General features: G+C 40.8%; 1 protein-coding gene across 1 annotated transcript; it reads left to right on the top strand.

Annotated features, from left to right (window-relative positions):
• Positions 1-36,653: 36,653 nt before the first annotated feature.
• Positions 36,654-64,140, top strand: BPNT2 (3'(2'), 5'-bisphosphate nucleotidase 2). Its single transcript, XM_065895402.1, has 5 exons — positions 36,654-37,286; positions 50,036-50,198; positions 51,283-51,378; positions 61,104-61,265; positions 62,783-64,140. The coding sequence occupies exons 1-5, from the start codon at positions 36,900-36,902 to the stop codon at positions 63,052-63,054; spliced, it is 1,080 nt and encodes a 359-aa protein (XP_065751474.1). The 5' UTR covers positions 36,654-36,899; the 3' UTR covers positions 63,055-64,140.
• The last annotated feature ends 7,949 nt before the right edge of the window (positions 64,141-72,089 follow it).

Raw genomic sequence — 72,089 nt, 5'->3', positions numbered from 1 at the left:
ATCTCAGGGGTATCCAAAGGCTTCATCCCTATTTACTGGGCAAACCCCAAATGCCTGTGGATCGAGGGGTGAGGCCCATAAATCACCCCTTAGCTTGAACTTCTTGTCTTAGTGGGGTTCAAGAGTTGGACTTAGTATGAGGTGCTTTTTTTTTTTTTTTTTTTGCAGTACGCGGGCCTCTCACCGCTGTGGCCTCTCCCGTTGCGGAGCACAGGCTCCGGACGCGCAGGCTCAGCGGCCATGGCTCGCGGGCCCAGCCGCTCCGCGGCATGTGGGATCTTCCCGGACCGGGGCACGAACCCGTGTCCCCTGCATCGGCAGGCGGACTCTCAACCACTGCGCCACCAGGGAAGCCCTTAGTATGAGTTTTTAAAACAAAGTAACATGATCTTTTTCACCCTCAGCTTTGTATATTTTAAATGTAATTTCAGTATGTATTTATCAAGAAAGAACATTGAAGAAAGTATTCGAGAAATACTTGATCAACCACATCATAGGGATGCCTTCCTCAAAATCATCGTGATACAGTCCTTCAGCGGCAAAGCAAGCTGAATAAAATATATATGATCCCTGGTCCCCTAGAAGCTTATGATCAGAATCTCTGTCTACTTGGCAGTCATATGGATATGCCAAATATAGCAATCCCGCTGACATCACCACAGCTCTGGCCTTATTATATCACCAAATGTAATTATTATTTAAAATTTAAAAACTCATGTAATGCAGGGCTTTTATACCCTTAGACATATCCTTTTCTCCCCTATAATGTTAAAAAGGGATTCCAGCATCTACATTCATTCCTTCATTCAGCAAAGATGTAGTACTAAATATTATATGTAAGCACTGTTTTACTTTTTATTTATTTTTCTTCCAGTTTTATTGAGATACAATTGAGATAGAACACTGTATACATTTAAGGTGTACAGCATAATGATTTGACTTACATTCATCATGAAATGATTACTACAGCAAGTCTAGCAAACATCCATCATTTCATATGGATACAAAATAAATACATACAGAATGAAAGAAAAAAATGTTTTTCTTTGTGATGAGAACTCATAGGATTTACTCTCTTAATAACTTTCATATATAACTTGCAACAGTGTTAATTATGTTTGTCATGTTGTACATTACATCCCTAGGACTTACCTAATAACTGGAAGTTTGTACCTTTGGACCACCTTCATCCAATTTCCTCCCTCACCCCCGACCCCCTGCCTCTGGTCACCACAAATCTGATCTCTTTCGCTATGAGTTTGTTTGTTTGTTTTGAAGTATAACTAACCTACAACGCTGTATTAGTTCCTGGTGCACAACGTAGTGATTTGACATTTCTATACATTTTACAATGATCACCATGATAAGTCTAATTACCATCTGTCACCATACAAAGATATTACATAGCTATTGACTCTATTCCCCACACTGTACATTTCATACCCGTGACTCATGTATTTTGTAACTGGAAGTTTGTACCTCTTCATCTCTCTCACCTATTTCTCTCATTCCCCACACCGCTCCCCATGTACACACTTTTATTGATGGAAATACAGCAGGAAAAAGTATTTAAGAAATACTTATATAGAGTCCTTACACAGCTTACATTCTAGTCAACAAATAAACATATACAACAAATAAGCACCAAATATAATGTCAAGTAGAGATAAGTGACATGAAAAAGTACTGCAGAGTAAGGATGTAGAAACTGGTGTGGGAGTGGCTGTGAGAGGTGCCAGTTTAACAGCAGGACCATTGCAGGCTTCTTGACGTAGCATCTGAATACAGACATGAATTGAATGAGGAACAAGTGATGGGAGGGTCTCCAGAAAAGTGAACAGAAAATATTTTAATATTTTATCCCTGGCAAAGTGAACAGAAAATATTCTGGACAAACAGATTACACAAGCGTGACTCACGTGACGAACAGTCAGGAAACATGTTATCTGGACCAAATTAGCTAAAAGAAAACAAAAGGAGGTAGGTTTGAAGAATCAGGCAGGGGCCAGATCAAGCAGGTCTTCCAGGTCAGGGCACAATTTTGGATTTTATTATGAGTTAAATTGGAAAGTCATGTGGACGCTCTATTGTAAATAAGCAAGAGCAGAAATGCGGAGACCAGCTTGGAGACCAATGCATGATCGAAGCTGAAGACGACAGTGGTGGGGCCAAAGAATTTCAGTATAAAATGGAAGCGAAGGATATAAAATGGAAAATCTCATGAATGTGCTCTCAGGAAAACGAAACTTAAAGACTGAGAGGTTTCCTGTAAACGTCTGATTTATAGACAATTGATCATATTGGAATTTTCGTAAATGCAAGGGATTTGTCAGGGGTTTTGCCTCATATCAACCTTGGGAAAGTTTGCTTCTGGTTCCCAGAGGCATGAACAAGAAGTGACCCACGTAGGGTTGGTCTTGCAAAATAAGCTGAATTGAGTTTTGTTTGTATGACTGGACTGGGTTTGTCTGCTTGGGAAATTTTCAAAGCTGGTCTCTGTTTGGTTTTGATTTTAAAAGACTCTGACTGAACTCTCCCTTCTTTCTGTTCCTGACCGTAAGTACAACCTACCTCAAACCTTCAACAGACTCGCCTGTGTCTTGCTACAGTTTGCATGTCCTGAAATGCAATTTCTTTGCTATTCTCAAATAAACTCAGCTTTGACAGTTTCGGGCCTGCCTCATTTTACCCTTTTATTTAGGTCTACAGTAGCTAACCAAAGCATTCCAACTGATATAAAATCTGGCTTTGGGTAGATAAAATTAGGAAATGAGGCCACAACCAATGATACTCAGAATATGAAATTAATATCGCAATTACATTCTTTTTTTTTTAAATCATGAGACAGAATAAATCGAATGGTTTAAATACTTTGAATTTTTCTGCATTATATAAATACAAGGTCTAATTTACTATATTGAATGGTTAGGGTTTAGTCTTTAAATTACATAGTATATCACACAAGTCTAATGTAAACACAGCCTAAATTCACCCAGCTTATAAATGCATACAACTCATATGAAAGTCATGCCTTGAATAGAGGAGAGATATATGTCTAATAAAAACAAATCTAAAATACTTTAAATTATAACACTTTAATGAAGAAATTATTATTACTAGTATTATTGTTACTAAAATTATTATTACCAGAGATTCCTAAATGTAAGAAAATCTAAACTTGTAGGAGTATAGCTGGTGATATTGAGCTGCCGTTAAAGAAAAATTGGATTTTTCCGTAATCCTTTCCTATTTCTCTGATGTGAGTAGATTACTACTATCAAAATACAAAGGTCTTCGTGTTTTTTACAGAAGGTATTTCTTTATGCCAATAAGCTTTTCATTTTATATTCTTAAAAATGGTGTGGGACCTCCCTGGTGGCACAGTGGTTAAGAATCCACCTAACAATGCAGGGGACACGGGTTCGAGCCCTGGTCCAGGAAGATCCCACATGCCGTGGAGCAACTAAGCCTGTGCACCACAACTACTGAACCCGCGTGCCACAACTACTGAAGCCCGTGCGCCTAGAGCCCGTGCTCTGCCACAAGAGAAGCCACCGCAATGAGAAGCCCGTGAAGCAAGGAAGAGTAGCCCCCGTTCACCACAACTAGAGGAAGTCTGCACGCAGCAACGAAGACCTAACGCAGCCAAAAAATAATTAATTAATTAATCATTTTTTTAAAAAACTGTTAAAAAAAGGTGTGGATTGTGGGGATGAGGACAAAGAAACGTGTTACAAAGAAAACAGAAACTGATATCAGACGGGTTTCCCAGCGCACTTGACTTGCCTCACCTCGCTTTACTGAGTGGCTGCTGGTGAATGGAGCATTATACCTCTGAACTGTGTCTGATCTTCAGGAAGCCTTTTGTAATCTGAAGAATGCCTTATTTACTACATTTAAAGATAAACACCTTTTAAAAGGAATCACTTCCTTTCTTTAAAGTGTTGTAGAGCCCTTTTCAATCTCAAAAGGTGGGAAAGAAAAAAGTCCCCTTTGTGGTAACCTGATTTCCTCCAGTGAGTTAGATTGCTTCAACAATTGAATGCTTTATGGCTCTCTGTGCTGGAAAATGGCAGAAAGAATTCATGTAAATTCTATTTGTGTAAACTGCTGTTTCTACTGCCATCAGCTTATTAGCTGGTATTTTGTATACTCATCTTTATGTAGTGTCACATTAATGTCAACAAGAATCGCATAGACAAAATAAGAAGGGAGCATCTCCACATGTTTTCTAAGAAACAGATTTAGCCTAAAAATACCCACCAAGTACAAAGAACAACGAATTCCGGACACTCAGTATTAACATTTAAAGTCATAGCTAGTCTAATCTCTCATTTTTCTGTATTTGTATCCCCCAGATTAAACTGTGAGGAGTTTGATTCGTTGAAACAATTGAGGAACTCATGTCAAAACTATTTTTTTCATAATACTCCCTGGGATATACATTTGTTTATGAGGGCTAAGTAGCAGAAATGTGAAAGTTTAAAGGATTAAATTATAAAAATTCAAAACTAGAACCACCTGTAGTTCTGTACCTCATTTCCTGAGGCACCAACATTTTATAGAGATTAAAGTCAAAGCCAGGGAAAGTCTCAGTAAACACAAATACTTTCCTTCTGCAGCTACACAAGACCACAGGCAACCTGACCATATAAATATGTAGGAAGAAAACCAAAGCTACGGATGTATCAATACATATCAAATTATTTAGCATCTATATCTTTTTTTCAAATGCTAATGTTCATTAATTCTAGGTCATAGATACCTGTATGTTTCTTAAATTACTGACTGATTTTTTTCTATATCTTTTTTTTTCTTCTAGTTTTATTATAATATAATTGCACTGTGTAAGTTGAAGGTGTACAGCATAATAATTTGGCTGACCTACGTCATGGAACGGCTACCACAATAAGTTCAGTGAACATCCATCATTTCACATAGATACAAAATTAAAGAAATAGAAAATAATTTCGTAGGTCATGAATAAGATTTTTCTTCCTTTGATGCTTCAGATTTAGCTCATTCATATACAGTGTGACATCAGTGAGAAAATGTAAATCACACTGAAATATTTAGCAAGCATTTCTCTTGTGGTTACTGAGCACTTGAAATATGGTTAGTGCAACTGAGAAATGAATTTTTAGTCTTATTCAATTTTAGGTAATTTAAGTTTATATTTTAAAATAGAAGCTATGGAAAATCGTTTTCAATGAAACACAACTTTATTGTATTGGTAAAACTATGTTTTACAACCACTGCAACATGTAAGACATCATCATTACAGTGTAGAGTTCATATTGGGCATATTTATAATTTCTAGTCATCGTCAAAGGATTATTTAAGTTTGAATTATTTTTTCTATACACTGATGTAACATTGTAATATGTTTAATTGAATATTTTATATATGGGGCGTAAGTTACTATATAACCTATATAGATAAAAATTTGTAATTAAATTGAAATATTTATTATTTTAATGATCCCATAATTAAACAATTTTCTAGTTTATCTCTCAACCCACTTAACTATGAGCTCTTTAAGCTTCAAAGGACTGTATCTTTTTCTGCTCTGTACTTCCAGTGCCTAGTAATGTACACAGCACAGAATAGATGCTCAATTAGCACTTGTTGATTGGATAATTTCAGGGCCGACCATGCAGATTTTCCCTGCTCTGCCCTCCTCCGGCCTGGACTGCCAGTACTGCCTCACCGCTCTAGATGTCAGCTGTGTTCTTTATGCAATAGATAGTATATCCAGAAAAAAAAAGGCTTTAATAAGACAAAACTTGAAAGGAATTCTTCGTATTTTTTTCCCCAGTATCGCTTTCAAAACACCGAGGGTTCAAATATTCAGAATGCTATCTGTAAAGATCAGAAAAGGGTTTTTTAATTCCAGACTTTATACATTTGGTTGAGAATATCTGTGCTTATTCCACAGAGTCAAGACAGTATACGCTTTACTTGTCTTGATTAAAGGCAGGTTAAGAGGTCCGAGAGACTGTGGGTTCAAACCCTGTCTCCTTTACCTGATGGTGTTGTAATCTTAGGTAAACTGCTTAATCTCTCCAAGTCTCAATTTGTTATAATGGAAACGATGCCTGCTGTCATATCCTGAGGCCATTGTGGAGATCAAGGAGCTTACAAAACTCTTAGCACAATGCTGGTATGGCAAGACCTCAATACATCTTAGCAATTTTTATTATTGAATGTTACGAGTAGTAAGCATTGTATCAGGTAGGGTGTTCTATTGTAAGCATAGAAATAGATGCTGATTAACTTAAGCAAAAAAAGAGGGGATAGGGAGGAGACAGAAAATTTATAAAATAGCAGAGAACAGAAAGAAAGACTAAATCAAGAAAAATAGGAAGGAGGGCAGCTGTGAGAACCTACATTTCATGAATTAAAAACGATCTCTTCAAGGTGCCATGATTGGATGATTCAACTCCAATTATTTTTCCACGCTGGGCTCGTAGGTAGATATTCAAATTCTAAATTCCTGGAAGAAAGTCTGATTGCCCTAGCACGGGTTTTGTGCCAATCCCTTGGCTTGGGGGATCAGGGTTGCAGGACTGCAGCATCTTGATTGACAGTTACTCCAAGAATGGAAGTAAAAGGGGGGTGTGGATTATCCTTCAAAGTAAAACTGGAGTGTTGCTATCAAAAGAAGGGGTAAAGGGCTTCCCTGGTGGTGCAGTGGTTAAGAGTCCCCCTGCCAACGCAGGGGACACGGGTTCGAGCCCTGGTCCGGGAAGATCCCACATGCCGCGGAGCAGCTAAGCCCGTGCGCCACAACTACTGAGCGTGCGCTCTAGAGCCCGGGAGCCACAACTACTGAAGCCCGCGCGCCTAGAGCCCGTGCTCCGCAACAGGAGAAGCCACCTCAATGAGAAGCCCACGCACCACAACGAAGAGTAGCCCCTGCTCGCCACAACTAGAGAAAGCCCCCGTACAGCAACAAAGACCCAACGCAGCCAAAAATAAATAAAAATATAATAAATAAATATTTTTTAAAAAGAAGGGGTAAGGAATGCTTTGCAAGTTAAAACAGCAGACGTCCTCTGCACATAAGTTTTATTATAAGCTCTAAATTACACAGACTCTGCTGTTATTTGGGTAAGATACATGATACACACAAGTTTCCATTATCATCTAGTTCCTTCTTTTGAAACAGAGGTAAAACAGGTGGAAACGCTGCCTTCTGAAGGTGTGGATCTGAGATAAGGATTCCTAGAACGATTGAGCCCAGAGGAATGGATTACCCAAAGCAAACTATAACATTTGAGCCTGTAGGAAAACCTGAATTATGGTGGAGGGGAGGTCCTAGATGGGAAGACCTGACCATTGAATTCTGGAAAGCAATGTGAAACAAGAAAATGAGCAAAAATTAGTGACTGTAAAAGTAGAGAACAAGATGGATTGGATTTGAAAGAGTTAGAGCACCCAGTTCAGAATTATAAATAGGAATATGGCAACACATTTCTTGTTTTTCTGGTTCGCAGAGCATTTCCAATGGCTAGAGATAGACGCTTCAAGGGGTCATGTAAAGAGATCCTAGAGGGCTAGAGAGATATTAACTTCTATGACTCCAAACAGGGCAAACACTTAACCAGACGAAGCTGCTGAATTGTTTCTGTCCTTGTCTTGTCCAGATTCTTTATCTCTTTCATTGTGAATTGCTCTATTGTCTCCGAACCAGTGCTTTCCAGATACCAGTCTGTAGACCAGTGCTGATATATGATATCATTTTCACTGATCTGTAGTTAAAAAATAGAGAGGAAAAAATTAAGGTTACTGCAGTAAGCTTTTCATAAAACTCAATCTATTCAATTCAAAGGGCTTTCTTTTATTCTAAAATTGTATCCTTTTTACACATTGTGATGTTAAAATATCCTTTCTTCAACGAAATAATGGTGGAAATGGATGGTAGTTTGTTTGTTTTAATTTTATTTATTTATTTATTGGCTGTGCTGGGTTTTCGTTGCTGCGCACAGGCTTTCTCTAGTTGTGGCGAGCGGGGGCTACCCTTCATTGCAGTGTGCGGGCTTCTCATTGCGGTGGCTTCTCTTGTTGCCGAGCACGGGCTCTAGGCACGCAGGCTTCAGTAGCTGCAGCATGTGGGCTTCAATAGTTGTGGCTCGCGGGCACTAGAGCGCAGGCTCAGTAGTTGTGGTGCACGGGCTTAGGTGCTCTGCAGCATGTGGGATCCTCACGGACCAGGGCTCGAACCCATGTCCCCTGCGTTGGCAGGTGGATTCTTAACCACTGTGCCACCAGGGAAGTCCCAGTTGGTAGTTTTTTAAAATACCTTTACATGGCAAAATAAATACTGGCCACTCTATATTGTATTGGTTTCCTATTCATTTTCTTTCTTTTTAAAAAAATAATGTTGATTTACGCAATGCAAAAGCTGGGAACTATGGTTTCAAATGCTTGCAGGTCTTTTACTGTTCACTTCCCACATGGTTCTGATGGGGTAAGATCGTCTCCTGCAGTACCCATCAGTGGTTAGGGACAAGGCAGACCTAAATCCAGGTCCTGCTGTTCCTCTCCCCAGCCCTCTCGCCTAGGGCAACTAGTTTAGTTTTACCTGTGTAATAGCACGTGCTTCATAATGTTTTCTGTGGAGTGCTCAAAAAACGTTAGCTCTGACCATGATCTATTTCTGTTACTAACTTCAGGAAGACTTTTTGTGTCTCAATTTATAAACACTCAGACTTCAGACTTTAAGGACTGTGTCTTTTCAACAAAATTTCTGTATCTTGAAACACTGTCCGACTAATGAAGGGCTAGAGCTGTGTTCCTTCAACACAGTGTGAAATATACCAGCCACCTGTCCTTCAGGAAGAGCGCCTCTGTATTTGACAAGGGTGTGGCTTTCCCACGTTGCGCTGTGTCCTATTCCTGCCGGGTATTGGTAGGAGAGATTCATACATGATGTCCAGGGGTTTTAGTTGTGCCAGAGGAAGAATAGGAAAAAACACATCTACTCCATTTTCCTGGAAGTGGAAGTTGCACTATTTTTTCTTCTTCACATTTTGTTCTTTTGTCCATTCAACACTACCTAATAAAAACCTGTATTTTGTTTTATCTGTTATGCCTAATAAACACATAACTTATTCATATAGACTTCTACTTCTTATTGTTTCACCTACCCATTGCTCGGTATTCAGAGAACAGATTAAAGTAACCATTTAAATACATTCTCTACTATATATATATATATATATATATATATATATATATATATATATATATATAGTGAAATGAAAAACACTTTTAAAAATGTAAATTACAAAGCCAATGGTAATTTTCCTGTGATTTTCCATTGATCACAGAAGGAGCTAGAATGTCAGAATATTTTGTAGCTGTAAAGAAAGATGGCAAAAAAGGCAAGGGTCTTTTCCTCATTTTTTTAAACAATTAGATACTTATTTGCCAAGATACCATAGATTTAACCCTGCCTAAATAAAGAAATAAGAGCTTAGACTCAATGACTTCTAAAAGTTCTCCTATCACAGAAATTTTATGATGTAAGATTCATAAACAAGCAACATTATACACCTTCTAATTACCTAATTATAGGCTTAAGCATGTTAAGCTATTGCCATTTCAAATTTTAAAAGTCCAACTCTCTCAAACAGGCTGAAATCCAGGCACTTCACAGTGTATGAAGTCATTTGTTGTGTATTTTGTCTCGTAACAGCTTCAACTTTTCTACTTTCAAGGCAGATCACTGGCAGAATTCTCCTACAGTATGATAACCTGATGGTTTTCCTTTGTTATCAAGATCTGAAATGTTTTATCAAACACAAGTTTGTGGGTGAGTCCTGTAAAGCTCTGGAAGGAGCAGTAGAGAGAAGTAGAAGTACGAGTCTGGCCCATATTCCCCCACACTTTCTTTCCTGGTGTCATGCAAAGAGGGCAGTCCGTGGTGCCATCATTATATATATATTTTTTACTTTCGTCATTTTACTGATATTTCCCATCACTATAATTCTCTAAGGGTGCCTGAGGTACACAGATACTACCACATTTGCCCAATCCATCATAGCACTTTATGATAAAAGTGCGCCCTGAGAAGGAAGCCTGGCTTGCTGCAAACTTTCCATGGAAAATTCCGATGTAAGAAACCTGGGCGTGCGAAGCACCAGATTCTTGATTTCAAGGCAGTGAAGCTAGAAGGCTGGTTAGCAGAGTAAACTTGATGGGTGGGGCTGGTATTCAGATCTGGATATTGCCATCTATATATCCCTCAGGTATTTTAACAATGACATTGCCAATCTACATAGGCTACGTCTCTCTTAGGCCTAGAGCAACAGGCTCGCTTCTTCTTTTTTTTTTTTTGCGGTACGCGGGCCACTCATTGCTGTGGCCTCTCCTGCTGTATAGCACAGGCTCCGGACGCGCAGGCTCAGCGGCCGTGGCTCACGGGCCCAGCCGCTCCGCGGCATGTGGGATCTTCCCGGACCCGGGCACGAACCCGCGTCCCCTGAATCGGCAGGCGGACTCCCAACCACTGCGCCACCAGGGCAGCCCCAGGCTCGCTTTTAAATAGCAAAAGGAGATTTGATAGAATATGATGGGTAATAAAGTCATATTTTCATGTGCAGTCTTTCTTCTGCTCTGATACTAGGTTTCCTGGTTTAGGGCGCAAATTAAATTTCAGTGAAGCCTCTCTGGGAGTCTCTTCCTGGGAAGGGGCTGGGTGCAGATGGGAGGGTAGGACACTGTGAGGGCAGACTTGGAGGGAGAAGCTGGACCAGCATCTGAGTGAAAGCTAAGGGCTCAGGAAGACTAGTAAACATGGGCAGGAGCACAGGGTGGCCCAGACTGCCAGCAGGTGTGTGTCGGGGGTGGAGGGCTCTTCTGGTCCTAAAGGTCACACCAGCCAGGGGTCCAAAGACCAGCCATCAGCCAGGCTCGAAGGATCAGAAATAGCAGCAAGGGACCTGGGGAAACAGAACAGGCAGAAAGGACCGGAATGAAACAAGAGGACAAGGATGCATAGAGATGGTTCAGAAGACACATATAGGGCACCAGCAAGAAGATGACCTTGACAAGAAACCATCCCTAGCTCAGAAGCCTGCACTCACTTTCTACGAAGACAAAAACCAAACCCTGAAGCCAAGGAGCCTGGGGCTGACAGGTAGAGATGAGGGAGTGCAAACACCCGGCTGGGATACAAAGGCGAGTTAGCGCGGGCACAGCACTTATTCATTCTTTTTTTCATTCAACAAGCAAAACACAGCACTTATTATGTGCCACAGATATTCTAGGTGCTAGGATACTGCAGAACAAAACGGTCATTTCCCACGAGGAACCTGCATTTTTATTGAGACAGATAATAAGCAAGTGACAAATGTAATGCAAAGCATAACTTCAAGGAGTGATAAGTGCTAAAAAGAAAACTGAATAAGAATCAGAGGGTGGAGGGAATGGAAAGGAAGCCACTTTGAATATACTTACCATAGTAGAGGGACAGCCTCTCCAGAAGGAAGTAAGCTGAGGAGTGGCCTGAGTAAAGTCAGGGAACTTGCTCTGTGAAGGTCCCATGGAGGAGTGTTCCAGGGAGAACAGAAAGTGCGAAGGTCCTGTGGCAGATCTGAGTTTGACACGCTTGGGAAACAGCAAGCAGGTCACTGTGCCCGAAACAGATTGAGCACAAAGACTGGCGAGTGATGAACTTGGAGAGAGAGGCAGTGCACAGTTTGGAGGGCCTTCCAGGCCCTGGTTAGGAGTTTGGATTTTACTGTTGAGTTGTTTTTCTCATCCACTCTCTCTTATAATTAAAGGCCACCATTTCTTGTTTGCCACAGATTTTCACTCTCAGCCTTGTAACTTTTCATTGTTGTCACAGGCAGCATAGCTGCAGCACACAAACGATCAAAATCAGCATCCCTCCCCCGTGGGGCTCTTGGCAACAAGTCCATTTAGCTCTCTCCACACCCCACAGGGGTTTCCAAGTGACAGCACCGGAGCCCAGCGTGAAGCAGCTAATGCTACGTTCCAGATGCAGCTACAAAACACAGATCCAGTCTAGATAATCAAGTGGGCCCGAGGGGAGCATCCCTCAGATGTCGACAAGCACACGATTCCCGCAGCTCATTTTGTATTCTCAAGTGCATCCCTCTGAATTTAAAAAGAAAAAGAAAAAAGTGAAATTGCTTTGATATCCCAGAATCTTTGGGGACAAAAAACTGATTTATATGTTCTCCTGCTGGATATAAAATATAACCAGAAAAGTAAAGCAAAAGCAAAATCAATTACCTGCCAGGAAAGGAAGTTCAGAATTTACACATCCTACGAGGAAAGTTGGGTCGTAATTAATAATCAAACATTGTTAGGTTTGAGTAGCAGCTGTGTTCTGGTTTTGATTTGGAATGTCTGGCTGTGGAGGCATTCCGGACCTGACACTATTTGGCCACCATTTTCTTTTTTTTTTAACGTCTTTATTGGGGTAGAATTGCTTTACAATGGTGTGTTAGTTTCTGCTTTATAACAAAGTGAATCAGTTATACATATACATATGTTCCCATATCCACTCCCTCTTGCGTCTCCCTCCCTCCCACCCTCCCTATCCCACCCCTCCAGGCTGTCACAAAGCACCGAGCGGGTCTCCCTGTGCGGTGCGGCTGCTTTCCACTAGCTATCGACCTTACGTTTGTTAGTGTATATATGTCCATGCCCCTCTCTCGCCCTGTCACAGCTCATCCTTCCCCCTCCCCATATCCTCAAGTCCATTCTCCAGTAGGTCCGTGTCTTTTTGGCCACCATTTTTATACACTCAGCTGCTGTCTAGAACTTCTACCTGGAACAAAAGTATTTCAAATTCTAGTATTCTTTTGCTTTCTTATCAGAATAATGACTATTTACCAAGTGGTGCTCAAGGGATTGGGCACAGTTCTCTGGAGAATCAAGGGTAGACTTAGAAATAGGTGTGAAGAGCAGTATTTGTGGAAACAGATAAACTAGCTTGAACTCTCTTCTGTTGTGGTCTTTGTCATTTTACATTCCAAATCCTTAGTTTACTCAACTGAAAAACAGGGATAAAAGCTAGCCACGTCATAGTGTTCTGTTGTGAGGACTAAGAGATAAGATGGGAAAAGCATTGGAACCTAACACGGAGTAAGGACTTTACCAACTGCAGTCATTGTGTAGATTCACAGGAAGGTGCAAGAAGGGCGTGGAGAGGTCCCTGGGCTTTCCCCCAGTTTCCCTCAATGGCTCCATCCTTTTTTTTTTTTTTTTTTTTTTTTTTTTTTTTGCGGTACACGGGCCTCTCACTGTTGTGGCCTCCCCCGTCGCAGAGCACAGGCTCCGGACGCGCAGGTTCAGCGGCCACGGCTCACGGGCCCAGCCGCTCCGCGGCATGTGGGATATTCCCGAACCGGGGCACAAACCCGTGTCCCCTGCATCGGCAGGCGGACTCTCAGCCACTGTGCCACCAGGGAAGCCCCCATCTTGCATAGTTTGATAGGGAATTGACGTGGGTCCAGTGCGCGTGTAGAGTTCTGTGTCACTTTATCACACGTGTGCATTCATATGACCCCACCACGATGATCAAGACACAGAACTGCCTCATCACCCGAAGGTCTCCCTTACGCCACCTCCAGCCCTCCTCATCTCTAACCCTGAAAACCACTCCTAGTCTATTTTCTTTCTCTATAATCTTGTCACTACAAGAATATTTTTTATAAATGGGCTAATACAGTATGTGACCTCCTGAGACTGACTTTTTCTCACTCAGTGTAATGCTCTGAGGTCTACCCAAGTCGTTTCATGTATCCATAGTTTCTTTCTTTTTTATCCCCGAGCAGAATTCCACAGTATGGAGATAACCATTCGTTTAACCGTTCATCTTTTGAGGGACATTTTGGTTGTCTCCAGTTTGGGGCTATTAGAAATAAAGCTACTTATGAACAATCTCAAACAGGGTTTTATCTGGATAAAAAAATTTCATTTTTCTGAGATAAATGCCCAGGGATGTGATTGCTGGGTTTTGTGAACTTTTATAACAATGTCTCCATTCTGTTAGGATTATGAGTCACAAATTTGCAATTGTTGCAATGTAAGAGATTATCAGTAAATCCCATGGAAGACCAGGAGAAGAAGCTGAATAAGATCCTTGGGTAGGACTGCCAAGTTATATCAGGATAATTAATGGCAGTCTCTTTAACAACCAACCTGCAATCTCAGTAGCTCAAAACAATACCAGTTTATTTCTTGCTTGACCAATATCCCATGTGTGCCAGGCTGTTCTTCTAGGTGGCATGCTTTCTATTCTGTGATGCCTATTGTAGGGCTACAGCATCTCTGCCATCTTTGCTTTTAGCTGGGTAGATGGGAGAGGGAAGGAGAGGATATGAAAGATAACTGGATATTGTAGGCATCAGGCCTGCATGAGACTCCATTGCTTTTGCACTGCATTGACCAAAACTGGTTACATAGTCTCTACCTACCTGCAACGGAGCTTAGTAAATGCAGTCTTCCAAGAAGAGGTGATGGGACTTCCCTGGTGGCGCAGTGGTTAAGAATCCACCTAAAAATGCAGGGGACACGGGTTCAAGCCCTGGTCCAGGAAGATCCCACATGCTGTGGAGCAGCTAAGCCCATACGCCACAGCTACTGAGCCTTCGCTCTAGAGCCCACAAGCCACAACTACTGAGCCCACACACCACAACTACTGAGCCCACATGCCACAACTACTGAGCCCACATGCCACAACTACTGAAGCCCATGCGCCTAGAGTCCATGCGCCACAACTACCGAGCCTGCGTTCTAGAGCCCATGAGCCACAACTACTGAAGCCCACATGCCACAACTACTGAGCCCGTGTGCCACAACTACTGAAGCCCGTGCCCCTAGAGCCCGTGTTCTGCAACAAGAGAAGCCACCGCAACGAGAAGCCTGTGCACCGCAACGAAGAGTGGCCCCAGCTCGCCGCAACTAGAGGAAGTCCACGCACAGCAATGAAGACCCAACGCAGCCATAAATAAATAAATAATTTTTTTAAAAAAAAAGAAGAGGTGATGGAGCATCTATGAATAGTGAGAGGTGTCTGTGAAAAGATGGAAAGATAGAACACTTCCTTTCTGCTCTGAAAGCATTGCATGTTGAGCTAGGTCCGGCTTGACGAAAGCTCGGCAGCAATCGCTGAATCACTTCCTATGAAGGCAACAGACAGAGTTAAAGAAAAGGCTTGACACTTGCACCAGTGAACCCTGAACTGGTAGCTGTAAACATCCAAGCAGTTGATGTGAGACAGGCTGGGACCTGAGACCCTTGGCTGCAGTGCCTGCACCCGGACACATCTCTCCTCCAGCAACAAAATACAAAGAAACTATAAGAGACTAAAAATAACTGCATGCACGGGCAGGAGCAAACTCTGAACAAGATACAAAGAGACCAAAAAGCCTAACTTCCACTTCGGAAGAGCACGGATCAAAAGCAGGGGGTCTGGAGGAAAAAGCATGCCCCCTGCACACAGCGCTACCTAAGGGGTGGGCAAGGCACCCCTCCAGCCCGACCCCTGGACACACCCCTGCCCTCACCCCCCATAAGGAGCCAGCTTGCCTCTCGTCAGCAAGTGAGCAACCAAGGGAACCTGTTGTTTGTTTGCCCTCCCCCAGGCGCCCCAATGAAGCCTTGCTTGAATTTCTTGTCGGGCCTCTGATCAATTTCTACTGATTAAGGAGGCCGAGAACCCTGGCCGGTAACAGGTGCACACTGCATATATTAAACTCTCCTGCCTGGAAGCAAGTAATCTTCGGGAAGTTCAGGAGTGGGGAGGGGATGCAGAAAGAAGAGAAGCAGGTATACCAAGGGCAGTCTCACCAACCTCGCCTGCTGGCTCTCAAGGGCTGTGCTCGTTAAACATGCCACCGCTGAGCTGAGGTGAGGAGAAGCCAGGATCGGCAGGGCACGGCCCACGGATCCCGCCCCGGCCTCCGCCTGCTTTTGAATGGCTTGTATGCTAAGGATGAGTCTTGTATGTTTAAATGATTGGGGGGGGGAAATCAAAGGATAGTATACTATTTTGTGACACTGGAAATTATATAAAATTCAATTGCATTGTTCGTAAATAAAGTTTTCTCACAACACAACCTCCTCATTTGTTTATGTCTTGCCTGTTTGACCTCACACTACAGTGAAAGAGCTAAAGAGTTACAGCGAAGATGGTCCAAGACCTGCAAAGCTTAAAATATTTACTCTCTGGCCCCAGTTTGCCAACCCCAAGGAGAAACCAGCTGGACCTAATCATTTTTCAATGGTTTTGAAAATATTAAGTTCATGGAAAACTGTGCCCCTTTTCAAGCCAACTTTCTTTAACGACTTTTTCACGTTGGAAAAGTAGCATTGTCATTTTTTAAAAGTCCACTTTTAACAGACCTGCATTACCTGCTTGTGACAAGAGCAGCCCAACCATCCAAGAATTAACAATCGTATCACTGAGCCTGAAGGGCTAAGGTATCATCCGTGAAATCCATCAGCACTGACCCTTGAGTCTTCGGTCTGGAAAAAGAGATGCAACAGGTCCAGCTCTGAAGAACCCTAAAATCTTACACAACTGTAGCACAGTCCTAGCAGATGACTGAAAACCTTAAGCATGAAAAACATTTTCCTCAGGCATAAAGTGTACAAGTTTTTAACGGTCATCTGTAAGCTGACATCTTCAGCTTTTTATTGGTTCCCCCACGATCAGCCAAGTTCAAAAAGGTGTCAGCAAAACACAAAGTTTTCTTTTAAAAAAGTTCCCATATTGTCCATGTTGTGAAACACTTCCTCTTTTAAAGTAACCTGCAAAGATGAAGCGTTAGCATCACAATTTACAGAAATGAACAAATGGCACTTGGATTATTTTGATCTCCAAGGAAGAGCAAGTGCATCTTTTCTCCTAACACCTTGGGAAAATTATCACATTTCATGCCTTCTTAACAACTTGCTAGATTTCTTTTTTTTCTCTACATCTGATTCTGCTTTTTTAAAATGTGTCTTTGATAAGAGCACTGGCTTAAAACTCAGACTGCCCAGGATCCAAATTCCCCTTTGGTACTTAAATTGTGTGACTTTAAGTAAACTACCTAAAACTCGGTCTCAGTTTCCTTATCCGTAAAACGACTTCAGAGATTATTGTGCGAATAAATGGAACATCGCATGAAAAGTGTTTAGCTCAGTACCTGGCACCCACAAAATGGTCCATATTTTCTATGTCTTTCATTGTCTATGGTTAAGGATTGTTATTGTCACTGGAATATCTCAGTGGACCAATGAGAGTCTTTCATTTTGATGTCATAGCAAACACCGTGGCTGCATGGTTAGAACATGTAGCAATAGTGTCAGAGACAAATAGTGTCATTGTCAACAAACTCATCTGTCAGTGGATTAAGCAGATTCAAACAGAGTCTCTCCTGTTTATCAAGGCACAGAAGAAATTATATTAATTATGTGAACAGAAATATCACAGGTATTAACTTGAGTCAATGTATTTATTTTGCATTTAGCTCTCTTCAGCTCCTAGGAAATCTTAGTATTTATGCAGTTCAACCACCTGTCTGATTAAGTCTTTCTGCCCCTATTTAAATCCTTCCCATGGTGAGGAAGACATCATCCCTTGAGACAACCTATACCAGTGTGAGACTCTTCCTTAGATTGAGATGAAAATGATGTCCTTGGGGCTTACAGCCTTTGGACCAGGTTCCATGCCCTGGGGCCAAATCTGCTATCTCTCACCCTTGAGAGCTCTCAGGACATTTGATGAGAACGTCTACACTTCTGAGCTCACTTCTCCGGTTCCTTCAACTCTGCACCACACGACAGGATTTGTGGGGTCTTCACCATCCTGGCAGCACATCCTGTTGTGCTTTACATACAACACAAGTGCTTTCTTCTGAAAACAGCTCATCTCTCCTGGACTCTGCCCTCTGGCAAATGTACAGTCGTATAAATTCACCAGGCCATGGAGCTAGATGAAAGTGTTCTGAATATGTGCTCAGGCCCGCTCCCCATGTTTAAGAGCAAATTTCACAGCAAAATTATTTGAGGTCTTCCCTGGGTTGCGTTCTACAGGTCAGAATCCCATAGCAGTAACACTGAAAGGCAACACGAGAAACCAGAACCTCAGGAGGCAGCATCTAGAGAATTGAAAACTGGGCATCTGGTTCATTCAGTTCTCCATGCCTCTGAAGGGAGTCGGATCAATAGGGAACCCAGCAATTAAATGACTGTGCGCTTCTTTCCAAAGTTAAGCCAAGAATGGTGAACGGCCTGAGGGTTAACTCTACCTGCAAGAGCTAACACGTGCGCTGGCCACAGTGTCGCGTGGATGCTGCCGGAAGACATGAGCCTCCCGGGTCAGAGACGAAGGAGCTTGTTGTCCAAGGCTCAGCAAGCAGGCTTCAGAATCCTGTTGTTTCCACATCCCACGGGGAGAGGTAGAATGAGAAGATGCTGAGAACTCAGCATGTTTGCATCACAGCTGAGAAATTCTGAGCTCCAAAGTCCCTCATTCTTTCCTAATGGGCCATATCAAATTTTTACCCTGAGAGAGACATTATCTTTACTACATGGGACAGCAGACAAACCTGCCCTCTGCTCCAGTGGCGTCACTAACTCCATTTTCCAAGGAGGTTTACTATACAAACATCCTTGAAAAGGGAATCTAGAATAAAAGCTGTTAGTGTCTCTGCTCGTAAGACACGCAAAGCACAAGACACCCATGATGAGAGACTCCCAGGACACTGTACGGCTCTATTAGGGGAATACTCAGTTTCTCCAGAACAGAAAACCAATCAATAAGTATTTATGGAATGACCACTGTGTGCGCAGCACTTCCCTAGGTATGGTGGATGATGTAAAGTCCATGGTCTCTAGATTCAAGGAACTTAGAGTTGATCAGGGACTACTCGGCCCAAAACCATAGGGAACAGTACAATATAAGCTGCAGTTAAATTAGGAATGATTCATTCATCCACACAAATAAATATTAAATGTTTAGCATAAACACTAACTTTACTTAGCGGTGATTATATTAACAGGCACTAATCTAAGCCCTTTACATATATTAAAACAAGCATATGACGTAAATCCTAGTATTAGCCCCATTTTACAGATGTGGAAATTTGTGGAAAGGGGCATTTCCAACAGAACATTTTTCTTCTCTTGACCTTCAGTTCCACGACCTACCGGAGGTCATTTCATTTAATGCCCTCGGCAGAGAAAGTGGCTACATTTTTACAGACCTGCATGCTCAGGAGCGAGAGAGGGAGACAGGCAACTCACCTAATCTTTTCCTCAAAAACTGCTCCAAATAGCTCTTGAATGATTGTGAAGACAACTTAACAGGAGATTATGCTTAAAGAATGTGTATACCTGTATAATTGAACCACTTTCCTGTACAGCAGTAATTAACACGACATTGTAAATCAACAGTAGATTATGCTTCCTTACAATGAAGTACAGTAATGACTGCTCAATTCTTAGAATTCCTGTCCTCATATTTTTCCTGAAGGAGAGCGTCAAAATACAAAAATGAGGAATAATGATGCATTTTTAATAAAACAACAAATAGATCTCTCTCCTAATTTGACTACTTAAAATTATAAATTGGATATTATATGTAATCACAAGAGAAAACGTATACTGCTTGGTGTTAGTTTCGTCATAGTTTATGACAAAATTTCATTGTCAGTTACTCACTTGGCATTTTGCCCTGACCAATTAAAGCCATCACTTCATTAAAGAATATACTGTTAAATAAACAAATGATAAGGGCAGGGTGGTCATTTTTCTGGTGTTTATTCTTGATTAAATCTACTAGTTTTACTGAATGAGCCACTTAAAATGACCAAAGGAGAGAGACAGTATTTATTTTACCAACTACTGGTAGATCATTTGAGTTTTAAAAGATACTCATTAAAAGGTGTATCTGGTGCGTGCGCATGTGTGTGCTCGTAGGTGGGTGTGCGTGTGTGTACGTGTGTTTGCATGTGTGTGTATACACAACTTGGGGGTAGTGTCTGATTAGTGGTTGCACTTCTAAATATAGGAAGCTCTCCTGGGACCCTTCTAGTCTCCACAGACAGAGAGATTGCTTACCACTTGGCCTAAACCAGGAATAAGAATGATTTGCTCTATAGTGGGCAAATGATCTGCAGTAAAGTAAAAATAACAGTATCGACTATTAAGACAGTTGTCATAGGTCGTGCTTTATATTTAGAAGTTAGTTTCTGGACACATACTAATAGCAGTAATATTAGCTACTCACCCAGGGTGAACATATTTCAATAAACAGCAATGATGATAAGACAGTATCATAGTTATGTACAAGGAATGAATGGGTGAACAGGGCAGCTAAAATCCTGCACTCCTATTTGTTGTAAACTCTCTGAAGATAAGGAAAGGGTCGGTCTCAACTCAGGGCCAAGTCTCAACTCCTACCCAAAACTGAAGTACCAAAACATTTTGGTAGTAGTAGGAGATCATTGGTTATCTTTAAGGAAATGTTAACTCCTTGCAAGATACAATTCCTTACAAGGTCTGAGAGCACATTCCAGAAGGCTATGATTGTGAGAGGATCTCTTTATGACCAAGACCACCTTAGCTGTCATCACAGCTCTTTCTGTGAAGGTCTGAGTGTGGGCCGTGTCCAGTGGTGGTCAAGCATTCTTGTGGGCTTTACTGAGCACGTAAGTCTCTCACACTATCTTCCTGCACTTGGCAATGAGAAAAGAACACCTCAAATGTCCTCTTCTGTCACAACTCTATTCACTGTTCTACGAACTGCCAAGAGGACGTGTAATTACCCAAGCTTAGCAGATGCTGACTGACGGCAAAAAGGACAGGAGCTCATCTCAGATAATGTTGGCTTAGCAGCTACTCTGCTATCTTATACCAGGAACACTTCAGAATTTTTTTCCCTGTCCTTCTCTTTGTTTGGGTAACCCAGTTTTGCTCTAACTCTTGTAACTTGACAAGAGCCAGGAAGAGAGCTACCGCAAAGACTACAACAGAACAGAAATGTGAGTGTTTCGGTCTTCATCCTAGAAAAAGAGTAACTGCACAGATTCACTTGTTGCCTCTACAGAGAAACGAGTTATTTCACTGCTATGAAATGTGAGTAACCGTAACTAACACAGTATTAACCTGGCTACTACAGAACTGCAGAACTGAAATGCAGAACTGCAGTTTAGGTGTGGTTTGTTATCCAGCAAAAGCTAATTGATAAAAGCAGTAGCATTTTCTTCAAGCAAAATGCTTGAAAGTAAATATACTGCCATATGCTAAGTTACATTCTTCACAAACCGCTTAACTTCTCACTAATGTAACTCGTTCATAAATTTTAGTAATAAACTTCCCTGAGACTATAGAATATATATATAGAATATATATAGAATATATATGCATGCTAAATGTGAAGAGGGTAGAAAATTGGGAATTCAGATGAGATACATTTTTGAAAGGCCAACATGATAAGATACATCCAACAAGTTGAAATTTATTAATGTAAAATATGATGTCCTATATCTTTGGCTATATTTACAGCACAGATATAACATGTCTTCTTGTGTCTTGACTGAAGCATTTGAGGATAAACATTTAGGCCAACTTTTCCCCTCAGTGCAGAGGAGATAAGGGAAAAACACAAGGACATGCCAAGGTCACCTTGAGGACACCATTGGATATTATATCAGTGAAAGCTGGCTAACTGGGCAAGGCTGGGAAGGTGAGCAGACTGACAGAGTGGCCCTCTTCCACACAATCCGTAGGGAATCCAGGCTGACGGAATTCTGTCATCCCCAGCATGTGGCACCGTTATCCCTTGCCCCTAACATCCAATTCAGTCCTACATCCCTTGTCTATTTCACTGGGCTAGAGGGGGAAGGAGCGTGAAGGATCTTGTGTAGGAGATACTCATGTAGCTTTGAAATAGCTCAGACAACAGCTTGTACTCGGTTACCTCGCTATCCAACTTTAAGGGAGGCTGGGAACTCTAGTCTGACTATGTGTTAGGAAGAAAGAAACGTGGAACTTGTCAAGTAGTCAGCCTTTCCCACCGCAGCATCTCATAGGTGTGCACACTTGCCCAGCACTCTTTCCCATCCTCATCTTCTGAGGACCCACTGCTTTTCCGGCTCCAATCTTTCACTTTATTTATTTTTTTTTTTGCGGCACGCGGGCCCCTCACCGCTGCGGCCCTCCCACCGCAGAGCACAGGCTCCGGACGCGCAGGCTCAGCGGCCACGGCTCACGGGCCCAGCCGCTCCGCGGCACGTGGGATCCTCCCGGACCGGGGCACGAACCCGCGTCCCCTGCATCGGCAGGCGGACCCTCAACCACTGCGCCACCAAGGAAGCCCCAATCTTTCACTTTGAGTGAGTCACTGCCATTAACATGCAGGAGGCTGCATTACTCAGATGCAGAGAAAACTGTTGCAGAGAAGAAATTGTTCAGGTCCATTAACTCAGAGAGCTTTATTCAGTACAAATCAATAGTGGATATGACTGCAAACAAGCAAAAAAAAAATCATTGATATCAACATGACATCCAGAATGAGAGAGATGTGACACTTGTTCTTCACCGATTATCTCAAACATAAAATATTTCATTCAGTTGTTTGTATCACATTTGCAAAAGGATAAGGTGGATCACAGAACAAAGCCATAAGAGAAGAGATAAAAGAACTGGAGTTATTCAGGTAGAAGAGCAAAGAAGGATTAAGGAAGAGGCTATCATTGCCTTTAAATGCATATTTTCAAAAATCAGCTTTTTCTGACTACAAAACTACCAAAGAGAGAAAAGAAACTTCATCCATATTCCCACCACCCCAAGACAAGCACTATTAACATTACTTTTTATATCAATCCTTCTGGACTATTTTCCATGCATAATCTCTTAAGATATTCTTGCATTTTATCTATTTCTCTAACTTTCGCATGCTTTGGTCAATTATATGGGCATAGCGTTTGCCCACGTTTTTAAAAAGTCTTCACAAACACGTTTTCTAAGAACACATACTGTTTCACTGTGAAGATATCTTATAGACACTCACTGCTGAAGACTTAGATTGCTTCCAAGTTTTCACTATTTTAAATATCACCTGGATGTATCTTTGTGTGCAGAAGCCTTTTTCCAATCCATTTAATCAAAGTACTGTCTACAAAGTCTCTTCCTACATATGCTACATTGTTTTTTAATATTTTTCTCCCACTGGTAAATGGGAGGCTAGGAATCCATGTTTCATCACACCTTCTCTAGCATTTGGTATCGTCTAAAAAGTATTTTCCGATGGAGAGAGAAAATTCATATCTTATTTTGTTTAATCTGCCTGGGTCCCTGCATCCCCTCCACAGCTTGATGAATGTTCGTGGGGCTGAGCATATGCTTGTAAACTTCCCCTAAAGAGCTCCCTTGTAACAGAGACTGTGCTGACTTCTTCTACTAACACTCCCTACCTGGTGCCCAGCGTGAGGCAAACACAGCTTGTCTTGATTGTGGACCCTCCCAAGGTGGAGGAGGTGGGAGACATCCCCACTGAGGATGGTGACAAGTTATCTGTATGGCGCTGGCTTGTTGATAGCCATGAGATGTACGTGGCCTGAAGTCCATAGACTGTGGAAACCCTGGTAAGGGATACAAAGTCCCCTGCAATTCTAACCCTTGACTCTCAGAGTTGGTAAATCCTTCTGAGCCCTAAGGATAAAAAGGAAGAGAAAAAAGAATTTCCATATCATTCCCAGGCAAACTTTGGAGTGGCTAGAACAGTCTAACCACTTAGACCTGAAGCCTTACGTTATGCAGTGTAACCCAAGGACCTTCTGCGGGAAAACAAGTATGAGTAGAGTGTGACAACACATAGAGAACTGCACTCCTCTGAGTGTATTCTACCCAGTACCTGGAGGAACTGAAGATAGTTCGTTTTAATGATGAAGTACTTAGATCAGTGCAGTTGATGGAGACCCCATATTAGAAAATAGGAGGTGATGAATGCAGGACCCTCAGTTGCTGAAAGAATTTTCTAAACTGACTAATAAAATAATTAGGGGCTCTGGGGAATCGTGTTCACATTATCAACCCGAGGATACTTCTCCAAGGGTTTAGGATAACAAACCTACAGAAATCCAATGGGTTTAGATTATAACATAGAAGGAATCTGTGTCATTCCTTCTATGTTGGGTTTAGCACGCAAAGTTTGATCATTTGCAGTTCACTGGGAGCCCATTAGCTCTTTAGGGAAGCTGCTTTTTAAGCAGTGACACAGGGATCCAGGCTGAGTTTACCTGAGGCTGTAGCTTCTCAACTGTTGCCAAGCCAATCAACATGGAAGGGAAAGTGGGAGATAGAGGAGGCACAGGGCTCTCTGACATTTAATGGCCAGGATGACATAGTTCACTGCCTCCCATTTCCCGCTTACCAGTATCAGCTCGTGGTACCATCCCAACTGCAAAGGAGACTAGGAAACGGAGGCCGGTCCTGAGTGTGTAATAAGCATTAAACATCTCTGCTGTAACATTTTTATAGGTTAGGAGGAGCGAGAAGAGATACTCTGCCATAAGAAAGTCAAATTTGGTAATGTTAGACTTGGGTACCTAACACCCATATTCTGTGCAACATTAATCCGGGATACAGAAGAAAAGAAGATAGAGCTGTGACCTAGAATTATGACCTTTTGATAGCTGCTCTCTAAGCTCAGTTACATCCATTTATATCTCTTATTGTAAATGATAAATTTTATTGGTTTTCCTAATCTCCTTTATTTTATGTAGAGAGCTTTAACAGTCATTAAGGCTGATTATAAATGTACTTGTTAATGTTTTCAATCCAATTCAAGCATGAAGTGGGGTTTATGATATTTCTACCACAAATCTCATTATTAAGTGATTGTTTCTTCCATCCAACATTCTTGTTTTCGCTGTTAGTTTTAATTAAAAACCCATTTGAACCACAACCATAGCCTGACTAATATAATACATCAAACGCCCTACGCTCCATGAGAAATGCAAGAATCAACTCTCCAGAGAGCCTTATGCTCCTGTCATAACACTGTGCTTTTTATGAGCAGTACTTAAGAATTCAGGGAGAAGATTCACGGAGCTCATTCATCAATTCACATTGAATCGTATCGCTATAATTTTAGAAGTGTGCATGTGGTTCTTAAAGTGGGTGATGAACTTTCAGTGAAAATTATTTGGGCTACTTTCAAGACAAATTGTGAGTATAAGGCAATGACCCTTAAACAACACCCAACTGGCATGATAATAAATTAATATTATGTCAAGTAAATGATGCAATTAACTATTACTTGCCTTCTTTTCTCTGAGAAACTTTTCTCAAGTGTACTTGAAGAGCTTTTAGTTTGCTCAAATTTAAACAGAAGATTTCAACTCTTCATGAATAAGAGCATGTCTAACAACCTATCTGGGAACAGTTGTGAAGTACTCCATTATTGTTTATATATATTATATGCATGTGTATATAATGCCCCTCGAACTGGAAAGTCACATTTTGGTATCTGTAAGAAAAGCAAGACTTAATATATTTAACCCAGTTGTAAGTCGCAGGGTCTTTCAAGGTCATGTAGTTGACCCTTCTACTCACTGTGTCATTCCTTCTATGTTGCCACCAGGTAGTGACCTGGCTTCTGCTGGACCGCCTTTAACCAACAGGGGTCCATGATGCCTCTAAGCTACGCACTGTTAGAGATAATTGTTGGACAGAAGCTCACCTTCTTTTGAACAAAAACTTATCTTTATATAACTTCTTCCCAACTGATCTTAATTGTACTATAATATACTAGTAATATTATATTACATATATAATATTCTATAGTAATATAATATCTCTCCCCCTGACAGCTATGATGTCTGCCTTTAATCTTCATCTAGTCTGAAACCCGAATATAACTAAATGCCGCAAACATGAACATGAGATGGTCTGGCCACTCCCTCCTAAACAGACTCTCCTCTGCGTTAGTGACCCGCAGCTGGTGATGGGTATACACACCGGTTGGGGTGGAGAGAGGACTCAGGGTTGCCTGAGAGGTGAGGAGGGTTTTTTCCCCCGTGTGGTTCCCTCCCTCCAAGATTTATCCCTGAGGAGAAATGCCCTTTCTTCTGTCCAGGAATGACTGCTGAGTGAATCCCCGTAATTAATGGAGTTGGGGGAAAAGATTTACTTAAAATGTACTCTGCAACTTGTTAACACACTCTTCTAATATGATGCCCAGATTTTAGTACAGAACTCCAGGTGTAGTTTGATCATTACAAAATATAATAAAGCTACTCTCTCACACATTATTTTCTACCTGTAGTAATTTAGCCATGACCTGAGTTTTCTCAGGCCTTACAAACCTATACATATAAATGGTTTCTTATTCATAGTAAAAGTACACTGTACTCAATACTCTGTAATGACCTATATGGGAAAAGAATCTAAAAAAGAGGGAATATGTGTATATGTATAGCTGATTCACTTTGCTGTACAGCAGAAACTAACACAACATTGTAAATCAACTATACTCCAATAAAAATTTTTTAAAAATAAAATGGGGCTTCCCTGGTGGCACAGTGGTTTAGAGTCCACCTGCCGATGCAGGGGACACGGGTTCGTGCCCCGGTCCGGGAGGATCCCACATGCCGCGGAGCGGCTGGGCCCGTGAGCCATGGCCGCTGATCCTGCGCGTCCGGAGCCTGTGCTCCGCAGCGGGAGAGGCCATGGCAGTGAGAGGCCCGCGTACCGCAAAAAAAAACCCTCCAAGACAGTGAGAAAACTTATGTCTCACCTCCTGTTGCATGTGGTCAATGCCCCCTCTTTTTTTCCAGGCACCAGGCATCATGTCATCAACTGACAATCACTGTTGATCTGGCCAGGTCTGGGCCAGGTCTTGAGGATGTTACAAAGGAAGATGAGGTTACAAGCCTTTGAGAACTAACTGTCAGCTGAAAAAAAAAAAAAAAATGCACAACCTAAAAGTTGAGAGCTACGTTTTACTCACAGGACATTCTGAGGACTTCAAGTCCCTGACACAGCATCTCAGATAACTCTGAAAGACTCCTCAGAAGAGGCAAGGTGGTGGGGGGACGGTGAAGCCAAGAGATATAGGAGTTTTTGCAACAAAGACCAGGTAGTTGGAACATCTAAAGATTACTGCTAATTAAGGAAAACCAGATATCTCAAGTTCAGGAACTTAGCGCTTTTCTGTGTATGAGAGGATGCAAAGTCTGGGCTCATGGAAATTGTTCCTTTGACGTGCACCTCAGCTCTCTGGGGCCAGTGTCCTGTGCTTTCTCAACCTGAGTTTCCGCAGGACTCACCTAGGGAGTGGCTGCAGTCTGATGGCTGCTAGATGGCAGGTATTCTTTCCTTCCTGCGTTCCCTCAGGACTCACCTTTGGGGTGGCTGTAATGTGACGGCTTGATGGCTGCAACATCCTTTGTTTCCGGATATGGCAGGCAACATTTTTCATTCACATAATCGTCCCCAAAAATAAAACATATGGCTATTAAGTTAAAACACATTTAGTCAACAGCAGCCCTATGCCAGCTGGTACAGCCCGATTAGGCTGTCAGACCAGGCACAGGAAAGCAGGGCTGAGGAGCTGCCTTTGAGGCCAGAGCCCCTGGAGGGGATTTGGTGGGAGCTGATGTCAACCCCTCCTGAGTCTTCCTCAGCAGCCACAGGACAGTGGCCTAAGGCCAGAGTCTTGGAAAGGGAGAGGGCATGGGCAGCTGACCCTGTCCCACAGGGGAGCCTGGAGAGTGCAAACACAGGGGCCTTCCTGTGTCAGCCAGTTCAGGAGCCAGGGGGGGCCCAGCTGCCCCACCCAGGATTCCCAGTCCACAGAGAAGGGACTTCGTTAGCCAGAAACAGCCCAGGAAGTCGATGTCGGCCAAGCGCCTGTAGCAAGTGGAAGGAAGAAGAGTCAAACGTGCTCTTCACAGTGTTGAGAAATGCAGGTAACGAATGAGAATCCTTGGTGGCCAGAGTGTGTTTCTTTGATTGCGTGAGACTGGATCATGTTGGTGGAGAGTTATGAATATTACGCATAATTAGGAAGACAACGCAGTTCTAAAGTGAGTGGTAAAGGGGAGGCACACCATAGAGAATGGGCTGACGGAGGAGGCTGGAGGGGGATGAGGGTCACCTGTATGGGGCCGGGGGGCTGCTGGGACTTGGGGCACAGCGGAAGGGAAAGTAGCTTCAGCAACTGAAAGAAACACCCCCTGTAACAATCTCATCCTCTTATTCCACAGAAACAAAACACTGCTTTTCTTTTGCATCTTTGTTTCCTCTAGTCTCAGCCCAGGAGCTCTTTCCCGGACATCGCATCTCTGGCTGAAGTCACCTTAAGCACTCAGTGAGGATGCCAGAGGAGCCCCTTTCCCAATTCTGGAGTGAGCATTTGTCCCCTCCTTCTATGTGGCCATAGCCTTGCTGTGATTAATGTAGACAGTTGGCTTCACTTTTAAATGATGCCCTAGTTTTTCTTATCCAGGTTCATCTTTGTAGGACGCCAAGTCACAAATCCACCAGATGGGGGGGACATTATCACCCGCATGATTGATACTCATTTGCCATGTCCTCCTTCGAAAGGAATACGGGGTGACCCATTCCCCAGTCATCTGCGTTCTAAGTTGGCTAAAGGAAGGGCTGTCTTTTCTCTCTCGATTCTTCTGTGTTTATTTCGACCTTCATAAGTCAGTGGGGAGAATGAGCGAGCAGATTGTGCAAGACAGGAATTGAAGACATTTCTTGCCCTCTTAAAACATTCCACCAGAGCAGTCTTGTTGGGACATGCAGTATGGCATGCCCATGACCATAGCAGAAATGCCGATGTCAGCTCTACCCCCGCCCTACTTTGTCTCGAAAGGATTACATTGGCATGATACGCACCATCTATTTCTTGACTTGGCCTGTTGGTCCTTCCTTCCTTCTCCCCTCCCTCCCTCCTTCCTTTCTCGCAAAAAATCAGTTTTATAATGTATAATTTATATACCATAAAATTCATTAATTTTAAGAGTTTGATTTGCTGAATTTTAACAAATGTATAGAATCAGGTAACCACTCCCACAATTAGAGAACACTTCTGTCACCTAGGGGTCTCTTGCAGTCAACTTCCTCCTGCTAACCCGCCCCCTGGATGTGGGCAGTATAAAAAGAGCATGGCGCCATAAGGTCCCCTAGGGGCTTCCTATTCTTTATCTACAGTAATCGCATTTTGCCGGTCATTTCCTAATTGGTATCCCGGAGAATCAGGAATCCTGAAAATCTGTCTACCTTTCGCCCACTTCTTCAGAGGCACCCGCTGAACCCACCACTTTCATTGACTAGCCCCATGTGTATCAGAGATAAGTTTGCTCCATGTTTCCAAAGGTATGTCGCTCTAACTGACATCACTTCAGAGGCTGAAAGAGAGCAGTCTGAGCTTAAAGAGAAAGAGATGCACATCTGAAATTAAATCAAGTAGACTCTACCTCCTCCCTTGCTTGCTATCACCCTTTGACCTAAGGTTTTATATCTGAGAGATGGTTACCCCTATTCTACTAACCTACGGGAAGAGGAACAGATAAGAGTTGAGAACAAGGCCCAGGGAAGAATCGGGGGACAGGCAACGGCCGTGTAAATGTTGGCATGGGGAGGTGAACAAAACACGTAATAAATTCTTTGTTGAGTATGCGTTAAGTGCAGTGCTGGGTTCTGGGACACCAACCCAGAATAGGCTGTGGGTCTTGCCCACAAGGAGCTTACAGTCCGGGAAGGGAGGCAGCCAGGTCACCAGGCAGTGATGATACGATGAAATGCACGAAATGACAGAGGCACCCCGTTTGCTATAGGAGCAAGTGCACGGAGCATGAAGTCCAGGGACGCCTCCTGGGCACCGTGTTAGCTAAGACCAGGCTTGAAGAACATGCAGAGGATAAAACCAAGAATTTGTTTTTCAGGGCTGTTCATGGTAGTAAGCGACTCATAGTGTAGAAATTGGAAAATATTTAAAATTAAGTCGTATCATTCAGAACCGCTCAAGAAGTGAGAAAAAATTTTAAGTACAATCTGAATCAGATTATATGCAAATCTAAAGTGATTTAATTTAAATTCTAAAAGACATGGCGGGTGGGGCAGAAGGAGATCATGCCCTGTAATGGCGCAGGCACTGCGGCAGGGGCTGAGAAGCCAGGCTCTGCATTTGAGGGGCCGATGGTCTTGCTGCCTTCCCAAGGAGGGAAGAACTTGTAACTTTGTACTGACGTATGAGGATGTTAAAATGTTACTTGAGGGACTGTAGTAGATGGGTCATGATGGCTATAGCTGTCCATGGCCCTCCGCAAAGGAAGGCATCGGGCCATTGTTCTTCAAGTAACTATGGCTTTTATCAAGTGTGGGGATGTCAAATGAAAGTAATCTTGCTACCTTGGCTAAAATGACTCAACTAGCGCCAAGTACACCCACGTAGAGGCATTACAGAACTACACCATGAGAAATAACTTGGCATGAAACACTGCTAGTATGAGTGACTCCTTCAGGCTGGTGTGAACGTGAGGCAGGCAAGAAAAAGTGGATCACTGGAGCTGCCTTTGTATTCTACAGGACTGTGAGTCATCCTTGAAGTACTCTGTGATCCGCTGAATATGCCAGTTTTAGAAGTACTGAGACACAGAGTGACTCTAAGTTGCTGCAAGGGTCCTGGGGTTCCTCATGACTGCAGATATTCTTACATAAACCCTTATCACCGAGAGCAACCTGGGTGTGTCTCACCTTTTCTAACTACAAAAGCCTTGAGGACAGGCAGGGTGAATGGGGCTCTAGGGTAAAGACAGATGAGTGAGAGACTTAGTTCTGCTAATACGATAGGTGATTCTGGAAGACACTTTGTAGCAGAATATAGTATCATTAGTAAGTTCGCGCTGCAGAAAAATGCCTTTTCTATTTGCTTTGGGATTTAGATGAAGAAATCAAGTTGTGAAAATTGGCTTTATGACTTAATTGACGATGTGGGGATATCGACTGTCAAAAGAGGGGAAGGGTCTGAGATTTCACCCTACTGGCAGTTAGTAAGTTAGCTTGCCAGTTTCATGGAAGCTGGCGGAGAACACGAGACTCCTGGCTCAGAGACAAAACGATTGCGGCATTCAGAGTGTCAGCATTCCCACTTGTTTCTCAAGCCCCAATTCCCACGGGGTGACACTTAGAGGGTCAAGACTCCTGCACGCATGCATAGTGGCTTGCCTAACAGGAGAGGAAGTTTGAACTTAGGGACCCTGAATCTTTTATAATTGGTAGTAAGCGTGCCTGCCATTATTTTTGTAGAGGAAACAAATAATAATGTACAGGAAACAAATGTGTCCTTCTCCCTGGAGGGAGATTCCATCTCTGTCTTTCCAAGCTCTTTGCTGTACAATCATCCTTGCAGAGATAAATCCTTGAAAAGGGAGTCAGTGCCTCTGCTGGAAAGACAAACAGAAAACACAGAGACTCACAGAGAACGGTTTCCCAACAGTGACCCATGAATAGAATCATGAAATTGATTCAGAGGGTTTAAAATCACAGAAGGACACTTCAGGTCATAGGGTAAGCACTGTTTAGTAAAGCTCTCTTTTGTTATAGCTATAAAGTGAAAAAAAATTTTTTTAACTTTTTTTTCATTGGCAAAAAGTTTGAGACACATAGGCTAAGATATTAAATTATAGAGTTCTTACATTCTGGGTGACATGACTTGGCTTGAATTATACTAAATCTGTGCAACAGCAATGTGTGTTACATTGGAGTTCTTCTGTAATATAAATTTTGAACACAGTTCCATAGACTATATATTCTAATCATATTTGATAAACACATTCAAATACTATCTTTTGCAAATCAGAACATTCCAGATACTAAATATTTTTTTAACTAGATGGGTTGGTTTTTTGTTTTAGAGTTTTTTGATGTGGACCATTTTTAAAGTCTTTATTGAATTTCTTACAATATTGCTTCCTTTTATGTTTTGCGTTTTTGGCCACGAGGCAGGTGGGATCTTAGCTTCCCGACTAGGGATCGAACCCACACCCCCTGCATTGGAAGGTGAAGTCTTAAGCACTGGACCGCCAGGGGAGTCCCAACTAAATGGAGTTTTAAGAAGATAACTTTACCTTATTTAGGTTTTGGGTTGATAATGGGCAAAATGTGTAGTATGAGCTCAGACTACCTACAGAAGAAAATATAACGTTGGACATTTTACGTTATGAACTGAACCGATGCTTTGCCAGCACTGGATTTAATAAAGAACACACACAAAAATTAACAAATATCTGACTTCTCAACAGCTCCAAAGCTAATATTTATTTCAGCTTACTTGTATCCTTGTGAAACGGATGTTTTGAAAAGACAAAATGAATGTTGGGTCTTTAATGTATCTGCTAAATTCAATATTTGAAAGAAAACACTTTACACGATAGACGAAATTTTGTTAAAAATCCAGTTTCATAAATATTTACTGAGTTCATGCATGCAAAAGATCTGAGTTAGGTCAACAGATATAAAGATATGTAAGATACCTACCTGGCTTCAGGTTGATCATATGGACTATCATTTCAAAAGGTAGAAATTATATCCAGTTTTCTATTGTACATACGTACAACATTGCCTCTATTTTAAATAAGTTTTAACTATTATTATTGCTAAGATCAGGGCTGCAGTAAGGGTTATAATGCTAACATATTACTTTATACGAAGTGAAAAACTTACTCACTTAGTTGAGTATTTCTAAATCTTGGGGGAAATCAGTTTTAAGAATGGACATAAATCATGTTTCAGAAACTGACCATCCACAATCTTAACATATGCAAGACACTGTCCCAAGAATAGTATGATTTACCAAAGAGAGAACTTTAGTGGCAGAAGCAAACACCATATCACTGGATCTACTAGAAAACAGAATTATTGATTTTATAGGATTGAATCATTTAAAGGAAGAATATACAAATAATACTCTTTTTGGAAGTTTAATACTTAAACGTGAAGAAATGCCATCAGTTTGTTGTTTTGTTTTGCTTTCTCAGAAAAGTAGTAAAACCACTGTTACCTAGAGTTCACCTGGCCTGAACTTTTAAGTAATTTAATTGTCCCCATAAAATGCACTTTTATACAAAAAAAGAAAAATACAAGGAAACTAACTGGCGGAGACTTACCACAAACACGCTAAGTTTCTCCAAGGTAAATGTGGGGGTCAGGAGTCATTCAGACAAACCAAAATATGCCCATCATTTAAGACGTTAATAATGTTTCATAAACGGGTCTGACTTATTTCACACACAATGCAGAGCAGAAGGCGAGGTGGTACTTGTAGGAAGAAGGTAGTAACAACACCCAGGCGTTCAGGAGAGCTCCTTTTCTGACGTCCTCAGGACTGTAGCAACTCTGTTAACTGAGAAAACTCAAAGTGGGGAATTATAGAACAGATTAGATATCTTAGGCACTTAGAAGATGTAAATATATCATCATTTGTTGATCTTTTAGTATAAGGCAGGGCTTTCTTTCCTGGCCCTTGTTGCAGTGTCAACTATATGGGTGATGCATCGTCCACAGGATGACCAGATTGGTTTCTTTAAGTCCAGCGATCTGATTTCCGCATCAGTTTGAACTTCCACAATTCTTGTTCTTCACAATCAGTTTTTGCTCCAACACCTAATTTGATGGAAATTTTTGTTTTTGGTGACTCGCCTTAATCAAGATATTTAACGCTTTCAGCTTTATATTTATACTCATGTTTGATTCTCTTATATTGTATTTAATTTACGTGTAATTATAATAATAACCACAATGGCAAAATGGGGTTGAAATAAACAAAACTAACTCTTACGGTATATATAAAGTTTTACTAGTGGGAGTGAAAGGGGGCAGGTGCCCCAAAAGCACATACCCTTACTAGGTGTGAGCACATAGAGAGGAGTATGTGTGAAGCCAGTTAAGTGGAAGGTGGTTAAAGAAGTTTCTGCTCTAAGTCAATGCTCGTTGCCATCAGCACTTATACAGAAGAAATATTAGTTAGTCCTCATAGTTTTCGACTCCTAGAGAAAAGATTATTTTTGAAAGATCAGTTTGCCTCAGTTCACAAACCTATTATCTTACATTTACTTTCATATAATTTTCATTAGTATGTATGCAGTTTTTCAAGCTTCTAGCAACCTGTTACCGAAACCACAAGTTTCTTTCAATCAAATTCCTATGAAGTTTCAACAGAGGAATGGCTAAAGAAGATGTGGTACATATATATAATGGAATATTACTCAGCCATAAAAAAGAATGAAATAATGCCATTTGCAGCAACATGGATGGACCTAGAGATTACCATACTAAGTGAAGAAAGCCAGACAGAGAATGACAAATACCATACGACACTGCTTAATTGTGGAATCTAAAAAAAAAGATACAAATGAAGTTATTTACAAAACAGAAGAGACTCAACAGACACAGAAAACAAACTTAAGGTTACCAAAGGGGAAAAGGGAGGGGGGGATAAATTAGGAGTTTGGGATTAGCAGATACAAACTACTATATATAAAATAGATAATAAGGACCTACTGTATAGCACAGGGAACTCTACTCAATACTCTGTAATGACCTATATGGGAAAAGAATCTAAAAAAGAGTGGATATATGTATATGTATAACTGATTCACTTTGCTGTACACCGGAAACTAACACAACATTGTAGATCAACTATACTCCAATAAAAATGTTTTTTTAAATTCCTATGAAGGTTCTAAGACAATATCGCCGTCCCGCATGTAAATTGTTCTTCTTGTCATAAAGTTTCTCTTAAGGATTACATGCTGTCTTTTATCAATATCTATTAGCTATTATCAGTTGTTACCTGAATACTAAAGCACTTGGAACTACGATCTTTAAACTCACTTTCACTCTTTGCATGTGCCTTGTCATCTTCTCTCTCAAGTCTTAATCCCTTTCCTGCAGTATAAATGCCTCAGAACTTTTAACATCTCTCTCTGTGTCTCACGAAGGCTTTGTATAGTGCCGCAGTGAGCATAGGCCGGTATTCCTTTCCACTAGCCTTGGAATATACTATTGATTATTTTCACAAACCTCAGCCGGACTTTCCAATAATGCTTTTAATATTTTCATAACTACTATGCAACTCACATCTTTTGCTGATCTCATGGTGCAGTTTGAGGTGATTCGGTTGAGCTGAATGAAGCCTTCACTTCAACCCCGGTTTTTATATTTATCCCTAGATTTGGGAACCATAATTACCCTGTGTGACCTTCACTTTCAGATTTCTTTGGAAAGCAGCATTGCTTCGTTGTGAAGTTGCTCCCCAAAGCTGACAAAGACAGTGCCAGTTCCTTACGATTCAGTGCCGTCCACACTCCAGGAACTGTTCCTACATTGATTTGTATTTGTACGTGACTTTGTGCTGTGATTATAAGCGAGGAAACCAAGCAATCAGTAGTCTTTGTTTATTGTATCTGTATAACCACAAGCAAATTCTACAGGTGCTCTGAACTCAAAGGAAGTGGTAAGAGTCAGCCGTCTCTAACAACTTGCTCAGCAATGGATGTTCATAATCCATTCTGTATACCTAAAGTTTTTAAGGTCGTTAATATTAAAGCTCATGTAAAACCAATGACTTTTGGCTGTGAACAGTAAAACCGGCTGCATTTTAAGTTGATTTTGTGTAAATATTCTAACACTTAAAATGATACTGCTCACCTTAATATTCACTTTCAAGATGGAGGATAAACTTACGCTTATTATAATACTTCTTAAAATTTAGTAAGCACTCATATTATTGCTAAAATCAGTGGCATAGTAGAAGGCAGTTACTTTTGTTAAATGCTTCTGCAAGTACATTTGAAGGGCCTACATTGACCCAGAGATTACATACTCTAGATTGACGGGCCACCCTGAGACAACCTTTATATTGCAGGCCATTCCTCTGCCCCCTCAGCCTCTGCAAGGTACTGTATGGGTAAGGTGGATGTGGCAGTGAGGCAAGCCCGGAGTGTTTTCTCACATCGTGAGAGCCCAGAATCGAGGTAAGTTCTTCACCTGCCTACAGGATGGTTTATTCTGGGGGGTGAAGGTAAAGGGAAAAATCTATGCAGACAGACAGATATAAATGCATAAACGTTTAGACTGGGGTGCCGAAAGAATACAAAGCCAAGTAAAACTCCTCCCATCCCCGCCCAACTCCCGCTCCGCCTGGAAGAGCGCCGAGAGGCGATTTAAAGCTGCGGGCTCTGCCTACACAAGCGCCGACGACGGAAAAAAAGCATAAGTTTCTCTTAAAATGGATTGCAACGTCCTCCGTTCCTCAATAATCAGAGTGACGGGACGTCTAGACTGGCCCTATGGCTCCATTTCAGATATACGCTGTCGTTCAAAGAGAGATTTAATTTAAATTTCCACACGGCACTCAGCATCCTTCCGTGCCCGGGAAGTAGCTCCGCCATATCCCGGAGTGACCTGAAAACCCAACCAAACACAGCCGTCCGACCAGAATAACTGCGGCGCCGCCGACCAACACGACCCGGAGGTACCGGCCGGCCGCCCCGCCTCCGGTCGCCCCGCCCAGGGGGTTGGGGCTGGCTCACCCCGCCCCTCACCAGCGCCCCGCCCCCTTGCGTAACCCGGATACACACTCACGCTCCCCTTTCACCTCACGGCAGTTGGCTAACGTGTAAGCCAGGCGCGCGGGCCGGCTGAGTAACTGGGAGCGCGCCGCCCCGGGAATCGGGCGTGCGGAAAGGCGGCGAGGGGATTCTTGGCGCGGCTCGGCCTTTCCCGGGAGCGAGCGATGGGGCGCGCGGGCGCCGGGGAGCGGGCGCCGGTGTAGTCCGCGCGCTGCCCGACCCGGGAGCGCGGGCAGGCCTGTGAGGGCTGCCGCCCCGAGGGCCCGGCCTCCCGCCATGGCCCCCATGGGCATCCGCCTGTCCCCGCTGGGGGTGGCCGTGTTCTGCCTGCTGGGGCTCGGCGTGCTCTACCACCTCTACTCGGGCTTCCTGGCCGGCCGCTTCAGCCTCTTCGGCCTGGGCGGCGAGCCGAGCGGCGGGGCGGCGGGGCCCGCGGCCTCGGCCGACGGGGGCACGGTGGATCTGCGCGAGATGCTGGCCGTGTCGGTGCTGGCGGCCGTGCGCGGCGGCGACGAAGTGCGGCGCGTCCGCGAGAGCAACGTCCTCCACGAGAAGTCCAAGGGGAAGACGCGCGAGGGGGCCGACGACAAGATGACCAGCGGGGACGTGCTGTCCAACCGCAAGATGTTCTACCTGCTCAAGACCGCCTTCCCCAACGTGCAGGTGGGCGTCGCGAGCCGGCGCTGGGGCGGAGGGCGGAGCGGGGGCCTGGGCGCGGGTCCCGGCGCGTCGACTCCTGCAGCAGCCCCAGGCGTTCCGGCGCTGGCTCCGATTTTGCAGATCCGGAGACGGAGACGCCAAGGTTTAGGTGCTCAAGGTCATAACAGAGAGTTCTTGGAAGAGCTGGGTGAGGTCGCGGGGCGTCCGACTCGGGGCGCGTGACCTTCTGGCCCCTCCCCAGGTGTGCGCGCCCGCTTGGCACCTGGGATCTGGAGCTTTGGCTTCTGGGTGGGCCCTGCTCTCCAAAGGCAGAGAAAGTTAACTTCGCTCCCTGCCGCAGGCCCTTCTGTCGAATGAAAGGGTTGGACTAGCACCCCCAAGGCCCTCTAGCCTCCTTTCTTCTAATTGCTGGAAGGGTCGTGACTATAAAATACATGTTTTCTGGCGGACCTGCCAGGAACCAGCTGAAGGCCACGGCAGACGTCTTGCTGCAGAGCTCTGGGTGTGCAGGACATTTGTGGCTGGTGCGCCCACGATTTACTTTAGCTGTGGTCTCATCAGGACCCTCTTCCTGGCATATATTTGGGGGGCCCTTCAAGGAAGTGTTTCGAAGTATATTTCCCAGCAACTTCAGCCTTCTATCCCTTATTTACTCCAAAGAGTAAGGATTGAAGAACGTTTCTGGGGAAGGAATTGACATTTTCTTAGGGAGATCCAGACATTTTGGATTTGTTATTAATACTTGAAACTTCATCATTTCAGCGCAGCTGCTGTTGAATGAATAAAGCTTTTGAAAATGTGTTACAATCCAGAGGAAGAGCTCCCATAGTGTGGCGGTACTTCCTAAGTTTTAGCTCACCTAACAGTAGATTTTGGCGACGGGGAAGAAAAATTGTTTCCAGTGGAATTTTATTGATTAGATAAACAGTGAAACGTAAACCCCAGCTTCTTTGGAAGGTATCTGACCTTTTACTGTTGTTCTTGTAAGACTTAGGAGTATTGTCATTGTAGAGTTACATATCTTGTTGAACCCTCTCTCCAGTCTGTTGTATTACTGCTTTTTCTTTTTTTTTTTTTGGTCTTTTTTTCTTACTTTTTTTTTTTTTTTTTTTGTCTTTTTAAAAATTTTTTTGCGGTGGGAAGGAACTCTGGCTCTAGTATCATGAGCTGCTGGATACCTGATGTAATTGACATGATCGTTCTCAAACAAAACATAGAACACTTCAGGTTTTTCTTTTGCCCTACTGCGCTTTATCATCACAAATAATACTTATCTTGTGTTGGCTTCTGGATGTAAGATGTGCTTGTAAAATTTCTTTTTCACTTCTCCGAAGCACATGGTGTTCCCTGAGAGTTTGTGGAAAAAAACGGGAATTTCAGAGAAGTTGATATATGCTAGTTATAAACAATAGTGATAGTAACCACTTATTGAGTGTATTTTAGGTGTCCACATCCTGGCTACATAGGACTTGGCTTGATCCTCACAGCAACTTCAAGAAGTAAATTTTATTTTCCCACTTTCCACGTGGGAGACCTGAGACTCATGAAACTCCTCTCCACAGTTTATATGAACTACCTTTAGGAGGCTACTTAAAACGTGTAGTATGATTTTCTGGGGAAAATTTAAAATTGTAGAAGCTTAAAGGCAATAATAGTGAAATATAGCAGAGAGTTGACTTTTTAAAAAAGGCCAGTACAAAAATATTCTCAAATATTGGATGTGTATATCCATATGTACATGTGTGTTCACATGTGAACTTCACCCCACTGCACATCTATCAAAACTTTTGCCTTGGGTAACTTCCACAGGATTCTGCATTTGTTTTCTCCCTTCTTAACAAACGCTGGGGGAATAGCTGCCAAGGGTGATGAGCTGCATTTTGTTAAAACACAAAAACTAAGCTTTTTACAGATGTTGAAGTCTGCTTTTATGTAAAATAACTTTTTGTTTTCTTGTGACTGAATGTTTGCATGTACGTCTTCTGCGTGTCTTTTTGTGTTCGTTGTTGGATGGTGATTAGTGGAATAGAGGAGGTTATGTTCACTTACACAATGTCACAGTAGGATGGTGTCATGATGAGCTGTCTCCTTTTGTCAGTAAGTTGTTAGACTAGAGGCCAGATGTTACTGCCAGCTAGGTAGTGACTCAGCCCTACATTCTTTCCTGTCTCCTTCCCTTCCTCCAACACCTAGAAGTACAGTCTTAAATGTCTAGTTGTTTTTGAAGCTGCACCTGAAATGTTTTGGTGAGGATCTTAAGTCGAATCCCACTCAGTTTATGTCCCCATGGAAAATTAGCATTGAGAAACCACAGATCCTCTCCTTTTATCCTGGTGCCCTAAGCAAATGGAGAGAGGTCCCTTTCTCCCATGACTTCCCTGTCTGGAGTCAGAGGCTTGAGCGCGCCTCTCTTAATTGTTCACTCCTTAGTAAGAGGATATTGCAGGTGTCCCTCACTCTCAACTGGACAATTTTGTCCCCAGGGGACAGTTGGCAATGTCTGGAGATTTTTGGTTGTCACAACTGGGGGCAGAATGCTATTGGCATCTAGTAGGTAGAGGATAAACATCCCATAATGCACAGGACAGTCCCCCTTAATGAAGAATTATCTGGCCTAATTTTTCAATTGGTGCCGAGGTTGAGAAGCCCTGCTCTAAAGCAGTGCATGTTGGACTTCAATGGTGTTCCAGTGGTTAAGACTCCCCTCTTCCGGCGCTTCTACTGCAGGGAACCCAGCTTTGACCCCAGGTGGGGAACTAATATCCCACATGCTGCCCGGCGTGGCCAAAAAAAAAAAAAAGGTGCATATGCTGTCCTAAGAAAACTCAAGTTTGGCCTAGGATCTCTGGATTCCCTTTTGCCTTCGGTCTTTCTCACGTTTGGGATCTTGGGAGAGGTCTCAGGGCAGCCTTCCTCCTCTTCCTAAACACATCGGCAATGCTTGATTTCATGGTGTGAAAATAATAGTGACTGCAGCCATTTGTATGCCACTGTCTCATTGTGTGCTTGTGGGTAATGATGAAAATGGAGGCTGAGGATAGTTTTCTGGAGTGGATTTGCACTACAGAACACATTTAGATTTATAGTTGTGGTTTAATGTACAGGGAACTCTCTTTTTAAGGGGCTCCCGTCCTCAATTTGTTACAAGTTTTTGACAGTGATTTATTTGAAGATAAAGCATGATACTTCAAGCTGGTAGGAGTCTTGGGTCTGTGCCTTTCTTGACCCTCAGGGATGAGAGACTCTTCTCTCTCAACAGGAGTACTCACCGGAAAAGTTTGAGAAGCGCTAATATAGTGCAAAGAACACTCGCCTTAACGTCTTGTCCTGTCACCAGGCTAGGTGATCTTGGCCAGTCATTTAACTTTCTTTGGGCTACAGTTTCCTCTTCTATAAAATTGAGATAACTAGTAATTTGATAATTAGTACAGACATAAGCATCACAGACAGAGAAAAACCAAGTTCAAAGGAGCAGGTGGTATAGAGGTGGTAGTGTAGTAAATTCAAGTAGCCTGATGAACTTGAAACAGATGCACATGGAAGACTTACTGTGGAAGAAACTAGGAAGGTAGGCAGAGGCTAGATCCTAGGCTAATCTCAAAGAAGTTTGAACCTGATCTTTAGTTTAATCCTAGAGTACTAAAAGAAGGCCAGACTTACCTGACTTTTCTTGAAGCCTACATGATGCCATACTTTGTTTGGGCTTTGGGCATTGAGAGGTGAGTGAGACCAGTTAGGAGACTGTTTAACTAGACTTTGTGAGAGATGAGGACCCAAACTCAGGCAATGGGAAAACTATACTCAGCTTGTTTTACCAACCAACATTTATTTAGTCCTCGGTAAGTGGCAAGCCCCGAATTAAGCTTTTTCTTACCATTATTAATTTACTCTTGACAACAACGTAGGAGATTAAGTGCTATTACCTCCATTTTGCAGGTAAATAAATTGAGGCTTGGAGGGGTAAATAATTTGGCAAAGGTTACACAGGTAGAAAATCATCTTAGGCTCACAGAGATTCACTTAATGGTCTGGGAATTATCTCAGGTCTGTATAATTTTGTATATAAGGCAGCATAGGAGTAGCAAATAAAGTGTACTCTTAACTACGGTTTTTTAAAGGTTGGAAGAGCTCGTGGCGTAGATGCTTAGAGAATGGTTTGGAGGGGGTAGACCAGTTAGGAGGCTTTCTCAAGTGAGAGATGATGCATTTTGAATTGGGGGGTCATGGTTGTAGAGAGGAGGATATATGTGGAAGGATATGAGAGAATTTCTAGGGATGTGTGTCAAAAATGACTTCTGTTTCTGGCTTTCACAGTTGGCGTTTTGCTGGTGGTGAAGGGCAGTGGAGGATGACAAGTGCAATAGGGCACGTTACGAATGCCTTCTTAGCCTTGTTAAGTTAGAGGTGCCTTTGCAAGGTCCAAGGGGACTTGTTAAAGTGGTAGTTGAATATATGGGTCTTAAGCTCTGAAGAGACATTTGAATTAGAAATATAAGTTTGTGAGTCATCAATGTTGTAATATTAATTGAAACCAGTTTTGGACAGGGGTGCTTCGGGAGAGAATATAGTGTGAAAGGGAAGATCAGGGCCTAGGACCAAGAATAACGAAAACTGAAAATCATCATTTAGTAAGAAGACTAGCAGCCAGCTTTTATGAAGTGCTTACTCTGTGTTAAGCCCTGTACTGTTTGTTGGTTTTGCCTATTGTATGTCATTGATCCACCCGAAGAACCCTATAGGAAGGTGTATGTATCACCCACTTTTAGCAATAAGGTAACTGCAGCGCAGAAAGATTAAGTGACTAGCCTAGGTAAGTCACATACCCAGTAAAATGAGGAGCTAGAATGTAACTCAGGCAATCTGATGTAGAACACATACTCTTTGTAATGGCTCTGTGTGCAGGTCATTGGTAAATTTTGTGGGAGTTCTCTTGGTGTCTTGATGAGAAGGAAGCAAAATTTTAAAAGATGGGAAGTAAGGAAAAGGAGACATTAAGTAAGACAAGTCTTTCAAGAAATTGGGCTCTAAGGAGCTTGGCTAGGGTATTATGTGGGACTAAGAGAAGGTTCTGCGGATTTTTTGATTCATGTGTTTGTTTTTAAAGTGTGAGACACCAGAGCATGTTTATTTATAGGGGTATATTTGAGAGGTAATAGCTGGCAGTAAAAGGCTTCTGTAGGTAAAAGGAGAAGAAGACAGCTAGAGAGCTATATATATCCATTTAGAAAATAGTTATCGAATGCCTACTGAAAGCACAGTGTGAAGCATTATATCTAAAAACTTATTAGGATACAGTGATTTAGGGAGAAATGCAGTAAATGCTACCTTCTTAAGGCATTAACCAAAAGTTTCGTTGACCCCAGAGTAACTGAACTGTCATATGAATGGCACTAATTGTATTTTAGGGTCTTGATTCCTTATTCTTCAATTCCTTGGTGAGGACTGAGACAGATAGGCAGTAGTGATGAGAGCAGATTGAGTGGAAGGTCTTACAGGGAAGAAATGAAACTGCATCGATGAAGAATAACGTTGTCAATCAAGAAGTATTTATGTAGCACCTACTGTGCCAGGCCCTGGTTTGGGCACTGGGGATAGAGCTATAGTAATGAAGGAAACTGTGTCCTTGAGCTCACAGAACTTACGTACTCGTGAGTCAAGATAGATAGTAAACACATGAACACATACGTCAGATACTAATGAGGGCTTTGAAGAGAATAAGATTGTGTGGGGAGAGGGGTGGGGTGGGGTGGGGCCCTGCTCTGGCCATGGTGGTCAGGGAAGGCCACTCTGGGGCCCTGTTTAGGGGCTGAGAACTGAATGACGAGAAGCAGGCAGACCATCATGCAGAGGTTTGGGGAGAGTGTAGATGAACAGAAGAGTACAGGTGCAAAGGCCCTGAGGCCAGAGGATCAGACGAGGGCAAGTGAGTCTGGAGTGTAGTAAATAAGGGCGCAAATAGAGAAAGGTTACTGGAGCCAGATCATCCCAGACTTAACCTTGTAGGTGATGGTAAGAAGTCTGGATTTTATCTCAATGTAATGAATGAGAAACCATTGGAAGGTTTTAAGCAGGGAGTGACATGATGTGATTTAGGAAGATGTCAGGTTGCTGGGTTGAGAAGTGAAGCTTCAGAAAGGCAGTAATTGATCTCTTTTGTTCACTATTATATTCCCTTGCCCAAAGCAGTTTAGAATATGTAGTCATTAAATTGTTGTTGAATGAATGAATGAATCAGTGAATGCACGATTGGAGGCAGAGCAATCAAAGGCTATTTTTGGAATCCAAGTGAGAGACAGAGGGTGGTTCAAACTAGGATATATTTCTTGGTATACATAGTGACAGATATTTAGAATCGAGAGCTAGAATTTCCAGGGCTTACTGGCTGGTGGAATGTGGAAAATAATTGAGGAAGACTTACTGGTTTTGACTTTAACAACTGTTGGTAAGGCTGTTTACAATGGTGGGAGTGTTTATTAAATTTGTAGGTGTGACGTGGTAGTAGCAGGTAACAAATAGCTGTTGTGCAAAAACAGATCAGGTAATTGTGCTGATGTTCTTATTCTCTTACTCTGTTTGTTTCTCCCTTACCTGACTCTCAGTGAAAATCTTTTCAAATAAAATTCTGTAACTTGTTAGCACATACTCAGTTGAAAGAATATGAAGAAGCTGATGAACTCCAAGCAAAAATCTTAATCATTAAGGCACAATGATAGGGCTTTCCTGGTGGTCCAGTGGTTAAGAATCCACCTTCCAAGGCATGGGACGTGGGTTCGATCCCTGGTCAGGGACTAAGATCCCACATGCCACAGAGAAACTAAGCCCACGCGCTGCAGCTACTGAGCCTGCACGCCACAGCTAGAGAAGCCCGTGTGCTGCAACTACAGAGCCCGTGTGTTCTGGAGCCCGCGCGCCACAACTAGAGAAAAACCCATGCATAGCAACAAAGAGCCCATGTGCCGCAATGAAAGATCCTGTGTGCCACAACTAGGACCCGACACAGCCAAAAATAAATTAATTAATTTAAAAAAAAGGCACAGTCGTTGCCACTCAGACTTGGCACTACCGTTTTTGTAAAACTGGAGTGATCAAGACCCAGGAACTGCTTCTCTTTTCTTGGTGTCACATCCATTATTTGTTTTAAGTTTATTCTGGTTTTTGCATGTTCTTACTGCTGCATTCATTCATTGAGGTGGCCTAGCATTGTCATTAAGAGCGTGGGCTCTATACGCAAAATACTTTAGAGTGATATTTGCAAGATGGTAGTATAGGAATTCTCTATTGTCATTCCCTTATAGAACATTGATTTTGGCAGTCACCCACGGACAAGAGTTTCTTTGTGGGAGTCTGGGAGTCCAGCAGAGAAGTTTCAGCACATTACTGAGACAAAAACATCCAAAAATAGATGCATTGAAGAAGGCAAAAGGAACATTTTCACTTTTCTTACGTTGCCCCTCTGTCAAGGTAACACAGCTCAGTGCCAGGAGAGAGAGACCCCTTCAGCCTGTGATTTCACCCACAGGAGTGTGTGAGTGAGTGCCTGGCTTTTCTAGCCATGCAAGACACTGGCCAAAAGGCCTACTTTTTTTTCACCTCACCTAGATCACTGAGGTGATCTGCAAGTCTGAGGGGTTGGGAGAAACTGTGGGAGCACCTAAGTCAGGACTCAACTCATCAAACGGATGCTACTAACCTCTTTGCAGATGCTGTCAGGAGGCCTGCCCATAAGCCACTGGGGACTCCTTACCTGCAAACCCCCCCAAGTGGCCTGTGAACACCCCCAACAATACATGCCTCACCCACACCACCCATCCGCTTTGGCCTGATTTTGGCATATGCTCCCACAGACCATGAGATTAAGCCTTTGCAGATGGCTAGTGAACAAATGCAGAAAGTCACCATGACTCTGGGATGGGGAAAAGGCTCACAGACTTGAGCATTTCAGGACACCACCCTAGAGAAAACAAATGAGAGGCTCTCGGCACTTGGCCTGGCTTTAGGGGATTGAGATAAAGCAAACTGTAACAAGGGATGAAGAAGGTCAATATGTAATGATAAAAGGGCCATTTCATTAGGAGGATATAACAGTTGTAAATACCTGTGCACACAACATCGGAGCATCTGAATATATTAAGCATATATAGATCTGAAGCTAGAAAGAGAGCAATGCACAATAGTAGGGACTTCAGTACCCCACTTTCAGTTACAGATCATCCAGACAGATCATCAAGAAAGAAATAATAGACTTGCGCCATAGATTGAATGGACCTATCATACATATACAGAACATTTCATCAGCAGCAGAATAATACACATGCTTCTCAAACTCACATGGGATATTCTCCAGGATAGATCACATATTAGGCCAGAAAACAAGCCTTAACAAATTGAAGAATATTGAAATCATATCAAGCATCTTTTGTGACCACAATGATGTAAAACTAGAAGTCAGTAACAGAAGGAAAGCTGGAAAATTTACGAATATGTGAAAACTAAACAACACTCAGAAAAAGTCAAAAGGGGAATGAAAAAAAATATCTTGAAGTAAACAAAAATGGAAGCACAACATACCAAAGCTTACGGGATGCAGCAAAAGCAGTTCCAAGGGGGAAATTTATACAAAAAAAAGAAAAAAGCCTACATTAAGAAAAAAGAAAAATCTCAAACAACCTAACTCACACCTCAAGGAACTAGGAAAAGAAGAACAAACTAAGCCCAACATTAGCAGCAGGAAGGAAATAATAAAGATCAGAGCAGAAATAAGAGACTAGAAAAGCAATAGAAAATATGAACTGAGATCTGGTTTTTTGAAAAGGTAAAATTGACAAACCTTTAGCGAGACTAAGATAAGAGAATACTCGAATACATAAAATCAGTAATGAAAGCATAGACATTACACCTGATACTGCAAAATACAAAGGATCATAACAGACTACTATGAACAGTTATATGCCAACAAATTGGATAACCTAGAAGAAATGGATAAATACCTTAAAACAAAAACCTACCAAGACTGAACTAGGAAAAAATAGAATATCTGAACAGATCTGTAATTAGTAAGATTAAATCATTAGTCAAAAATCTCCCAACAAAGAAAATCCAAGGACCAGATGACTTCTTCAGTGAATTCAACCAAACGTTTAATGAAGAATTAATTGAAGTCCTTCCCAAATGCTTCCAAAAAATTGAAGAAGTAGCAACACTCCCAAACTCTCTTTATGAAACCAGCATTACCCTGATACCAAAGTCATACAAAGACACTACAAGAAAAGAGCATTACAGGCCAACATCCCTGATGAATATACATGTAAAAATTCTCAACAAAATACTAGCAAACTGAATTCAACAGCACATTTAAAGGATTAAACACCATGATCAAGTAGAATTTACCCCTGGGATGTAAGGACAGTTTAACATATGCAAATCAGTCAAGGTGATATACCACTTGAACAGAATGAAAGATAAAAATCGTATGATTCAACATACTTCCATGATAAAAACTCTCAACAAATTAAGTATAGGAGGACTATACCTCAACATAATAAAGGCCATGTATGACAGGACCACAGCTAATGTACTCAGTGGTGAAAAGCTTTTAGTTTTCCCTCTAAGATCAGAAACAAGACAAGGATGCTCACTTTTACGACATCCATTCAGCATAGTACTGGAAGTCCTGGCCAGAGCAATGAGGTAAGTAGAACAAATAAAATGCATCCAAATCAGAAAGGAAGAAGTAAAATTGTCTCTGCAGATGAGCCATTCTAACATATAGAACACCCTTAAGACTCCACCAAAATACTTTTGAAGTAATAAACAAATTCAGTAAAGTTGCAGGCTACAAAATCAACATGCAAAAATCAGTTATATTTCTGTACACTAACAACAGTGAACTATCTGAAAGAGAAATTAAGAAAACAGTCCCATTTACAATAACATCAAAAACAATAAAATATGAATAAATTTAACCAAGGCAGTGAAAGACCTGTATACTGAAAACTGAAAGACATTGATGAAAGAAATTGAAGAAGATACAAATAAATGGAAAGAGATTGCTTGTTCTTGGATTGGGAAAATTAATATTGTTAAAATATCTGTACTCCCCAAAGCAATCTTCAGATTCAGTGCAATCCTTATGAAAATTCCAATGGCATTTTTCAGAGAACTAGAACAAACAATCCTAAAATTCATACGGAACCACAAAAGACCTGAGTAGCCAAGCAAGAACAAAGCTGGAGGCATCACACTTTCTGATTTCAAATTATATTACAAAGCTATAGTAATCAAAACAATATGATAGTGGCATAAAACATACACATAGACCAATGGAATTTAATATAGAGTTCAGAAATAATCCAGTGCATATACGTCCAGCTAATCTTTGACAAGGTGCCAAGAACACACCATGGGAAAAGATAGACTCTTCAATAAATGGTGCTGGGAATGCTGGTTATCCATATGCAAAAGAATGAAACTGAACCTTTATCTTACACCACGCAACAAAAATTAACTCAAAATACACTAAGGATTTAAGTGTGACACCTAAAACCTAAAATTCCTTAGCATGGTCTTAGCAATGATTTTTTTTGGAAAAGGCACCAAAAAGCATGGAAAACAAAAGCAAAGATAAACAAGTGGGACAACATCAAACTAAAAAGCTTTTTGCACAGGAAAGGAGACAGTCAAGTAAATGAAAAGGCAACCTATGGAATGGCAGAAAGTATTTGCAAACCACACATATGATAAGGGGTTAATGTCTAAAACATGTAAGGAAGTCACTCAGCTCAGTAGCAAAAAATAAATAATTCAATTAAAAAATGGGCAAAGGACCCAAATAGACATTTTTCCAAAGAAGACATGTAATTAGCCATCTGATATATGAAAAGGTGCGCAACATCACTAATCATTAGGAAAATACAAATCAAAACCACAATGAGATATGAATTCACACCTGTTAGGATTGCTTTTATCAAATAGGCAAGAGATAAGTGTTGGCAAGGATGTGGAGAAAAGGGAGCTCTTACCTTTCATACTGTCGGTGGGAATGTAAATTGGTACAGCCATTATGGAAAACAGTGTGGAGGTTCTTCAAAAAAAATTTAAAATAGAACTGCTATATGATCCAGCAGTCTCATTTCTGGGTATATATCTGAATGAAATGAAATCAGTATCTGGAGGAAATATCTGTACTCGCAAGTGCATTGTAACAATATTCGTCATAGTTAAGATACGGAAACAACAGATAGATACGTGTCCATCTATGCATGAATGAATGAAGAAAATGTGATGCACACACACACCTAAAGTGGAATACTATTCAACTTTCAAAAAGAAGGACGTCTTGCCATTTGGGACAACATAGATGAACCTGGAGGGAACTCTGCTAAGTGAAATAAACCAGACAGAGAAAGTAAAATATTGTATCACATTTATATGTAACCACAATGAGAAGCCCATGCACCGCAATGAAGAGTAGCCCCTGCTTGCCACAACTAGAGAAAGTCCGTGCACAGCAATGAAGACCCAACGCAGCCAAATTTAAATAAATAAATAAATTTATTTTTTAATAAAGCAACTTACGGGCTTCCCTGGTGGCGCAGTGGTTGAGAGTCCGCCTGCCGATGCAGGGGACACAGGTTCATGCCCCGGTCTGGGAAGATTCCACATGCTGCGGAGCAGCTAGGCCCGTGAGCCATGGCCAATGAGCCTGCGCATCCAGAGCCTGTGCTCCGCAACGGGAGAGGCCACAGCAGTGAGAGGCCCGCATACCGCAAAAAAAAAAAAAAAAAGGCAACTTTCAATTATAACTAAGATGAATAAGTTCTGAGGATCTAATGTGCAGCAAGGTGACTGTGGTTTATATTACTGAATTATATACATGAAATTTGCTTCAAGAGTAGATCTTAAGTGTTTTCACCACAAAAGAAAAAAGTGAATACGTGATGTGGTAGATACGTCCATTTACTTAATTGTGGTACTTACTCCACAATGTATGTGTATATCATCTCATCATGTTGTACACTTTAAATACATTCAGCTTTGTCAGTTATACGTCAGTGAAGCTGGGGGAAAAAGCCAAAATATGTCAAGGAAAGTCACCCCACCATGATATTTATATATGTATATATATATACACACACATACATATATATATATCATGATATATCATATATATATATTTTTTCCTTTTCCCCAAAATGGATTGTTCTGTTTTCAAGAAGGGGTTAAAAAAAGTGTAGGGATTTTGATTGAAGTTGCTTTAAATCTGCAGTTTACAGATGAGAGAATTGACATCTTTATCATTGTTTTTAAGTCATATTGTTTTTAAGGCATAATTTTAAGTCCATTGTCACTTTTCTCTTTCTGACTCTTATAGTTACTTGTGTTCAGTGTTCCATAATATTGTCAGTCCATTTTCACACTTTTAGATCTTTTATTTTTCCTGAATATTATCAACTTTTAAATAGCTTATTTCCTTGATGTTTAGTTTCTTTTTATATTTCTCTATGTTTAGATTCTCTGTCCTGCTTACACAGCAAGCTAATTTCGAATATTAGATTGGAAAGCACTGGAAGACAATGTCGCTGGAATTTCTTACATATTTTCATTTTTCATTGGCATTCCTTGAAATAAAAATATTTATCTACTTTCAATTTATGGGATTTTGTCTGAATTGTTTTTCTCTATTCTGTTTTTTCCAGGTAGTGATTTTTTTCTAACTTTAAAACTTTTTTAACTGTCAATTATTTTTAATGCAGATAAATACTGAGGAACACGTGGATGCAACTGATCAGGAGGTTATCTTATGGGATCGTAAGATTCCTGAGGACATCCTAAAGGAAATAGCCACTCCTCAGGAAGTGCCAGCAGAGAGTGTTACAGTCTGGATTGACCCACTTGATGCTACACAGGAATATACTGGTAATTTTAAATTAAAGTTGATCTCAGACTTCATGTTGCCATTATGTACCGGAGAACCAGAACAAGGGCAGGTGGTGTATTCCTGGTGGTAAGTACTTTACCAACCTGACACAACTTTTCCAATTAGATTTTAAGATGGAGAGTTGGATTAAAGCACTGTGGAATGCAACTTCTGGAGTGGATCAATTATTCTCAACCTTTTTTTTTCCCTCAAATCACTGTATTATGGCATCCTCCTCTCACTGTGTCACTGATTCTTTAGTGAAGGGAAGTTTCTAGCAGTCACAGCAACAAAATAGTTCCTATCGGACCCCAGTTTATTGAAGTGTTGATTTACATATTGATTTATTTATTGAGGTGCTCGTTATTGAGGTATTTATTTATATAGCCAGAATACAATATTCACTTGTGATTTTGGGAATTTAGGTTTTATTCCATATGCATCTGTTCTTGGAATTCAAGATAGTAAATCCTAGGCACCCAGGGAGCAAGTAAACAGCAAAACAGAATTACTTCTCCCACCTCCTATTGCTGTTCTTTTCACCTAGTCCTAGCTCCTGTTTCACTTCTGTGGATCTTCTCTCAGTCCTTATTTCTTGCACAGAGATATATGATTTTCTGTGTTTGCTTTGTTCTCTTGGTACATAAAAGTTGATTGCTTATATATCTGTTCTTCTAAACGGTACGTTCTCTGAACATGGAGGCTTCTGCTTTTTCACCTTTGCAGTCTAGCGCTTAAGTACGGAACTTGGCCCAAAACAGACACTCAGTAGAGAACTATTTGGAGAACAGGGAGAAGACACTAGGTGTGTATATCTGATAGTAACTGAAATTATAAAACAATATTTTGCAGAAATAGTATAAATATGGAATATTGAGGGGTTTGTTTGTAAAGAGTTTTTCCTAGAGTGCAGTTGATTTGATGATATAATAATGATGATATTTAGTGAGCACATCCCTTGCACAGGGACTATTCTAAATGCTTTTTAAAGTTCTAAATGCTTTAAAAATTGAATTTTTAAATTCAATCCTAAAATTATTTTAATAATAATTTTTATTATTGGATTTTTTTTTTTTCTTGTAGAGGATCTTCGAAAATATGTTACTACTATGGTGTGTGTGGCTGTAAATGGTAAACCTGTGCTAGGAGTAATACATAAGCCATTTTCTGAATATACAGGTAAGAAATACGCTAGAGCTTCCAAGAGTTAACATTATTAAACCATTTGTCTGTAGTATTTACTGTCCTGTTGGAATCTCAGCTGTAGCTCAGTAATTGTTAAAGTCAGTCCCCTACCCTACCTCACCCCCTCCCTGGATACAGTGAGGATTTTATTGTTGGTACTAATAATATATGGCAAAGCAGAGCTTTCTAAACCTTGTTTAGAGAACAGAAACTGTGTTAAATGAAGATGAACGATTCTTAGTGTGTCGGGGAATACAACTGGGCATGGACTCCCCAGCAGCTGAGCTCCCCTCTGCTTCTGTCATTGCTGTTGCTGGGGATAAGGTCCAGGGCTCTTACACATTGGATTCTGTGTACGTTCTGAGATCCACCGTGAAGTGGACTTAGCCCAACCTGTTGTCATATCAGGAAATGAGCTTGATATTGCGGTGGTTGAGGGCAGTGCCAGTCTCAGCATTACAGTTGGGTTGTATCACTGTGAAAGTCTTAATAATCAGGCCATTCCCTCTGTAGGTCTGGACGCCCTTCCGAGCTCCTTTAGACCCTTGCTTCCCCACCTTCTTGATGCAGTAATGTTTGTTAGCTTCCTGCAGGTGACAGGTCAGATCCATGACAGTCGTGTTGGGAGGGGGAATATGGAAGGCCATGCCAAAGAGCTTGCCATTCAGCTCAGGAATGACCTTGCCCAAAGCCTTGTCAGAGCTAATGAATCCTGGGATGACATTTTGGGATCTGCACTTTGCCAGAGAGGCTAGTCATGGTCTTCCAGATATCAGTGATGGTGTGCACTGTGGGTTACAAGTCCACGATGACACCATGAATTTTCAGGGTGGTGAAGTGGAGGGAAACAATTAGTGGTATAAGCAGTATTGCTGACAGTCTGAAGGGAATCCTCATACTTTTAATTGGTAACTCCCGTCAAAAACTTGAGGCTAGGATTATGGCCCTTTTGACTCCAGTGTTCTCTAAGATGATGAAGTTCTTTTTTTTTTTTTTGCGGTACGCGGGCCTCTCACTGTTGTGGCCTCTCCCGTTGCGGAGCACAGGCTCCGGACGCGCAGGCTCAGCGGCCATGGCTCACGGGCCCAGCTGCTCCGCGGCATGTGGGATCTTCCCGGACCGGGGCATGAACCCCTGTCCCCTGCATCGGCAGGCGGACTCTCAACCACTGCGCCACCAGGGAAGCCCAATGATGAAGTTCTTGATGGGGACAGTATCTACTTTGCTAGTATTGAAAGCAGCCCTGATGACCAGTTATAGTAGGCTGAATAATGTCTCCTTCAAATTCACATCCATCCCTATATTAGTTTTCTAGAGCTGCCATTAAAAATCCCATAAACAGTGAGTCTTTAAAGAGCAGATATATAGTCTGTCATAGGTTTGGAGGCTAGAAGTCCAAAATCAAGGTGTGGGCAGAGCCATGCTCTCTGAAACCTACAGGGAAAAATCCTTCCATATCTTTCTCTTAGCTTCTGGTAGTTTGCTAGCAATCCCCGGTGTTTCTTGGTGTAAATCCAGTCTCTGCCTCTGTCATCGGTGTGTGTTGTGTCTCCCTGTGTGTCTGTGTCTGTGTGTCTTTTCTTATAAAGACACCAGTCATGGTAGATTAAGAGCCTACCCTACTCCAGCATGACTTCATCTTAACTAATTACATCTGCTAGTAACTTATGATCCTGTTTTCAAATAGAGGCAGGTTCTGATGTGCTGGGGGTCAGGACTTCAGCATGTCTTTCGGGGGAAAACAGTTCGTCTCATAACGACCCAGAACTTCAGAATGTGACCTTTCTTGGAAATAAGGTCCTGGCAGATATAATTAAGGTAAATATCAACATGAGCTCATCCTGCATTAGGGTGGGCCCTGAAGCCAATGAGAGCATCCTTAGAAGAAACAGAGAGCTCACAGACATACCAGGGGTAAGACGATGTGTTAGGAGGCAGGGCCTGGAGTGATGCATGCAAGCCGGGGGACACCAACGACTGCTGGCAGCCATAAGAAGCTAGGAGAAAGGCACAGAACAGACTCTCCCTTCGAGCTTCCAGAAGGAACAAACCCTGCCAACTTCGGGATTTTGGACTTGCTGGCCTCCAGACTGTGAGAAAATAAATTTCTCTCATTGTAAGCCACCAAGTTTGTGGTAATGTGTTATGGTAGCCCTAGGAAACTAACACATTGGGCATCCGTATAGTTTTATCGTTTACTCCAGCCTCATCCATCGTGTCTCATTGGTGTGGCTGACACTGCATAAAAATGCTGTCTGTCAAGTGGAGAGAAATAGAGACAAAGTTAATTTTTTATTACTGTAGATTATTTGCTTTGCAGAATAACCTTGTACCCGAATTCTAGCTGCTCTGAGATAGGCTAAACATATATATGAGGATTGGCTCTGCATTTCAAAACGAAATCTGCTTTGTATTATCTGACCTTTTAACTCCTTTTCATAATTCAGGTAGTTTTTTTTCAATTGGATGAGCTACAAAAGCTTCATGCCATTACTGTGGTAGTGTGCCTTAAGATTAATTATATAATTGCTTAATGGTTTATGGATTGCTTTCACATATTTCATTTAATCCTTACCACATTCGTTATTATACAGGTTAGACTTCTAGTTGAAGCTGTGTAGTAATCTGCACCAAAATGCAGGAGATTGAACCAAACAGTTGATTTCTCTCTTCTCCAGCAGCCTGTATGTAAGCAGACCATGGCAGCTCCCTGGTACCAAATTCTCACTCAAATTCTCTTGCTGTTTTGCTGTACTAAAGTTGGTTGCCCTCATCTGCATGACTGAGAATGGCTTACTGCTTCATCCACTTTCCGGCAGTGGAGAGGGCTAGAAGGCAGACGCGGAAGATGTTTCCCACTAAGGGTTTGACCTATAAGTTGTACACATCACTTCAGCTCACATCCATTGATCAAAACATAGCTGGAATCCAGCCACAAGGGAGGTGAAGAAATGTAGTCTTTATTTTCAGTGGCTATCCAAGCTGAAATTCAGGGGCTCTGTCCCTCAGGGAACACAGGGAGAGTGGATATTGGAGTGTAATGTAGCAGTACTGCTACACTTTGTCCAGCTCCTGAGGGTGGGACACGGTTACTACTAGCATCGCACTTACAGGTGAGAAAATGAGACTCAGAAATTTGATATGTTCCTCAAGATCATCCAGCTAAAGCAGAGGAGTCAACCCCGGAATTTCATACAATGGTGTATCACACCGCTTTCGGAATAATAACTCCATGAGTCCTAACGTGTGTAGTGTTTACAAGTTTATGTTCTCTCATTTGAACCTTTCGATAACTCTGGGGGACAAAGAAAAATGTTGTCTTTCTTGTAGATGAGAAAAGGGCCTTAGGCAGCTCTCATCGAGAAAACCATACAGTTTAAAATGTTACTGTAAGAGCCATCCACTCCTTATTAGTATCTTACATTTGTTTAGTATTTTCACAGTTAGTGAAGTGTATTGACATAAATTCATTTCAGTCTCAAAGTAACTCTGGAAAGAATATAAAATAGGAAATAGGTGACTTTCTTTTAATAACAAAGAGAAAACAGGCACATAAAGGTTGTGAACAGGGCTTAAGTCTTTGAGATCCTCTCATTCTTCTGACAGCGTCCCTCATGCCTGTTTCTGTCAGTTAGGACTGCCTTTAGCTGCGTAGAAAATAAATCGTCTTTGCAGTGGTTAGACAAGTAAGGGCTTTATTTTTCTCACCTGATTAAGAGGGCCACAGGGTAGGAGTGATTCGGTGGCTTCTGATCCTCTTAAATGCCTGACTCTCTTTCTGCTCTTTCTTCTTAGAAGGTGGCATTTTGTTTGCATGCTCACAAAAATGGGCGATTCCAGTTACCATGGCTCTATTCTAGGCAGGAAGAAAGGGCAAAGAAGAGGGACAAAAGATCTATCTTAGATATTCTATTTGGAAAGACTGACTTTGAAGCCCTCCGCTTCATCTCATTGGCCAAATGTCACGTGGCACGCTTAGCTGCCAACAGAGCCTGCTGCCCAAAGAGAATTCAAAGTGGGATAGAGAAAATGCAGAGAAAGTTGATATCAGAGAGGCCGATAGGTCCTGGTCTCCACATCTGTTCATGTTAGGAGGGAGAATGGCGATTATAAAACCTCCATTTTTAAAAACCTTTATTCCATCAGAATATACAATATGCTCCCCTCATAGGCTTAGGAACATAAGGTGCTTGCTAGTGTGCAAACATTCCAAAAGAATCAATATGCCCTTAATTAGGTGTGGGTTGACCTTCCATTCCTGGATCTAAGGTTTGTTTGGCTTGTGCCCTCTTTGGGACTATTGTTTTCACATCCAGACTGTATATTGATGTTGGCAGAGTACAAACTGTCAAGTATTGTGTATTTACCAGAATTTAGCTACACTTGACTATAATGGGAGCTAGATATTATAGTTGCTGGCAACAGAACAAAGCTGATCAAAATTCTTCTCAGACTTAATTAGAATTAATTCACTGAGTGAAATACTTAAAAGCAAGAGATACTAGAATAGTACATATTTTAATGAAGTAATATATAAGTAGGTGTAGTATATCCGCTCAGTGGAAATTTGTAGCTATTAAAAATAAGTGATAATGTCTGCCGTATGTGTAGAAAAGTACCAACCACTTTCTATTTCCTACTGGACTTTTTGTTAGCATGTCTTATAGACTAAACATATTCTGTTGGCTGCTTTTAGCTTATCACTGCTACCTTATCATCAACACCAATCTTTTATATTTATTTAAGCACCTACTGTATTTTTTTAGGGGCTTGAAATAATTTTGTCCATATAAATGTTATGACTGAATGTCTTGAGTTTATGTGATCTGAAATATATATTTTTAATATTAAATTAGTAATTCTTATCTAAAATTACTCTTGTACTATCTATTGAGATATAGTCTTTATTCTCTTACACAATACTGACCTCTAGAGATACAGCATTGTAAATTCACTTCTTAATAAAACTTTTTGATCATCTCTAAAAAGAATTTATAGGATTTTTTTGCTTCTCATTTTACTTTTATTATGACTAATTCAAAAACCCAATTATAATGAATTTTCATGTACTCCATCCAGATTTAACAGTTGATAACATTTTTATATATTTGCTTTTATTTATTCATTTATTTCTTTATTTGCCTATGTACTTTAGAGAAAATTACAAGGATCATGACATTTTACCCCTATATATTTCAATATGCATCTCTAAAAAGAACATGTTTCTAAACAAGAACAGTACTATTAATATAATAATAAAGTTAAGAATTATTCCATAATTGATCCAATAGTCACATTTCCCCCAATTGTTCCTAAATTGGATTTTACAACCTGTTATTACCTCAGACCAAAATCCAGTCAAGGACAAGCATTTCTTTTGGTTGTTAGGTTGCTATGTTAAATTCTTCTAATGTAGATCCTAGAACAGCCCCCAGTCCCCTTTATCTCCAGACATTGACTTGTTGAGGAGGTCAGGTCCCTTGTCATAGAATGTCCTGCCTCTTGGATTCTTCTGATAATTTTCCCAGGCTGTTGTTTAACTTGTTTATTTTTCATCTTCTTTTTCTTATAAAGTGTAACAGATCTGGAGGCTTGATTGGATTAAGGTTAAATATTTTTCTCAAGAACACATTTTAGGTACTCTTCATGTACTTCCTACTGCATCACATTATGTTACATATGTGTCATCTCACCATTAATGATGTTAATAAGATGGTTAAGGTGTTCATGACCAGACTTCTCAGTTATAAAATTACGGTGATTCTCTTGGTATCAGCAGGTAATCTAGAGAGAGATTTTGGCATCATTTGAAATCAGGATTCCATTAAACCTTCCATATAATAGTTTTAAGATCTATTTAAGATGTAAAATGGGATTTTCAATTCTGTTGTTTTTTTCTACATATGTCAGCTGAAGTTCTGTAGAGGTTCTGTAGAGAAAGTTCTCCATCAACTTGGGGTTATTTATTTACCGTAAAACATGGTTTCTACTCAAAGACACCTTTACCAGTTTTCCTTTACCAATTTTCAAGTTAAGGTTAGGGTAAAAACCACTTCTGGTGCAAACAGATGTTATTCTGGGGCAAGAGTAGGCATTCTCTCTCTCTCTTTAATATCCTTATCTCCTGGATTTTTATATATTCAATGTGATTCAAACTACAGTTATTATTTTTTAAGTTTAATTTGTTCTTCTGTTGTTGCATTTTTTAGTAACACTTTAATATATACTTTTCTCTTTAAATACCACTATATAGTCATCTTCTTCAAGTATTACCTATTGGTAATTCTCTCCTAGCAGCAGCAATTAAATTAGCTTAGTTTAGCCTTCTTGACCAACTGTCCCATGTTAGTCAATCATATTTTTTTGATGTTTATCCTTCTACTCCACTATTCAAATCTTCAGATTTAAATGGTGTCCTTCAACTCTCAGTAATCAACTATGAGGTAACATTTCTACACCTTTTTCCTACCTTTGTCTTTCTCTTGAATCCACAGTTACAGTTATTCAGTGCTTACCAGCAGTACTTCCGCTGAGAGTCCCTCAGTCAGCCTTTGGTTGGGTAAAGCCTGTCCTCTAATAGATTACTTAAGAAGAGATAGCTCATGAATGCCCAATTACCTGAATTCTTATGGGAAAAGCTTTCTCTATAGCGTTGATACTTGGAAAGACCACTTGGCTAGTTATATATGTATTTTAAAACTGTATTTGTTTCCTAGGGCAGTTATAACAAATTACCACAGACTGGGTGACTTAAAACAATAGAACTATATTCTCATATTTCCGGAGGCCAGAAGTCTGATGTCGAGTGGTTGACAGTGTCACGCTCAAGAGAAGACTCCTTCCGTGCCTCTTCCAGCTTCTGGTGGCTCCAGGCATTCCTTGGCCTGCCTTGGTTTGTAGACACTTCCCTCCAATTCATGTCTTCTTCACATTCTGTCTCTGTATTTCTGCATTTCCTCTTCTTATAAGGATACCAGTCATTAGATTTAGGGTCCACTCTAATCCATTATGACCTCAGCTTTACTTCTGCAAAGACCCTATTTCCAAATGAGGTCACTTTCTGAAGGCTCAGGATAGACCTGAACTTTGGTAGGACGTTATTCAACCCACTATACACCGTTTTTTCTTGGTTAAATGGTGTAAACTCTTGAACTGGTGTGACATCCGTGTAGGCATGTGTTGAATCTTGACAAAAAGGCTTATAATCTGATTTTCTTTTCTTTGTAAGTAGCTTGGTCTTTTTGCCTGGTATGCCAAAGAACATTATCTTTAGAGTCTCATAAAAGAACTATGACCTATCCCAGATTCAGAGTTGGCATTCTGGGCAGTTGTCTCCATATTATGTCTCAGTGTGGACATTTAGGTTCTCTTTATTTCAAGGACATTTTCTTGAATCATAACTTTAAAGATTAGTTCTGTTTCACTTTGTTTTTCTGTTTCATGGACTCCTAATGTATGTATGCTGACTCTTCTTTCATTGGTTTCCATATGGATCACTTTTACTCTGGTCCCTTTTATGTGTTTACTTGTCTCATTTATTTTTTGTTTTTCTTATTGCTTTCTATGCTTTTGGGCAATTCTGTTGTCCCTTGTGTATCCTGTGATTTAGTACTAAGCCTTTAATGATTTTGTCCTTTTGTTTGTTTGTTTGTTTTTTGTGGTACGTGGGCCTCTCACTGTTGTGGCCTCTCCCGTTGCGGAGCACAGGCTCCGGACGCGCAGGCTCAGCGGCCATGGCTCACGGGCCCAGCCACTCAGTGTCATGTGGGATCCTCCCAGACTGGGGCACGAACCCGTGTCCCCTGCATTGGCAGGCAGACTCTCAACCACTGTGCCACCAGAGAAGCCCTGTCCTTTTTTTTTTTCTTCAGTTTATTTCCTGTGTTATATGAGTTCCCATTTCATATCTTCCTATTGTTTATTTATCTCTTCTGATTTGTTCTTTTTTATTTGTTCCATAGCATTCTTTTTATTTTTTTTTGTTGCTTGTTTATTTTTAACTGTGTTGCAGTGTTGCATTACAGCCTTAACTCTGCTTTGTAGAAATTTTCAAGTAGCCTGAAATGTTTTAATCGTCATTCCTTATGTTTTCTTCTTTTTCAATAGACATTGCAGTTCTATATTTCTTATTTCTATTTGATCCAGTTTCTGTGGAATTGGGGGAAGGGTGGTAGCAGGACAGAGGTTTGGGTAATTCTTGGTTTACGAGCTTTCTTTAATGTTAGTGTGAGGAAGGCATTGTCTTTATTAGTAGGCCTCTTTTTTTTCTGTTTTCACATTTTTTCTTTCTTGGTTGACCCTTTCTTTTTTCAATAGGGCCCTTACCTTCAACCCCTTCCTTCTTTTTAGTCCTCTTTGCCGTCTTCCAAATTGTCTCTCTTAGAGAAACGTCCTAAAAGATGTACTTCATCCAGTGTGCTCTTGAGACTTCACTCTTGTTTCCGTGTCTTCTCCCAGCCTCCTTTACCCACTGCTCTGTTGCCAAGTCTCAGGCCTCCTTTCAGTAGTTCTCATTTTAGATGGGACCTTTCCTTCTGGGGAGAGATTCTGACTATTGCTATCTGAGTTTGCCACCACTTCCATGAAGCTCCTGCCATATTCCCTATACAGGGTCAGCTGCGGTACTTACTCTGCTGATCTTTGGTATTTACTCCCCTTCTTTCTGATAAATTTGTGTTTATAGCTATCCTCTGTCTCCTACTTATTCTTTAGGTATTAGTTAACTCTGTTTTTGTTCTCTTTGTTGCTGTGTGTGGTTTTGGAAAGACGTGTGAGAAGAATCTGAGAGACTGCCATCAGCTTGGGGAACTCAGAAACCTAGACTCTGTTCATTTTTAAAATTTTTTTCTGCAGCCAGGAGTAAGTGGTAACGTAACTGCCTACATTGCTAGCTGTGGTGGACTATATTTTATCTCACAGTGAGTGACTACTAGAATAGTAATCTCATTGAGATATTTATGAGGAAGTTTGTCTTCTTGTATAGTTTGGTAGTCAGTAAAGAAAACTTCAAAACCAAGAAGAACATTTCAAGCCATCTCTGCAATCTCCTCACCTTAAAAATTTCTGGTCTACTTTGAAATCTAGTGCTTCTTCTTTTTATACTCTCTGATGTAGCAGGTATGTAAACCTAACTCACTTACCTCTTTGACTGTTTTATATTTATAAAGCTCATTAGGAAATTGAGCCAATATACAAATAATTGAAACCGTGAATATATCAGACGAAAAGGCAGTATAGAAGAAAAGTCGTTTTTAAATTTTGAATTATGTCGTAGGTTGCCGCAGGTTGTGTTGCCCAGGAATCAGACTTTGGGGTGGAGATTAGAGGGCAGGATGTTTACTAGAGTGCTCTTGGGATCAGATTTGTGGAAGGGAGGGAAGGAGGTAGGAGAAGTTGAGTTGCAGCATGGTCCCAGTGAAGACTCGGCAGCTCCCCTACAGGGAGCTCTGGAGCCTGGGCTTTCTTAAGCCAAGGAGTTAATAGTCACTGTTTCTGGTTGGGCAGGATTGCATAGCCTCTTTTAGTTTTGTTTTAATATGTGACTATTGTAAAAAAAAAATAAACATATTACTCTTGTACTCAGAAAATGAAAGCTTCCTGTTTTGGAAAAAAGTATGAGTAATTCTTTGGAAGAAGTTTTTTTTCAGTCACTCTTGACACTTTGAGTTCTGGTTTTAAAAGCTTCAGTGCCATTACTGGCTGTTACATTTTCTTTCCAGCTTGGGCGATGGTAGACCATGGGTCAAATGTGAAAGCCCGCGCTTCTTACAACGAGAAGACCCCGAGGATCGTTGTGTCTCGCTCACATTCAGGAATGGTCAAGCAGGTTGCTCTTCAGACTTTCGGAAACCAGACCACAATCATCCCGGCGGGTGGTGCTGGTATGTTCCTACTCCCCTGCGGTGCCTGTGCAGTGTTCCCTGTGAGGCCAAGGCCATGTCAGGAGGCAAATTCGGTTGTCCCATCCTTGGGAAGAAAGTGAGAATGGACAGTGGGCTTTCAAGACAGGCATGGTCTCCTACTTGGTGATCTCGAGAGTGGGATTCAGTCACACGTGCCTCCTTGGTAGAGAGAGTCTCACAATAGAAACAGTCTCACAATGGTGATTTCTGTTCCTAGAATACTACAAAAGCCATGTTTCTGACATTGATGGTTGTTATATATATGATCTGATTGTGAAATAATTGTGCTACTAGTTTAACTGTAAGAATAGCAAGGAGAGGAAGAAAGATCCAGCACATCACAACGCTTTATTTAGCAGCAGGGTGCCAGGAATCATCAGAAGTGTTACTAGAATGGCCAACCCCTTGGTCACTGTTAACGCCCCTGAACTCCTCAGCTTTGGTGTCTGGGAGGAGCCACAGAGCCTAGTGCCCATCCAGCTTAATGCAGATTCTGTATTATTGCATTCCCTATGTTCTAGCTCAGGGTCAGCTGACTTTTTCTGAAAGGCCCGATAGTAAATATTTTAGTCTTTGTGAGTCACATGATCTCTTTTGCATACTATTATTTGATTTTTTTTTTTAACCGCACTTTAAAAATACCAAAAAAAACCATCTATAGCTTGAGGGCTGCACAAAAGCAGGCCATGGCCCAGACTTAGCTCCTGGGTCATTTGCCTGCCTTGTTTTGAGTGTTGTTTAATATGGCAGAAGTGTTGTAATTCAAACAAATAGCAAATTATAGTCGGAAACATTTGTGTTTGAAAACCTTTTCAGCAAAGTAATAAAGGGAAAAGTAGTGCTTTTAACCTTTAAGACTAATAGTTTTAGTTTACTGCTGACCTATACGTGTCTTTCTTAACATGGCTTTATTGTTTTCTTACAGACTCTCAGTTTGGTTAGGAAAGGTGATATCCAAAATGCCCAGTAGGAATGGGATAAACTAGATTTTAGACCCAGTTTCTTCTGGGTTTGTTTTATTTTATTTTTTTATTTTTAAAATTCTGCCTCATTACAAAAAACACTTAAGATAGTAGCATTATCTCGTGCTTTCTTCTTTCAAATCCAGCCTTCCTGGAGACTCAAGGGAAACCTGTGGTTGTTTAGCTTTAGTGTAACAGTCCGTAGGAGACGGTCCATGTGAAGGTATCACCCCGTGGAAGACAAGCACAAAGTGGATTTAAATTTTAAAAATTATAGGCATATATTTGTTTATATTTGAGAACAGCTTAATAAATTACTTTGCAGTATTGTTTTTTGGCTCATTTGGGTTTAATGTCTGCACTATTACTTAAAAAAAAAACCTTTTTAAAATAAGTTTAGACTTAGCAGTGGCAAAGATAGTACAGAGATCTCCTGCACACCCTGTGCTGTTATTTTAACAATGTACTCAAAACAGTAAGCTCCTTTCTTCAAATCTTTCAGACAATAACCTAAATTCTGTGTTTATCTTGTAGGTTATAAAGTTTTAGCACTCTTGGATGTGCCTGATAAGAGTCAAGAGAAAGCTGATCTATATATCCATGTGACATATATAAAAAAGTGGGATATATGTGCTGGCAACGCCATCTTAAAAGCCCTTGGGGGGCATATGACTACCCTGAGTGGGGAAGAAATCAGTTACACGGGTTCCGACGGCATTGAAGGAGGGCTCCTCGCCAGCATCAGAATGAACCACCAAGCTCTGGTCAGAAAACTCCCCAGTCTAGAGAAGACAGGACATAAATAAGCCACGCTGGTTACAGGTCACCGCTCCTCCAGAGCTGAACGGTCAGCCTGGAACGCTGGAGGCTTCAAAGCATTGGTGGAGACTGCATGGTTAAGGCCATCCCGCACTTTTTAAAGTATTTATGAAGCATCAGAGACTTATTTTCCCTGTAATAGGATGCAAGATCAGGGAGAATGGGTTGCTTCCTGTCTCAAGTATTGTCTTTATTTTTGAGACTATTTTCGTACAGTTGTCATACACAAGGCGCATATATATATATTTGTGAATTAAAATCTATAGTCGAGTCTACATTGTTATGAGTCACCATTTTCACACAATATCATGAATCTTCACTGTTTGTTAGTACTTTCGTATAGAATTGGGCTGAAGAAAGGATTGATTTTGTGTAGATGTTTAATATTACTTTACAATTATATCTCATTGAAAATAAAATAATTGGGGGTTTTTACCCCTAGTTCAGATGGAAAGCACAAGAAGCTACAAGTTCATTAATATGCAACAAATTCTCTATCACTTACTGAATATATTTCTTATGGATTAAAATAGAAAAAGCTTAAATTGTTTTTTTTCTTTGAAATTTTAATAACAGGTTCACCAGCCAGTAGCGAGTATAGATATATGATGGTTGCGTTGTAACTGTAATTTCTGTGTGTATGTGTTTTGTTTTTATAAAGAAAAGTGTGTGTGTACCTATGGGTTCAACATTTCTGCCATCTTGCTGGTAGTTTTCATTTGCCCTGTGGACGGTGCATGGTTCCATCCTTTCCCTCTTGACCAGCATTAGTCTTTAACTTGTAAGGTTTGGATTAAGGTTTCAGGGTTAGCATTAGAATTTGGTATATTTTCTCATTAGGGATAAAATATGCTGTATAAGGCATTAGAAAAATATAAATGATCCTCTTATTAACTGAAAGTTATTTGACATTACGTGAATTGAGCTAGCTTTTATTATTTTCAAAAGCCTTGTTATAGTACTTTTTAAAAAATTTGCCAGGTTTGTATATAGAGATTCTCTCATTATCAAGAATAAGTTAAGGTTGCTTTTGCCGTGGTTAGTTTTACCATTAATAAATGGATCTAACCTAACCAAACTAAGTATTAACTTTTGAGATACTTTGTATCTTCCCTTCAGATTAAAAAAATGAAGATTGGAGTTACTTTTTGTTGAATTTTTTTCCTATTCAAGAGAGCAGAATCTGGTTGGAAGAAAGGCTGTGACATGTTCACTGTGTCACTGCAATTTGAGCCTTGCTTTGTAGGATACCTTCCATTGGGATGTCTGATTTCCCTCAATGTGATAGCTGGAAATTTCAGGTAAACAGTAGCATTATTTCACGTGACTTTGCTATAGTTTTATTCCATAACACTGATAAGGAGAGGGATTTCTTATGGTTTCATGGTTTCTTTTCTTTATATCTTTCTTCCTTTCTCTCTCTCTTTCTCTCTTTCTTTTTCTCTTTAGATTTTTTAACCCTAAATCAACTTTCCATTTATTTTCCTATCTTGGACGTAAAGTTGACCAGAAGATGGGCATCCTCACTTGGTGGAATGTGCTTACAACATTAGGTTTGCAAATTACACTGTCCAAGGTCCTTATTCCTCACTGGGGAATTGGACCTAGTGTGATACACACATTACCACCCGGTCTCTAGCAACTGGTCACCAATCTGGTAGGGTAATGGGCCTTGATAGGTAGGGTTTTGTTCATGAAAATTCATTCAAAGTTTTGGTAGTTGGAACGCTTGATATTTAAACAGGACTTAGGAATTCTGAGCAGAATATTAGAGACTGCATCTTTTTTTGCAACGAGATGAGGAAATCCTTTTTCTCAGGAGGGATGGCAAAGGCATATGCTGTTTCCAGAGTCCTGTAGTACAAACATTTGTTTTCATTGTAATGTGTCAAACTTAGGGAAAAGGGACTAGCATATTAGGAAACGGGACTAGTTCATATGAGCAAGCATGGTGCTTTGGTTTTATTTTTAATTTTGTTAAACCACATGTAGATAATGACTTTGTGAAGGGCTTTGTTGTGTGCAAAAATTAAGATAGTGGCCGACAGTTAAATGCATTATGTTTGTGATTTGTTGGGTATAGTATAGTACTAATGATTCTTAAGTGCTTTTATAAAAATTTCATTTTAAAACATTTTGTTTCTAAAAGTCAGTATACATTATAGAACTAATGTAAGTACAAAGAACAGTATTTATATTTATTTATGTAAGAAATTATTGTGCCAGGACATACCAGTAAAACACCCTCATGAATAAGTGAGACAGATAATATCTCCCAAGAGTGACATAAATACAGTTATTTCTAAAATGTTTACTTTTAGTGATCCTCACCTCCCCAGTTCCTTGTCTCCCTTTCCCTCATCTTGACATTGATAACCTCAGGATCCATCAACTGTCCCCTTCCTCAGCCCCTCTTTGTCTCTACCTTGTTCCCTATCACCTTAGCCTGTTGATTAATGTTCTCCTTTTATTTCTGTTTCTCTTTCTTCACCAGTATACTCTTCCCCAGCACCTAATCCCCGAATTGTCTCATAGACCTACATCTCCACGATTGGTTGCTGAAATCTTAGGGCAGAACGGAGACTCTAGTAAAGTTCCGATGGAGAGAGTCGTCCTGGCAGAGTCCTAGCTGAAAATTACTTTTCAAAGACTCCTCAAAAAGTAAAGGAAAATCACCTTCAAAACCACAAAGTAACTGTCAAGTATAACCCAAGTCCTCTGTCTTTACAGAGCGTTTCTTCTGACCCATCCTTCAAAGAATGAAAATGCAGAAAATACAAGAGTTGGCTGTGGCTCTGCCTGCTGGAGAGAACTTGCTTTCTCTGTTAGTTTTCATATTGTATCCCTATTTCAGTTGAGAGTATCAGAGCCTACAAGATGGGTCATGTTTGTCTTTGTTATTCAATTGTCCCCTTTCCCCAGTTTTAGAGTTTTTCTTTGATTCTAAATATTGAATTGTTTATGGCTGTATAATGAAGTAACAAGCATCTTGGTCTGTGTGTTTTAAGTAGTAATTGTGCAAATTCTTCCTGTTTTCTGGGTGCTTCCTTTGAATATTGTGCAAATTGAGTCAGAGGCAGTGGGAGGGGCAGTGACTAAGAAAAGACTAGGGAAGAAGAAAGCCCAGGGGAAGGATAGCCAAGGGAGGATGCCAAGCAAGCATCTGCCCTGTCTCAGAGGTTTAATTCAGAAGTTGGATTTCACTCGGGCTTTGAAGGTGACAGCTGTCTCTCATAGCTTAAACATAAGTAAAGAAAGCTGGAGTGCCACCCCCTGTTCCTCAGAAAAGAAAATATCCAGCTTGCCTCTCCTTGATAACAGCTTGAAAATGGCCTTCTGGAGACAAGCTCTGGCAGGTTTAAAACAGGAACTGTTTGGAATCTAGTTGCAACTACTTCTCTTGGCCATGTGTTGGCTGCTTGTGGACAGAAGCCGTGATTTTTCAGTTTAGATCTTGGTTGAATTTAAGGCTTATTTATTTTCAGCATATGCCTACAAAAGTCTGCCTTGTAACTGTTGTGTAAAATAAACCTATGGTTTCATTTTTATCCTTAAAAAGAGTTGTGCCTTAACAACAGGGCATTGTATGTTAATAAGGGAAAACAAAATTCTTTTTAATAGATGGGGAAAACAGGAACTTTTGCCATTAAATTTTAAGTTCTTTTAATGTTTTTAATGTTAGAGTTGGGGAAAATTCATTAAAGTTAAATAAAATTAATATAAAATTATTTTTGCATATACAACTAAAGTGCATTTTTATAAGAACTGGCATCTTGATGTATATAGGTCTGAAATGATACTTCATCCTTTGGTTTTTAATTTGAATTAATAAGACCATGATAGATTTTTTGTTTTTTTAATTTTACCCTTAAACTATTTCAGTGTGCTATTGTATCTGTTCTAGTACTCTGAGTCACTTTGGTTCTAACAACTATTTATGGTATCATGTCAAGAATTTCTTAATGTTAAAAAATACTGTATGTCTGTGACGTAAACCAGAATGGTTCGTAGATCGGGGAGGGTTCGGATTAGCATTTAGTAAGAGGGCAAGAAGAACTGAACTTTGTACTTCAAAAGGAGGTTTTGGTTTTATGAGGTGCTGGTCATAATAAGTTGTTTATTTTTATTTCGTCAAAGCCTGGCAGGTGTTTGCATTCCAATTTACCATTGATAAAGGCTTACAGGGAAGCTTCTTTTTTAAAAATTATTTTTAAAAATGAGTGATGAATTAATTCTGTGGGAAAATGAGATTTATAAATATTAGTTTTCCTTTAAGATAAAATAATATAACCCAAACTTTCAGAAGTTAAGGATGATGAATAATATTACAACTTGTTGTGGATTGTGTTTGTAAGGGTTCCCTAAAGTATTAAAATTCAGGTAATTTGTGTAAATTGCAAAAGCAGAAACTGTGATGTTTCATTAGTAGTATGTTGCATTAGAATTCTTTTTGACGTGTATGTTATACATATAGTAAACTATCATTCAGACTTGTTCATCCTGTATTTTTTTAAAATAGGAGATACAGCACCCCAAGTCATCTTTAGATCAGCCTGCAAAGGGTTCATCTGTCTCCCCAAATTATCTCTTCTAAGCCCTCTTTGTCGTCTCTGTTAAGTTGGAAATGTGTATAGACTTTAATTTGTGTGTAAAATATGGACTTCAATTTCCATCGTGCCCTTGCATCCACCCTTGGCAGTAGCCAAAACTATCTTTATAGTCTAACGGGAGAGACTGTGTTCTGCCCTGATGAACTGTGGTGCTGCCAGTGGGGTTCTTTCCTCTTTTGATGGTTTTACTTAAGCTACTAACTGGATATACACAAGCAGTTGAGCTTACATTAACACTATGAAATGGTATTTCCCGTCTATGTCCCTGCCTCTTCAAACTTAGATGTGGTGTTTTTGTTTTTTTTTTAATCATTTTCACTTCCTAGTCAATCTCTTATAATGGGCTAATGATGAGAGGGATTAAAATAAAACTAAATACCTTTGAATACCCCTTCCCCTCTCACACACTGAAAGCTATGGAGGAACTAGACCATTTCCTGTTGCCAAGACATGCTTAGACACCAGAGTTTTCTTTGCTTGGCATGCTATCCCCTGCCTCACCCACACCACCTAATTTAAGAGGGTCCCGACTTAAGCCTCTACTGAGAAGTAAAGGTAAACTCTCCTTCCAGGTTTGTGAGCAGGCTTTTTGGCATCTCACCTGTAGCCCTCACTTCTACGCGTGCTGTTGTAAACTTCTTAAGGACAGGGATGACGTCTTGGTGATTTTTGTACTTCCACCTCAGCCTCGGCAGCTACCCCCGTGTCTGGAACAAATTAGGTGCTTAATGTCTGTCGAACTAAATGGAATAAAGGGTTTCTACTAGCGTCAGCGTTTCTCGTGCCTCAGTTGTGTAAGCTGGTTGTTTGTTTTCCTCTGCAAATATTTCTGTTTTATCACCCACACACCCTAAATTATTTTTTAAAGTTTTGTTTTCTTTCCTTCAGATACTACCCCTCTAGAAAATGTGGTTGCCTCCGATGAAATGATCATACCAAACCCTGCCCCTGGATATACTTTGCCAAACTGAAATTTGAGTTTTCTGAATAAATTGGTCATGTCTGAAAGATGGTGTGCTGCATCTACTTTTTTTCCTTTTTTAAAAATATTTTTGCTGCGATGAAATATACATAACAAATTTACCATTTCAACCATTTTTAAGTGTACAATTGGGTGGCATTTACATTCACAGTGTTGTGCAAATATCACCACTATCCATTTGAAGAACCCGTTCAGGCCAAACAGAAACCCTGTGCCCTTTGGACAGTCACTCCCCATTCCCCACTCCTGGTAACAACTATACTGCTGTCTGTCTCTGAATGCTTCTGCTTTTTAAAAATTTTTTAACAGCTTTATTGGAGTATAATTGCTTTACAATGATGTGTTAGTTTCTGCTTTATAACAAAGTGAATCAGATATACATATATCCCCATATCCCCTCCCTCTTGCATCTCCCTCCCACCCTCCCTGTCCCACCCCTCTAGGTGGTCACAGAGCACTGAGCTGATCTCCCTGTGCTATGCAGCTGCTTCCCACTAGCTACCTATTTTACATTTGGTAGTGTATATATGTCCATGCCACTCTCTCACTTCGTCCCAGCTTACCCTTCCCCCTCCCCATATCCTCAAGTCCATTCTCTATGTCTGCATCTTTATTCCTGTCCTGACCCTAGGTTCTTCAGAACCTTTTTTTTTTTTTTAGATTCCATATATATGTGTTAGCATACTGTATTTGCTTTTCTCATTCTGACTTCACTTTGTGTGACAGGCTCTAGGTCCATCCACCTCACTACAAATAACTCAATTTCGTTTCTTTTTATGGCTGAGTAATATTCCATTGTATATATGTGCCACATCTTCTTTATCCATTCATCTATTGATGGACAGTTAGGTTGCTTCCATGTCCTGGCAATTGTAAATAGAGCTGCAATGAACATTGTGTTACATGACTTTTTGAATTATGGTTTTCTCAGGGTATATGCCCAGTAGTGGGATTGCTGGGTTGTATGGTAGTTCTATTTTAGTTTTTTAAGGAACCTCCATACTGTTCTCTGATAGTGGTTGTATCAATCTACATTCCCACCAACAGTGCAAGAGGGTTCCCTTTTCTCCACACCCTCTCCAGCATTTATTGTTTGTAGATTTTTTGATGATGGCCATTCTGACTGGTGTGAGGTGATACCTCTGATACTGAGCTGCATGAGCTGCTTGTAAATTTTGGAGATTAATCCTTTGTCAGTTGCAAATATTTTCTCCCATTCTGAGGGTTGTCTTTTTGTCTTGTTTATGGTTTCCTTTGCTGTGCAAAAGCTTTTAAGTTTCATTAGGTCCCATTTGTTTATTTTTGGTTTTATTTCCATTTCTCTAGGAGGTGGGTCAAAAAGGATCTTACTGTGATTTATGTCATAGAGTGGTCTGCCTATGTTTTCCTCTAAAAGTTTTATAGTGTCTGGCCTTACATTTAGGTCTTTAAGCCATTTTTAGTTTATTTTTGTGTATGGTGTTACGGAATGTTCTAATTTCATTCTTTTACATGTAGCTGTCCAGTTTTCCGAGCACCACTTATTGAAGAGGCTGTCTTTTCTCCATTGTATATTCTTGCCTCCTTTATCAAAAATAAAGTGACCATATGTGCATAGGTTTATCTCTGGGCTTTCTGTCCTGTTCCATTGATCTATATTTCTGTTTTTGTGCCAGTACCATACTGTCTTGATTACTGTAGCTTTGTAGTATAGTCTGAAGTCCAGGAGCCTGATTCCTCCAGCTCCATTTTTCTTTCTTAGGATTACTTTGGCTATTCGGGGTCTTTTGTGTTTCCACACAAATTGTGAACTTTTTTGTTCTAGTTCTGTGAAAAATGCCATTGGTGGTTTAATAGGGATTGCACTGAATCTGTAGATTGCTTTGGGTACTATAGTCATTTTCATAAGTTTGATTCTTCCAATCCAAGAACATGGTATATCTCTCCATCTGTTTGTATCGTCTTTAATTTCTTTCATCAGTGTCTTATAGTTTTCTACATACAGGTCTGTTGTCTCCTTAGGTAGGTTTATTCCTTGGTATTTTATTCTTTTTGTTGCAATGGTAAATGGGAGTTGTTTCCTTAATTTCTCTTTCAGATTTTTCATCATTAGTGTATAGGAATGCAAGAGATCTCTGCATTAATTTTTTATGCTGCTACTTTACCAAATTCATTGATTAGCTCTAGTATTTTTCTGGTAGCATCTTTAGGATTATCTGTGTATAGTATCATGACATCTGCAAACAGTGACAGCTTTACTTCTTTTCCGATTTGGATTCGTTTTATTGCTTTTTCTTCTCTGATTGCTGTGGCTAAAAATTCCAAAACTATGTTGAATAATAGTGGTGAGAGTGGAGAACCTTGTCTTGTTCCTGATCTTAGAGAAAATGGTTTCAGTTTTTCACCATTGAGAACAATGTTGGCTGTGGGTTTGTCATATATAGCCTTTATTATGTTGAGGTAAACTTCCTCTATGCCTACTTTCCAGAGGGTTTTTATCCTAAATGGGTGCTGAATTTTGTCGAAGCGTTTTCTGCATCTACTGAGATGATCATATGGTTTTTCTCCTTCAGTTTGTTAATATGGTGTATGTATCACATTGATTGATTTGCATATATTGAAGAATCCTTGCATTCCTGGGATAAACCCCACTTGATCATGGTGTATGATCCTTTTAATGTGCTGTTGGATTCTGTTTGCTAGTATTTTGTTGAGAATTTTTGCATGTATGTTCATCAGTGATATTGGCCTATAGTTTTCTTTCTTTGTGATATCTTTGTCTGGTTTCGGTATTAGGGTGATGATGGCCTCATAGAATGAGTTTGGGAGTGTTCCTCCCTCTGCTCTATTTTGGAAGAGTTTCAAAAGTATAGGTGTTAGCTCTTCTCTAAATGTTTGATAGAATTTGCCTGTGAAGCCATCTGGTCCTGAGCTTTTGTTTGTTGGAAGATTTTTAATCACAGTCTCAATTTCACTGCTTGTGATTGGTCTGTTTATATTTCCTATTTCTTCCTGGTTCAGTTTTGGAAGGTTGTGCTTTTCTAAGAATTTGTCCATTTCTTCCAGGTTGTCTATTTTATTGGCATATAGTTGCTTGTAGTAATCTCTCATGATCCTTTGTATTTCTGCAGTGTCAGTCATTATTTCTACTTTTTCATTTCTAATTCTATTGATTTGAGTCTTCCCCCTTTTTTCTTGATGAATTTAGCTAATGATTTATCAATTTTGTTTATCTTCTCAAAGAACCACCTTTTAGTTTTATTGATCTTTGCTATTGTGTCCTTCATTTCTTTTTCATTTATTTCTGATCTGATCTTTATGTTTTCTTTCCTTCTGCTAACTTTGGGGTTTTTTTATTCTTCTTTCTCTAATTGCTTTAGGTGTAAGGTTAGGTTGTTTATTTGAGATGTTTCTTGTTTCTTGAGGTAGGATTGTATTGCTATAAACTTCC

This window comes from Phocoena phocoena, chromosome 17 (genome assembly GCF_963924675.1).
Source record: "Phocoena phocoena chromosome 17, mPhoPho1.1, whole genome shotgun sequence".
NCBI classification, from domain to species: Eukaryota; Metazoa; Chordata; class Mammalia; order Artiodactyla; family Phocoenidae; genus Phocoena; species Phocoena phocoena.
Note: the sequence above shows the minus strand (reverse complement) of the source record. Positions and strands in the feature narration are given on the sequence as shown.

Bases quoted from the DNA above. Each gene is read 5' to 3' on its own strand.
- BPNT2 (XM_065895402.1), top strand. From the start codon at position 36,900: ATGGCCCCCATGGGCATCCGCCTGTCCCCGCTGGGGGTGGCCGTGTTC. The intron at 50,199-51,282 runs GTAATTTTAAAT...TTTTTCTTGTAG, and splicing joins TGCTACACAGGAATATACTG to AGGATCTTCGAAAATATGTT. The intron at 61,266-62,782 runs GTATGTTCCTAC...TTTATCTTGTAG, and splicing joins CATCCCGGCGGGTGGTGCTG to GTTATAAAGTTTTAGCACTC.